The sequence below is a fragment of the Aulonocara sp. 'chitande type north' Nkhata Bay genome, linkage group LG2, assembly GCF_057382095.1.
Source record: "Aulonocara sp. 'chitande type north' Nkhata Bay isolate Kocher_YH1m ecotype deep benthic linkage group LG2, A_spYH_male_GT1.1, whole genome shotgun sequence".
NCBI lineage: Eukaryota > Metazoa > Chordata > Actinopteri > Cichliformes > Cichlidae > Aulonocara > Aulonocara sp. 'chitande type north' Nkhata Bay.
In genome coordinates, this window is record NC_141345.1 from 113,480 (window position 1) to 185,568 (window position 72,089).

At 40.1% G+C, this 72,089-nt stretch overlaps 2 protein-coding genes across 5 annotated transcripts; both read left to right on the plus strand.

Annotated features, from left to right (window-relative positions):
- Window positions 1–6,292: 6,292 nt before the first annotated feature.
- On the plus strand, window positions 6,293–8,799 carry nkx3-2 (NK3 homeobox 2). The gene is made up of 2 exons (XM_086262046.1): window positions 6,293–6,889; window positions 7,585–8,799. Exons 1-2 carry the CDS (start codon window positions 6,517–6,519, stop codon window positions 8,007–8,009), a joined length of 798 nt encoding a protein of 265 aa, XP_086118172.1. The 5' UTR covers window positions 6,293–6,516; the 3' UTR covers window positions 8,010–8,799.
- An 8,190-nt stretch (window positions 8,800–16,989) lies between these two features.
- Window positions 16,990–50,402, plus strand: rab28 (RAB28, member RAS oncogene family). 4 transcript variants are annotated; one of them, XM_086300479.1, is made up of 8 exons: window positions 16,990–17,444; window positions 23,905–24,001; window positions 27,472–27,560; window positions 29,994–30,123; window positions 45,522–45,625; window positions 45,724–45,801; window positions 47,747–47,848; window positions 49,016–50,402. In XM_086300479.1, exons 1-7 carry the CDS (start codon window positions 17,370–17,372, stop codon window positions 47,840–47,842), a joined length of 669 nt encoding a protein of 222 aa, XP_086156605.1. In that variant the 5' UTR covers window positions 16,990–17,369; the 3' UTR covers window positions 47,843–47,848; window positions 49,016–50,402. The 4 variants fall into 4 exon arrangements, with proteins under 4 accessions (XP_086156605.1, XP_086156620.1, XP_086156612.1 ...); XM_086300494.1 differs by having other exon boundaries at window positions 45,742–45,801; XM_086300486.1 differs by lacking the exon at window positions 47,747–47,848.
- Window positions 50,403–72,089: the final 21,687 nt, after the last annotated feature.

The window sequence follows — 72,089 nt, forward strand, 5'->3', positions numbered from 1 at the left end:
GAACATTTCACAAGCCTTCATAAGTCCATCTCCTGGACTTTAAATAAATTGTGAAAAAGATTGAAGTGCTAAATTTCTTACATTCAAGTTCTTGTATAAAAGAAAAGCTGATTCTAGAGGGGGGGCGTCAGTGCACATTTTTTTTGTTTCTATGGCATGCTTTCTACAATATCTTGTCCACAAAGTTTTGAGTTCCTCCATTTCGCTGTTATTCATCCTCGTGGCTGATTGTCTTTATGTTGTGAACTGCTTTTCAGACATTTGAACAGTTTAATATAATATCATATATCATATATGCGTTAATAACTATCACGCTTTTGTTCTCTAAGTTGTAAACAGCACCCAGAGAGGAGGTAAATGCAAAGTATAAGTGAACCGGTAGGTGCAGCTGCAGTCTGAAAAAGAAAAAGTCCCATAATATCTCAAGAATTTCTAAATGGTCCTTGACGTTTTCATAACTACATCAACTTGTATGTTCAAAAGTGGTATTTTGCATGTGACAGGAAACCACTGAAAGGGGTCCACAGCTTTGAAGGACATCTTTATTTAGGCGTGAGCAGAGGAGAAAAGAGACGGTCACTGAGCCCTGAGGAGGCAGCGAAAAGGCCCTTCAAACCTGAGAAGCCTTTCATGATGTGCTTGAGCTGCATGCATTATCTGTTGCATGCCAGGGGTGGATGGGAGCTCGTTTGTCAGCACAGCAGAGCCGAAAATAAACTATAAATCACGTCTGCACTATCTACACACATTAATTGGAGTGTAACAGCGGGCTATCCCCCCACTTCTGCCCTGGTGTCTGCAGTATTGTAGCCTAGAAGTTTTGAACAGCTTCCAAGAGGTGGAGGAACTTTTTTTTCTTGTCTCTTGGTTCCATTTACTGTATTCTGTGTTCTGTCCCCAGGGCTCTTCCATTTAGTGCTCCATCGCATGCAAGGATAATTTTTCTTTGGGAAAGTGGGTTCAGTTGTAACTTAGGGGACTAAAAGCATACTTAAAGCTGGCAGTAACCCCCCTCTCTCTGTCCCTTTCCTACCACTTTCCAATGTTGAGGTTGATTAAGGATGCTATCACGGTGGACCTGATATTTGGTGGGAAATCTAGAAGGTGTTTGGGAGCATTTACTGCAAATGACTCTTGGCAGTGCCCTCTCATGTATTGCTCCATCTGAACACAATTTGGCAGCTCTAAGGAGGGGGCGTGGGGGCATGGCGTGCTGCGAGCCTCCTCCTTCATACCAGGGCACGAGGAAAAAAAGAAAAAAATCAAGACCTGTCATAAACACATCCTGCGGAGGAGGGGAAACAGAGATGTTACCACAGCAACTGGTATGTTACTGCATGGTGCAGGATTTCTGTTTAAAACATGAGATTAAATTCAAAGAACGGGCAGGATGGTGGTGGTGAATTAACTGCCTAATATGCTGTGAAAGTTTATTTCTGTACTGGAAAGAAAGCAGGAATTTCACTGGAGGGGAGCTGCATTAATTAACTGTGTCAATGTAGAAAAAAACAGACTGAATATACCTTTTCCAGGCATGGTCATCTCATGTTTTTAACGTTAGCATTTTCTAAGGTAGGCAGTTTCTTATTTTCACCAGCAGAGGGGGCCATCCTGTGCCAAAAGCAGCCCTTTAAGGTTAATGTTGACCGTGAACAGATAAAGCGTGGGGTGTTGGCAAAGAGTGAAACGTCTTTTAAATGCAAAATTGAATTTTTTTTTTTTAATTGGTTTGATCTTTTTTCACATGTTATCCAAAAACATAATTTTAAAAAATCTATTAATTATTTAAGTATTAAAGCAAAACACCAAGAAAATTGACAAGTTTCAGCTTCTCAAATGCGATGATTGGTTGTCTTTCTGATTTAAACTAAATAGTTTTGAGTTTTGAATTGCTGGCTGGACGAAAAGAAGCAGCATACTGTTCTTATCTTTGTCTCAGAGTACATGTACCTCGTTTTTTGGCTTATTCCCCCTGTTTTTAAGTGCAAATGGCCAAAAGTTGTTGTTTTTTTCACTTATGAAATTCACAATCCTCCTATATGCTTTGGTAAATAAAATACATTTTGCCTAACGTTGTTCACAGTTTTACACATAATACCCCAGTTCATGCTAAAAAAAAAAGTACAGTAAAAATCATTTTCTGTATCTATAGATGGGAGTTTTTCAGTTCTTTTTCAGTTTTAAGGTGCAAATACAAACAATGTTAGGTGACATTTTTTATTTTACTCTAAAATTTCAGGGTTAAACATAAGAATTTAATCCAATCTGACATGTTTCACTCAGTTTCTGTCATTTGTATTGGAAGCATAATGGTGGAGCAGTTAGCATTGTCACCTGACAGTAAGAAGGTTCTGGGTTTGAACTTCCCTGGGGTCTTTGTTCTCCTTGAGCGTTTTGGTTTCTCTGGTTTCCTGCCACAACCCGAATGCGTGCTTGTCAGGTTAATCTGTGATTATGAGTTTGCCTTAGGTGCAGGTGTTGAAACATGCATGAACAAAAAAAGATTAAAGTGGTTAGCCTGAGTAGAAAAGTGCTCATACAAATGCCAGTCCATATTCAAGTGCATGAATAATTAATAATCAAAAGTACATAAATTAATTGAATGTGTACCTCTAAAATCAAGTTTATACCTTATTTTATTATAGAAACCACAGAAAAGACTGGTCTCCACAAGCTGTGAAGAGTACAAAGGTATTACCTTAGACGGGTACCACCATATTGTCCTATTAAGATATCTAAGGATACAACAAGACAATAACGTCTTTTATTTTAGGAGGACGAAGATGTTTAGAGTGTTGTCATTTAGGGAAAAATCTATTATCTATCAAGTCTATTAAAATATTATATTTATATTAGAAACTATTAAAATGCTATAACTGTGTCATATGGTTATATCTCCAGCAAAATAATTAGGTAAGTAATTCATTTTCCAAGTATTGTATTTAAATACAGTTATTGGGGCAACTACGTTATCTGGGTATTTTATGATACATATTATTTTATTAACAAAACAAGAGATTAGAAAAACAAAACGAAACGAAAAACGACTTAATCATAAAATAAGAGGGTTACATAAGAACGTTACAGAATAAACTACGGAGAAAGATTTGTACTGAAATATTGTTGTAATCGATTAGAAAATATGACGCTAATGGGATTATTCTGTATATCATTCATTAAAAAAGTGCTCTAATCGGCATTTACAGGTAATAACGTAACATTTCATCATCACGGCCTGAAATGGCTGTTTTTAGGAGTCCATCACACTTGAAAGAAAAAGGTATAAAGAAAAGAGAAACGATAATAAGAAAATAATTTTCTGATCGTTCCTTTCGATGATTTATGGCACATTTTCAAGACTAAATGTAGCAAAGGGTGTTGAATGCTGGGGAAAGGGCCTAATTTACCTAAAAGTGTTATGAGGTATTGATTCCAGTTGTTCAAATGATCGTCCCTTTTTTGTGAGTCAAATCAGCTGTTTACATTTCCTGCAACTTACAGTTACGTGCCGCTTATTGCTGTTTCCCACAGCGTGGTTACCAAAAACACAGAGTAACCCGCGGAGCTCTGCTCGACATCACAGTGATAGGCTGCACACTGGCTGACTCTGCTGGAGAATTGGCAGACTTTTCTATTTATTTTCCATTTTTCCCAGGATGAAGCGCAGTGTACGGGTCAACGAGGCTTGTTTAGGACTAAAGAAAACCGTGTGGTATGAGAAAGAGGGAGAGAGAGAAAGTTTCTACAATACAAGAGATTTTTGAAGTGTGTGATATACCACTCTGTGTGTTGTTGGCCTTGGGTGGAATGAGCAGTTTCTAAAAGAACAAGGGCAGAGTGTGTGAAAATATCCAGATGTGTCGGCGGTTTTGTGCTTTTCCTTTTTTCAGTTGTGTTTTCATTGCTTGCGGTGATGCAGACTTTCATCCGCAAGGTCACATCCAGGCCTGAGACAATGCCACTTAATTTCATTTAATTCATTTTCACGGGGCAGGGACATGCGGTTGCACCGAGTGATTTTTAAAAGAAACTTCAGACGTGCGGCTTCCCATGTCGTTGAATTTTTTGGGGAGAGTAACTTCTTGTGGAGATGTGTTCACTGAAAAAAAGCAAAGTGTGTTTTTAACTTTTCCAATGGCTGGGATGACCCCAAAGACACCAGATGTCAAAATGTTAAGAGGTATTTTCACTGACCACTAGATGGTATAATATATGCACGCAACAGGGTTTGGACCAGATGACAGCAGCACTGATTAACTCCACTCAGCTGGGGCGAATTTTCACACTTTTTCTACCTGTTATTCACAGGATGCTGGGTTCGTTTAGCAGAGTTGTGGGTGTATTACACAGCCGCACCAGCTGCTTTCAGGATGCACAAAAAAGGCGCTCGCAAGAAAGGGCATATTCAGATTTATCATCCAGCTCAGCATTTAAAGCTAATATTTATTCAGGTCCTCTGATTTTTCAGAACAGAAAATATGTCCAAAAAGCATCTGGATCGAGAACACTGACTGAAACTTGAGCTTTTCTTGATCTTGATTTCACAGTTCAAGATTATTTGAACGAAACTTTTCATCTGGTATTTTTTCAAATAATCGATTCTGCGTTTAACTGTAGATTAAAGCCGGCAGCGAAAGTCAAGCGCAGAAAATGAAATGAGGCTCAAAAGCGCAAAGGAAACAAAATATAAATATGTAGTAAAATTAGGAAAAAAGTTTAACAGGTATTCGTGCTATAATAATAATAATAATAATAATAATAATAATAATAATAATACGTTTTGTCCCTGTTTATCTTAATTGACACGATTTCTTACCAGCATTGATAAGAATAAACTGAATTAAACGCGTCAAACAGTTCCATAGACAAATATGTCTTAAAAGCAAAGGTTTTAATACCTTTTCATTAGGATCGTGTGAGGTGTCTAGGTCATCTAAAAAGTTCTTTTTAATCCTAATAACTATGTTATGTCCATGTTATCCTCTGACCTGTGCGTTAAGACGACGACGAGGTCATTATGTTTACTATTTAATCCAAGTTAGTGATAAATAAAAACAGCAGAAAAGCGCTGAGATCCGTTTTTTTAGGCGAGCGACGTGTAAAACGCCACAAAGGTCAAGATCCGGACCTGCAGCTCAGATGGTTGTCCACTTAAACTTTGGGACAGGGTGGACTATCACACTTTATACCCAGCACCATAGTAGTGCCTAAAAGTGGTCATACATTCAGTATATCTGATATTTAGAGCGTTTCAACAAAACTTGGCTTAAAAAAAAGGCAAACGTTCATTTTACGCAAAAAATAATTATCCGCAAAAAAGGCGATTTTTAAAAGAGTCACGTGTTATTTTAAATGGAAGTAAAATCAGTTTTGATTCTTATTCATCAGGGAAAAAGGAATTCATTGTTTAAAGGGCGTTGAACTGAAATCTGTAAAAACAGCCTCTACTGAATCTAATAAGACTTCAGAAATGTGGTGCCTTTTATTTTTTACTCGTAGTCTATTTATATAGTTGAAGAAGTTTGCGGATATGCTGAGGTTTTAACGATTCAACATCCTGGGTGTAAAGAAGGCGATACATTGTGTTAACTTAATTAAAGGTAGACGGCGCGAATAGCCTGTCACTCGCTGGTCAACCCTGAAGGCAACAACCATCACATAACGCGCGGGACGCACAGGATTCCCAGACAGATCTGAGGGTTGATGAAGGGTTAAGGTTTTTTTAATGATTAAATTTCCTACAAATTCAGTCCTGATGGTGCATTTAAGTGATTTGAGGAAAACCGGAGACAATGCTTTCTACTATACAGTTCTGAATGATGTTGCTGGTGAATTCTACTATCTTGTGATCTCGGACATTTGCGCATGCCATCCTCGTTTTTCTTACTGCAGGATTAAAAAAAAAAAAAACTTTAGCAACGCAAGGAAATCTGGTCTTTTGCTAAATTAACCATACGTTTTTTTACATAATAAAACATTACCAAAAAGCAATCCTATACACAGGAGTCATACATGCACAAAGACTGTCCTTTTGTTTTGGATGAAGTTTCGGTTAAAATAAATGCGTTGGTTGACATTTGCTTCTCAAGCTCTGACCAAAGAAAGTTTTTTCTTCCCCCAGCTGGTTAAAAGCAGCATGACGTCGTTTACAGTGGCCAATCATAAAACGACTTTCCTCTTCTCTAGGCCAATCGGACGCGAAAAGGCTGCCTGTCAGTCACAGGTGAGGGCGTATGGTGAAAAAATTGGGTGAAAAGAGCTGGAGATTGTAGTGAGCCCGGGTTGATGGTAGAGCTATGCAGCGGAGCAGCATCGCTTCTGCGGATGTAGCAGAAACTTTTTACGGCTTCTCCCGAGGGATGCGACTAGAAACCAACACTGGAGGGGCAAAGTTAAGAGCCAGCAGCGATCGACGGAGGGAGTAAAATAAAATGTGGATGAACTGACATTTACTCCACTATCTGGGCCGGGTAATTACTGAACCTGAAGTCAGAGCAATCTTCGCTTCTTTGAAAAATGGCCGTTCGTGGCAACTCACTGATGCCTTTCTCAATCCAAGCCATCCTGAACAAAAAAGACGACAGTCGACACTTGCCAGATTTGGACATGTGCTTCTCAAAGACTGCCTGCTGGAAAATATTCGGAGAGATGGACGGCGGATCCAGGAGAAACGAGAGTGAAGCTTGTGAGCCGACCGACCAGAAGAGCTACGACTCGGATTCGGGACTCAGTGAGGACAACGACAGCAAGACTCCAGCCCCATGTAAATCGGAGAAAGACGGAGACCCTGCGTCGGATGTGCCGGAGGAAAGCATGCAAGAGGAGACGGACCACGAGTCTGCAGCTGCGGAAAACTCCAAGAGTGACACGGAGCCCGGTAATGGCACGGGTAAGTAGGCCAGAAAGATCCGAATAACTATAACTCAGGGGGGAAAGCGTGACTGGTTTAAGTACAACAATAAGACTCCGCAAAACTCTTCGCTTTAATACAGAGTTCAGTCTGAAAGAGCCAAGTGCTCTTTTAATTTAGATGTTTACACTGCTGTTACAGCTGTGTGGAATCACAAGAAGAGCTGCCAGGTGTTATTGCAGGGCATAGGCCCTATTTTCAAAACTTCTTCACATCCTGATAGCTTTTATGCACAAAGTCCTCTCGTTACGCATGAGTATATATGCATTCCTGGCTTAATTTTAGACTTTGTCACGATAACGTTGATGATTTGGCACGTTTATGTTTTGACTGACGGTATAATCGACCAGCAACACACGGCTGGTTTAATGTCAGGAGTAATGATCTTAAATGAAATAATTTTAAATGAGGCCTAAATGAAAATCGAACTTTTTGTTTAATCTAAAATAAAAAAGAAAGGTAAACGCAGTTTGTTTTTAATAAAAAGTGAAAATAAACATACCTTCGTATAAGTTTGCACATTTCTCTAAGTTTAATTTTTCGCCTTTTCGTTTCACTGATTCAAAACTCAAAGCAACCATGAAATAATCGACAAGTATGAACGTAATGCCCCGAAATGTGAGACAAATAAGAGATTCAAATGCATCGTCCATCTGTGTGCCCTCCTCTTCCAGATTCCAGCAACCTGGACGAGAAGAGTCTGGATCAACCTAAACAGCGGAAAAAGCGCTCCAGAGCTGCCTTCTCTCACGCACAGGTCTTCGAGCTGGAGCGCCGTTTCAACCACCAGCGGTACCTTTCCGGGCCGGAGCGGGCGGACCTGGCGGCCTCCCTGAAGCTCACAGAGACTCAGGTGAAGATCTGGTTCCAGAACCGCCGGTACAAGACGAAACGCCGCCAGATGGCCGCCGATCTGATGGCTTCGACCCCAGCAGCCAAGAAGGTGGCAGTGAAAGTTTTGGTGCGGGACGACCAGAGACAGTACAGCCCGGGAGAGATCTTACGGCCCCCGCTGCTCTCCCTACAACCGTCCTACTATTACCCCTACGCCTACTGCCTCCCTGCATGGACGCTCTCTGCGTGTGCGGGGAACCAGTGAAAACTCGGTGACTGTATTTATTCATTTTTATTATTTTTGCTCCCAGGAAGCCCAAATAGCTTTACTTCTGACAAGAGGAAGAGGTCCGAGGGGACTGCTCAACGTCTCTGATTGAATTTCCTCACCATGTTGTCCAGGCAAGACAGCAAAAACTTTTCATGGCTTTTCACATCCTGAAATACTTTAAAGCGACTCCTTCATGTATGTAGTAAGGTTTCCCCCCTCCAGGGACCCGTTAAAGAAACAGTTTCTCATGGTTTAGACCCTAAAATCATAAGCGGAGAGACAGGACCTCCTAAAAATGTCACTATGTTATCCTCTGAGGAGTGACACAGCAATAATATTAAAGTATTTGTGTCTTTGCTTGGACTCCCTCAAGGACTTCCGAAGCCCCCGGAACCTGTTTTGGAAACCGGAGGCCTGAGCAGACTGAAAATGTCACCTTAATGTCGATTTATATTTTACATGCGCCTTCCTACCTCTGCAGTGATTGGAAATAGGCATATTCCATTAACTTCTCAAACAGCTGTCTCTGTTGCAGGTTGTGTATTTTTTTCTCTTGCTGTGTTTGTAAAGGTAAGATAATTCAGCACTTTTGAGCATATACGTTACTTTATTTCAATGCATTATAGTGTGGTTCGCTGTTAGACTGAAAAGAGGCGGTTTGTTGAGTTACTGGCCTATAGCAGGAAGCAGGCTAAAACAAGCCGACCTCCTATTAAAATGTACATGTTTTATTTGTGTTAAGTGACTGTTTAGATCGAAAAACATTAAAACATATCAGGCATTACTTTCATTTGGGATGCAATTTTATTTTTTAAGGGTTACGTTTAGTATTGGAACATTAAATATAAATATCCACAAAGCAATCAAACTTTTTTACCAATAATTAAAACAATTTAACCCCTTTTTGTCCGACAAATACAAATAGGCTCTCTTTCTCTCTTTTTAACTTAATGGCCAAAAAGAAAATAAATGCACCCCCCCCACTGAATTATTGTTGATATTAATTATAAGCTTTTCTAGAAATTTCAGAATAGTTACAGGTCCAGGTACAATGCTGTACCGCGCCCCTCCTTTTTGTGTTTTATTTTGTTTTGGTTTTTTATCATCAAAAGTCCTCTCGAAGCTTAACAATAATCATAAATTGTCGTTAAATCGGATTAACGTGGATCTTAACTTATACCAATAATTACATTAATTAATTGAAAAGGTGACTTTTCTGTGCTTTGAGATCTGAACGATTGAAACTCGGATAATATCCTACTAAATCAACAGTGGACACACACACGCACACAAACACACACACACAGACGCAGTAAACCAAAAATTAAATATAGTTGTTTAAAAAAAAATCTAGTCTATTTAATTTCAATTAAATTATTATTTATACACCTACCACTGTAAACATTATTGTGCTTAAATTTTGTGTCTCGTTTCACTTTCCTTCTGTTTACTATGGTGTTACTGTCAGACACTGAGACCCCGTCAGCTGGGCCACTATGGCTTTCTTCCTAAACACACCTGTCAGACAGTGATGAATGGCTGTGTAATTCCCGGACAGGGCAAACTGACAGCTACCTTTAGGGCCGTATGTCAGCACGAGGAGAGGAGTATTCTGGGGTTAAGGAGGCCGATGTCACTGCTGTCAGAGAATAAAAAGGGGGTTCTCATTTGCTACTTTTAGCAGATGGAAGACAATATCTTAAAAGAAAAAAATGAAACAAAACACGAAGCTTCGCTAACTTCCGGCTGAATGGTGCAACTGAAATATGAGGGGGTCGTACAAGCTGTTATTTTGTATCCAATAACGGCCTAAGTGTTAAGTCAGGGTCAACAGGGAGCTGTCGTACATTAAACATCCATCTCTTACCTTTCAAAATACTTCCATTACTTACGGACCCTAACGCAGCCATCAGGGGGTGTATCATGAGGTGTTGGCTGTTGGACAGGAAGATCAGCGTGAATGATTAAAGATACACTGAACATCCAAGTTATCGCGTGGGACACATGGACGCGAAAAGGAATCAAGACCGTCAACCCTGCAGACTCCGTTTATTGGGACACAAGTTACAATTGCAATGCGTTTTACGCACGGACAAATGGGTATATGTAGTGTCTCAGTTGATCATTGCACCATTCTTTTTCACCCTATATAGTAAGACATGCCCACTCACGAAAGGCGCCTGTATGTCCTCAAATCTAATCTACTTGATGCAGGTATACTTGTCACCTAGGCCATCGCCAGGAGCAGTGATGATGCTCATTGGCTCCTTTGGAGCTTGAAGGACAGAGAGGGATATTGGGGAGTGGACCGTCCCACATTGCTTCCTTTCCTACCTGCATGTGGAGATATCTGATATAGAGGGACATATCGCGGCTCTATTTCCTTTTAACCTCAGCGACTTGAAATGCAAACACCCCCATCGGTGTACATTACACCCATTCCAACTACTCCCCGTTATTTCCCCATAGCTGATGCTTCGTACGTTGCAATATTATTGTTTTGTTTTTGTAGTATTGCAGTTAAGATTTGACTTTTACAGCAAATATTCTCTACAGTTTCCCCTAAACAAACAAATGTATTAATATGTTAAAATCAGAATTTAAATTTTATTTAGATTTTACGCACAAGCAGCAGCTTCTCTTCTTTAAAAGGTTATCGTGAAAAAGTAATATCTTTGACTACATCAAAGGAGATGTAGTTTCGAATGCTTAATCGAATATTCTTCTGGAAAAGCAGGACTTCGGATTATGACCAAGATAAGTCCAAACCAGCCACTTTATTTAATCTATTTTTGGTCGTTCTGTGAAAAATAATTTCCTTTTTTTTCTCCAAACCTGGCTTTAATTGATCTGGAAGTCACGGAAAATTCCATCGTCTTTCTAGATTTTTGTACAGAGCAAAAATAAATTAGATTTTCACAGGAACGCCGCACCTATGAGTTACAGTACCGATGACAGAAAACTGACATGTTTCCATCTTATAAAGGATCAGTAAAAGATCATCAAAGGGTGGATTTAAGTTTGTGATTATGAACACTTATCCCATATTACCCAATCTAACTTTAGTCTGCTTTTGAGTTTTTTTCCGCGTGAAGTACAGAAGGAAGAAAAAGTAAACGGGATAATAAAATCCCCCTGTGTATTCTCAAAGTCACTTAGCGAATCGTTGAATGTTTAAATCTCACCATAACACGCGATTTCAACAATCACCTTTGTCAAATCTTATTTCCCCCGTGAAACAAGTCAAACTGTGAACAATCAGTCACGGCTTCATTTACTTCAAGATATTTTTACCATCGTATACGAGAACATTATATAACGGTTATCAGCAGGGATATTTAATCTGCCTATGTGTGTGTGTCTGTGTGATTTAAAATAATAATATACTCTCATATTGGATTTGGATTAAAAAAAAAAAAATTAATTAGAGGACCCCCCCCCCCTTTTTTATTACAACTATTTTTTTTGTTTTTTATTCTTTTTCATACAAAGAAAAACTGGAAAAATGTCTCAAACCACACAATTCCAGGCACTCAACGTAGCGCTTTGAACAACCACCTTTCCCGGGTGCCCGAACTTGGATATTTTAAGCTGTTTTTCCGGTCACAATTCTTTCCATTTGTCTTTTTTCACCGATGGTTCGAGGGACACCAAGTAGCGTTCTCATTATTATTATTATTATGATTATTATTATAATTTGCATGTTGAATAGTGCTTTAACAGTTATTATTTTTGCATGAACTTTAATCCCCATGTTTTAAGGACTAACGCTGCAACATTATATTCAACATGGCAGTTTTGTGACACCAGATTTTTCACGACATTGATGATTTTACCACATAATGATCACAAGCCAGCAATCACCGGAAATTTCCAAAGACATACTGATCTTTGTATTTCCGTGTTTTTAAGCATTTGAAGAGTCGAGCTTTAATCCTGACATACAAAAGATCCGAGACCTTCTTGGAGCACATTCACTCTGCAACTTTAAATTCTTTGCAGATCAAACACACAGCGGACTGAACTTGCAATGCAAAATAAACAGTGAAATTCAAAGTAGCTCTCTGGATGTTTTTTTTTCAAACTGCTGTTTCTTCGCCGTCCTCAAATTGTCCTTCTCTTCTTACAAAACCCTTTTTAAAAAAACAAAACAAAAAACCAAAACAATTAGACAATATTTTTCTCTGTAGCTTTCTGTCTCACCAAGGAATCTGTCAATCACACCCTTATAAGGACTTTGGGATATACCGAGCTGCCATTCACTGCCACTTGCTTCAAAGTGGCTCAGGTGCAGATTCCTCGTTATCCCCTATTCCCAGTGCCATCCTTCCCCTGCACTGAAAAGGCAATGTGACATTTTCAAGAAAACATACAAAAACAGTTGATAGAAGATGTAAGTTGTGACAAAGACCAATCACATGAAATGTTTTCTTTTTCTTCCATACAGTAAATGGAACTTGCTCGTTTATATTAAGTTACACTGTGCGCATCTAGCTCCAGCAGTCGTGGGGGAAAAAACAAAAAACTATGCAGTGAGATATCTGGGACATAGCTGTAATTCCATAGTTTGTAGATTATAGGTTTCAATGGTAAAGTTGTAGGCTATAAAATATTTTGTGTGTCTCCCCATGGTTGACAGATTCAGCTTTAATATCCAGACAATAGTTTAAGACATTCTTGTAATTTCTGTTTATTTTGTTGAGTAAGTAATGGTGCATATTTGTAAACTGAATAAAAAAAAAGTTAGGAATGAAGCCTAAAGCGTTCATGTAAAACATGAATGAATCATATTTCTTTTAATGCCTAACAGAATTACTATTTTCTTGTTTTTTTTTTCAGTGTCAACAATTGGAGTAAAGATATAATTTATATTTAACTGGTAAAAAATTCAAATAGTGTAATGTTAAAAAAAAAGACATATTTGTCTATCTATGAAGAGCAGACTGCTGAAATGTAGTTATTAATACAGATATTTAACACGTGGTGCACAAAAGTGTTTATCATCAAAAACAAAATAATACATATTGAAAAGAAAAGCGAGTAAGGTGGTTCTATAACTTTAAATAGTTCTTTCGAGCCTTTGTACCGTTACAGCTGTTATAATTAGTCATCACAATCTGCACTCCAAGAATCCCCTTTACTGTCTGAATGTGAGATGTGATCAGGCATTAAATGGCAACTTCATGAAAAGTCTGTTCTAAATCTTTTGTGGTAGAGATGATATAGATATTGGTTTATAGCCAACACTTTATTTACCCCATTAAAACTAATATTATTGTGCTCAATAGACCAATCTCTGCTATTTTGTTTGTTTGAAGTGTAGGTCTTTATCAGTACTCAGTCAATGGGGATTTCCAGACAATGCATAAAGTACACACAGATATGAATGAAGAGACGCTTCAGCTTAGTGGTGGAAGTACTGAGACTGACTGAAAGAAGCAATCCAGAACAAAGCTTTTCAGAAGAACTCATTATAAATACAAGGTCTTCATTCAAAACTTGACTTAAGCCTATAATAAGCTGTAAAAGTCAGCATACTCAAAGAATGGCTGCTTTCATGTTACTGTACTGCTAATGTATGATCATTTCAATGAGTGGTTGAGCTGGAGCTTTTTAGGCACCTAGGCCCTTTGACGGTGTGTCGTATTGCATTGTAACATATTTCAAAAGATAATTATATGTTTGTGCACAACATTATTATTAATGATCGAGTTAAAGCAGTGGAACAAATAACCCAATATTTGGAAAGGCAATGTGACATACAAAGAAGCTGACAATGGAAGTACTGAAAGTACATGAAAACAGTACCTTAGCAGAGTATATGGAGCTCTAAATGTCTGGACTCTAATCTTTCATCCGTATAATACAGGCATCTCAGACACAAAACACAGGAGCTCCACACACCTGGTTTTCAAACCTTCTGTTTGTGAGAGGCAATAAATCAGAAGAATTTAACTATAAAGGACAGGGGAGAGCTGAAATGCGTTGTTTATTTTGAACTGTGGTTCAAGCAAAGCTATTCTCACAGAAAAAAAAGAAAAAAATTAGTTGGAAATTCATATTGTAGGTCCCATTTAAATACTGCAGTACCACTTTCTATTTTTAAAAGGAAATAATGTACTTTGTACTCTGCTATATTATTTCAAAAGCATGAATTTCTTCTTCTTATTTACCATTTGACTGAAGTAAAATGACAATAATATGTATATTCTAACATTTGGCAGCTATCTTGAAACACACAGACAACACCTTGAGGCAACTATTGTTGTGAATTGGCACTACATAAATAACATTGAATTGAATCACCAGTAAAATCTGATAAAAATGAATACAGCAACAAAATATAGTTTTAAAAATCATGTTTCCTTTGGAAAATATACTTCTACTACCATATTCACTCTTGCATAATTCTCTCCTTATAATAAACAGATTTTACTTTAGGTGTCTTGGGAAGATAATACATTTGCACTTTTACTTAACCTCCTAAGACCCAAACTCTTCCATGACATGCATTTTTCATTTCTCTTTGATATTTGGGCTGATTGGGACCTGAAGAATGTAAAAACAAAGAATTACCAGATTTTTTTTTTTTTACCTAATTTTTGTTTATAAGAAAAATGAGAGCCACATATGAGCATATACATTTAAAATTTCAATAGAACAGTTGCAATATAAGGTCCTCATAAGTGGATATCAGGCCCTTGCAGAGCAAAATTGAGTATTTTGGTCTACATAACCCAAAATGTGATGTCCACATATGTGGACGCAGGTCCTAGGAGGTTAAGTTGGGTTGCTTCTTTTAGTCACTGATATAATTTTTGCATTCCCAAATCCCCCTCACCTCCTGACTAGTCTTTGTCTCCCCTTGTGCCACTTTGTTTAATCTTTACATACTACTCATAGAAAGTATTTTTTTAAGGCTTTACAGCACTCATTTTTGGAGAAAAACACCAGGTTTCACACAATATCATATACTGTTTTACCTAAAATACATTTATAATTTACTATATTTTAATCATCCATCCATCCGTCTTCTTTTTACTGCTCATATGGGTTCAGATTGTGAGGGCAACAGTCTACGCTGAGAAGCCCAAACCTGGCCAGCTTTTCTAGCTTATCCATTATAAAAACCAAGTTGTTCCCAGACAAGCCAAGACATAATTCCTCCAGTGAGTCCTGGGTCTCCTCCTGGTAGGACGTGCCTGAAATGCCTTACCTAGGAAGGGACCGAGAGGCATCTTAATTAGTCAGATGCCTGGACCACCTCAACTGGCTTTTTGCAATATGGAGAAGCAATGGCTCTACTCAGTCCTTCTCAAATGAACGAGCTCCTCGCTGTCACAGGTACTACCCTTCAAAGGAAACTCATTTCTCAACTGATTTATATCAGGAAGCTCTTTCTTTTGATCACCACCCAGAGCTCATGACCACAGGTGAGGGTAGTAACGTAGACTGACCTGAAGCTCTTTCTTCCCCACAACAGATTAGTAAACTGTCCATAACACTGCACTGACTCAGTTCATCTGTCCATTCTCCTCTCACTCATGAACAAGATCCTGAGATACTTAAACTCCGCAACTGGGAGCCAGTGGGAGAAGAAACTTGTCTCAGAGCGGGCACTCTACAGATTTTCTGGCTAAGAAACATGGTCTCAGACTTGTAGGTGCTTACTGTCATTCCCACCACTTCATTCTTGGTCGTAAACCACTCTAGTACAAGCTGAAGTGGTTGATGAAGCCAACAGAATTATAAATATTAAAAAAACATAAAAGTTTATGAACAGAATGGGTAAAGGGCAGCCCTCGTGGAGTTCAACACCCACCAGAAATGTGTCTAACTCACTCCTGGAATACAGACCAAACTCATGCTGCAGCTATACAGGTACTGAATGGCACATAACAACAGTCAAGATACTCCATACTCTGAAAACCGCATTGTTCCTGCTGCATCCAAAGTGTGACAAACAGACAATCAGACCTCTCTAATACCCTTCCCGGGAAGGCTCCTGATCTCCCTTTAGTTGAAAGCATGCCCTCTCCTTGAACAGGCAAACCACACAACATTGGAGTGACATGGTGGCCTGGAATCAGACTACCAGGACCATTGCACCTAACTGTTGTTCAGTCCACAAGTTACTGAACCCCTATAGCCCCTCCTGTGGGTGGTGGTTCCACAGAAGAGCAGACCCATATAGCTTCTTTGAGCTAAGCCCAGTCAGATTCCATGGGCTAAGGCCTGGCCACCAAGTGCTCACCCTCGAGCTCCTACTTCAGGACTGGCTCCAGGGTGGGATCCCAGTAACTCTGTCCAGGGCAGAGTAAACTGGACCTTTGATTTGTTTTCCCCGCAATCATCATAGGGTTTTTTTGTTATAACATAACATTATAACATTCTGGAACTGTTGGGAATTCATTATCCCATGTATAATCATTACAGCCATTAAACACTGACCTCACTTCTGTTTCATGTCTCTTTCTCTTAGACACACACAAAAAACTATACTTATAGTAACTAGTCTGTGCACTCAAAGCAATTTTACAAAACCTTGCATGCGTGGCATTTGCACGTGTTCCCCACACTTTCTGAAATGGTATCATATGGAGACACACACAGTTCTTGTGACAATGGCAAAGTCTCGCTTGAACTCCATCACCACTGTCTCATCACAGAAAGAAAATAAAAACAACAATAACAAAAAGAAAAAACAAGTCACAGACAAGACAGTTTCAATGTGACCTAAAACAAACATTTTCTTTGATTTGAGTCACAGTGGTTGATCTAAAATCCGCATCAACAGATAAAAAATGTGAAGCACCGACACAACAGTATAAAATTAAAAATTATTTGGTTTTTTTTGTTTATACTGTATCACTTCAGTAAAAGTGCACTTCAGATGCACTTTGTTACATTTGTCATGTTTTACACCTGCACTTTAACCCCGTGTTACCACGGCAACGGCAACGCGTCACACACAGGACTCCACCACACACACACACACACGCCGGTGAATCGGTTTCCGGTTCGGGTCTTTCTCCTGCAGAGAAGGGCTTCATGGCGGTAAAGAGGATATTTAAAGACTGAAATGCCAAATCCCGAGGACTGTCCGGTACTCTCGCTTTAACTGGAAAAATCGGTGCAAGTGGAGTCAGCGGCGCGTGGAGTGGATCGTATTGAGAGCTGCTGCAGCCAGTCAAGTCTTCTTAGTGGAGTCAAAATGGCGTCTGCGTGCCCACTCAGCTCTCGTCTAATCCGTTTGTGATTATTAGCGTGACAGCTCCATACATCCACCCTTGATTCGTTTCTACCGTTTCGGTTTCAAGCACTAAGTGCTTTTAAAAATTATTTTGTAGCGCCATGTCGGACTCCGAGGAGGAGAGCCAGGACAAGCAGCTAAAAATCGTAGTTGTGGGAGACGGAGCGAGTGGGAAGGTGAGACCACCACACAGACACAAACACAAAAACGGACACCTACTCAACGTTAATTAAGAGGTAATGCTCGAGAAAATGTAACTTGTCCACACTGCACACCATTTTTGCCTACTCAGTCACTTTCTGCTGACACTGTGCTGTCCACGCAGTAACCATGGCGACCGACGCTACTGTAGCCACGGCTGCTAATTAGCTAACAACAACGACAGAGGTAAATCACAACAACATCAACGTAACCCGGGGCGATTATGATTAAAGCTGACGTTTACACGGTCAAATAAACGCCTCAGTCCACGTGTCACTTTAGGTTCTCAATAAATTTTAGCCCACTTCTAGCTGTTATTCAGCACCTGTAGGGCTAACAGGCTAGCCAAGGACACACAAAACGAAAGCTGACGCTAAAGACAGATGATGTTCAAAGGGTATAATTTATCTTTCGGATTTTTATTTGTCATTTTTACATTTTCATATTTAACCAATTTCATACCATACGGCTAATCTGTAAAGTACAAGTAAATTACAGTGACTAATAAAAATCAAATTTCCCCCTCAGCCATTGAGTTGCTACGTTTAGGCTTGTGGATCAGGAAAATGGCAACTGGACTAGTACGGTGACTTTCTACTGAACTGCCCCAACCTCTGAGCAGTTCATACACCACATTTATTCATGTCCAAGCGCTTTCTAACATTCACACACTCCAGTGGTTCCGTGGGGTGGGTAACTTGGGCTTTAGTGTCTCACCCATGAATACTTTGGCATGCAGACTAGAGGAGTCATGGATCAATCCACCGAATTTCTGCTTGGTGGACGACCCAGTCTTCCACCCACACAGCCACAGGATGTATTTTGTTTTATTCAATATATTGGTATATTAAGGCTGTAGTTTCAGCTGTATGGTTGGAAGCTTTTTTTACCTTTTTTGACTATTTTTGAGCAGCACTTTAAATTCAATTAAAGCGTGTGAATAAATTGTCAGCCCTTGTGCTCCACAAACCACACAGCTACAGGAGAATGATAGTTTGTTTAGTATTTAATCCCACCCGTGACTTTGTGTTTACAGGGGGTAACTAATCCTCGACGTCACTTCACTCCTACATTGTAAACCAGTAACACAGCTAGAACAGATATGTAACCATAACAGATATGTTAAAGCTCCCTAATTTCATTTCAACTAACACAATGTCATGGAGCATGCTGGAATATCCCGTGCAGTCGCTCCTAAGATGCTACACTATGCACAGCATTGGCAGTGTGTTTAGGATTATTGTCATGCTTGAAAATAAAGCCGCTGCCACTGAGATGCTTTCCAGATGGTATTGCATAGTGGATAAAATCTGATACTTGTACTTTTCTGCAATCGTAATTTTATCAATTTTGACAAGATCCCCAACACTTGTTGGCAGCAGTGCAGCCCCAAACCATAAAAGAGCTTCCACTGTGTTTTTCAGATGACTGCAGTCAGTGTTGTGCCTCTCTGCTGACCTCAGTACGTGCCTACAAACATTTAAAATTTGGAGTCATCACTTCATAATACTTAATGCATGATTTTCAATGCGGTTCTTGTATATTTAGGATAGCAGCATTTCTCCCTGTTTCCCTTCCTTAAGAATGGCTTTTTACAGATTCAACTAAAGAAATGGAAACATTGTGAAAAATAGTTTTTACTAGCAGCATTGTGAGATGCTGCTAGTAAAAAATGCCCAAGGGTATATAATATAACACTGGTTCTTCCCTGAGTTAGATCCCTTTTTATTTTTAAATTATAAAGTCAGTGGCTTAACAATGAAAAATCTAAGGTAGGAGGATTGGACTGAAAATAGATGGAAAAAGCAGCTAGTGTCCAAAGAAAAACTTGGAAATCCTTTCAGCAAGCCAGGAGAACTACTGCTCAAAACCCCTTTAATAAATACAATAAAGTCATGCTGTTTGGAAGAAAAATATAAAGAAATAAAGGATGGCTCGAGACTTCTGCACAGTACTCTCGTTTGCAGGGAGAGGATAATAGAATGAAGATGTTACAAGTGAGCAACAAGCTTTGCACTGTACTCCTTTTGTTGTCAGAGTTTTCCTATACTTATGGTAAATCTTTGCATAACATTAATGAAAGTGCAGCGTTGTTAGCGGCTGTTGAACAACCTATTTCAGTACAAATAATCTACTGAAAATCAGTGATGTGACGATTTAATGACTGTCATTATGCCTGTCTAAAAGCTTGGCACATGAGTGAGCCCTACAACACTGGGGAACTGTGCGTTTACATTTTATATTTACTATGAGGAAATAAGGATAAAACCTAATTACCACAGAACGGACATAGGGGTACAATAAACAGCAGCATGAACTAAATCCTGTAAAAGTTTGAGAAATCTAAACCGGGTTTTTCTGGATGTAAGAAGATAATCTTTATCTTAATGCAAATACACAAATTTCCTCCAAAAGTTATTCACTGGTGTTCCAACTTAAAAAAAAAGGAGTTTATCAATGTTTCTTTTTGCCCAATAAGAAAATCCAGGGGTCTGTTTTTACAGAGTTCATGGACTGTAGTTTTGATTCTATCTCAAAGATAGCTGATGGACTTAAACCAGAAGCAATCTGTTGTTCTAAACCTATTAAGTCTACCCAGCCCTTAATCCATGTTGCATGTGCTGCTGAACATAGTTTTAGGACATGTGCCTGTGGTTTGGTCCTGTAATGTAGCGCTGAGATTGAATTTATGCCATGAAAAAATATTTGTTTATGCATTTATCCACAGTCTAATTGCCACCCACAGCTTGTATTTCAGTTCAGGAGGATTATGTCTATGTCAGACCCTGATGAAGGCTTCTAGATGATAATGTGTTGGTCTGTTATGTTGTTTCTTTTTTGTGCGTGTGTGCTTGAAAAAAAAAGTTAAAATATCACGTTGGTTATTTTTTATCGTTATACTTGAGCCACATAATACAGTACCTGGATTTAAAGGATTTTGTTTTAAATTCTGTTTTCATCCAGAGCTGTTTATCAGTATGATGTGTAGACTCTGGGACTTCACGTGTCCTGTTAAAGTATTTTTATTTGTAAAAATCTTTCCTGCCAGAATTTTATCAGTCTGCTTATTCTATAACTTTTCATAGTCATACTAAAATAAAATTTACTTCAACAGAAACTGGAGGACAATCCTTAACTTATTGCATAAAAATGATTGGAAACTATAGTTTATTACATTAAAATGTTTTAAAACTTGCGAGAGATAACATAAACATTACAGGTATGATAAACACAAATATAGGCGTTAAATGAAAAAGCTTGTTCCAAATTAAAATATTTCAACAAAACATATCATTTATGCTTAAAAAATCTTTTTCTGACCACCTTGTTTCAGTGAAATGCATATTTTCATTTTTCTGAATAATAATCAAAGCATGATGATGAATTCTCCAAGTCCCTTTATATTAAACTGCTGTTGTTCTCGCGTCTAAAACTCGGCACTGTGTAGGAACATAGAGGGTATAACAGTTGATAAAGACTGCAATTTGCTTTGCCTGGCTTTTGCAGCTGCTGGTTGTTTTCCATCAGTATGCCTTTTCTCTTCTGGCCAAGGACTCTCATTTGGCTCCAGAGAGAGGCCCTATTTAAGAAAATTATGCCTGGAAGCCCTTTTGAGAAATGTTGCTGTTTTCTCAGTTGATAGAATAAAATAACAGTGGGAAGAAAAACACATATGAAGACTTGTAATATAGTTGTTGCATTGCTAAACCTACACAAGCTAGTTAGTTCCTGTCCCCTTTCAAAGGCACTGGACTGAATCATATTCATTAAAGTCACTTAAAAAGACTTGGAATAAAAAGGCCTAACTTACATCAACAACAGTGGATTTTTTCCTAGTTACACCAAACAATCATTTGCAGCAGTGCATGGAGGTTGTCATGACAATTCGGCTATGTTTCGTCGTCTTCTTCTTCACCGCATCTCGAATCCCAGAGTGAACATGAATGTAATGCAGGGATGTCAAGTGCCTGTCGGCTACACATCCCCTTTCAAAACTGATTTCTTGGTCCTCTGGGAGAAAGAAAATGAATGTAGCAGTAATGGTGAGACCCAATGAGAAAAATGAATGTTCTCATTCTGGAAAGTCGACATTTTTTTTCTTTTGGGGTGTGTGTGCAGAGAACACACAACTCAACTCAGTTCCCAGTAGATACGCTACATTAATAACCCTCCTCACGCTGCTGCCAGGTGTCAGCTCGTCACTGTCTGAATGACTTACCTGCTTGTCTGTTTTGGGCAGAAAACAGGAGCCCTGCCCCCCGTTTTTGAGTAGGCATCGCTGACTGACATCTTGAATGCCGTTTCCCCCCTTATTAATGTCAATTTGCTCAGCAAATTGCAATCGGATCCGTTTTTCTTGGACAGCATTTTCAGCGATATTTTTGCTTGTGGTTGGTTGTCCATTCAGAAGTACAGCGAGATGTGGGGAGGCTTGTCCACCTGAGCGAGATGTTTTTAAAATATGGAGTCTCACATTTAGCCAGGCTCTTAAGGTGCTGGGTCTGACTTACACACAGGTCCATTTTTCAACCTGAGTTATAAGCCACTCGGTTTTTCCTAAATATTTGCTGTTCTCTGACCCATAGGCTAAAAAGGAGCTTTAGGCACAGGCCCTGTACATTAATGGATATTATACAACACCAACATTTATATTGGTTTTAACTGTTTAGGGAAAATAAGGAGGCAGTTTGATACCATGCTCCCTCTTTTGAATTGCATCACATTGCTTGCCATATTTTTTTCCCCCTCCCTCCCTGTTTCTTGTTTCAGTAGAACTTCCCCCCATTTCCCGGCATTGGTATCACTGTTGACCCTGTACTGTTCTCTGTTTGAGTGTCAGGATTACGCCAGCTTTTACATTCGCTGGTTAGCTCCAATTGTACGGTGGAAAAAAAAGGACTACGCAGAGGGAAGTGAGCCAAGCTACTGAAATGCCAAGACAAATGGCCAACGAGGCCAACACGAGCATGTGGAATAAATTTTTGCTGTCCGAGCTTGTTATGCCTGTGTTGTCAGTGATTGTTTGGGCTACTTAAATGACCGATTTTCTCCTTGTTGCGTCAGTCAACTCTAGTAATTTTTCAGTCACTCTTGAGTCTGTGACACACTTCACAGGCTGAGATTAAAAAAGTCTGCAGGTCTTGAACCTTTAGAGAATTAGGGGGATAAAACCTTATTCTGCACCCGAAGGAAGTGTGAATCAAAAGCGCCTTTGGCAAAGGTTAGAATTACTCAATCAACAGGGTTAATTAAAAGATTAGGTTTACTTATAGTGGCATTCACAAGAAAACAAAAACTATTTACTTTAAGAAATTCTTTGTAAACCTTGATAAGGGGTGTCTGAAATGGCACCTACCCTGGAGAAATAGGGGCAAAAGCCTGTGTTATTTGAAGCATTATCTGACTGTACCTAAAGCTGCTGAGCATGAATGGAGGTAGATAAGGGCACGGGCTCAAGTGAAAGCTTAATGGATTGAAAGAGAATTTAGTTTTAAGTCCTCTAACCCTCAGTGATTGTCAAGCACCACATTAAAATGCATTTTCTGCCACATGAACACTCAGGGAATCCCACTGCTTCACTTCTCCGTTGTGTTTATGCAAGCACACTGCTCTAAAGATAGCTAATAGATGTTCAGCACCTCATTTTTCCCCCTATCCTCATCCATCAAAATGAATTAAACTTGGCATGTCAGGCCTGCTCTATGAATTCCCATGAATTCCCCCCCCCCCAAAACACAACAGTGACAGTGATGGAGGTTTTATAATTTGTGGCAATTATTAGGTCTGCAGTCCGGAGACATGACACATACTCTGACACCTGTTTTGGTAATTCGCATTGATTTTCACTGTCACATCCAGCAGAGGAGGCAGGCATTTACATCAGACCCGTCTAGTCAATCACAGAGTATTTGTGGGAGCTTAAAATGGATGTGAATGATCACAAGTTTCAAGGTTTCGCTTCCAAAGAAATGCTCATTGTGGCTCCATGCTATTGTGGTAAAAAAAAAAAAATCACACAGAAGTGTTGTTATATGATAAATTATACCCTTGTATTTTTAGACATTTTAGAAAATAAAATATTGTGAAAAGCTTATTTTGGCTTTCGGTTGGTGTGAATGAAATCAAAGTTTTTCTTCTGCTGCTCTCCAATGACATGTTGCTTTTTTCAAGAAGTTCTTTAATGTAATATACCGTATATTTTCTCTGGAAGGAATTTTGCAGCGTCTTGCATTTTTCTTGGTCTATGTTGCGATTTGAATGTGTATGTGTAAATATATGAGACACATAATATGCACCCAATGACGGTTTGTCCCTGAATCCTTAAAGCATTTTCTTTTTAACTGTTTTGGAAGACGTATATTAAAGTCTCGCTGATAGCTGGAAAGTTGTTTGGCACTCATTCTCCACCTCTCTCCTTTTGTCTTTTTGTTTCAGACATCACTCGCCACCAGATTTGCACAAGAGGCCTTTGGGAAGCAGTACAAACAAACCATTGGTCTGGATTTCTTTCTGAAGAGAATTAGCCTTCCAGGTGAGACACCTTTGTAATCGTTCGGAGACGTGTGTGTTGCACGAGTGTGATGATGATGATAATGATGATGACTGATGATAATGCACAGCGAATGCTTAAAACACAACAGACTGTGTTAACTGTGAGAGGCTGTTTGAATTCTGTATATCTGCTAGAGGTGGGAATCACCATACATCCCACGATATGATATTATTGCAATTTTTTTTAAATATTTTGCGATATTCAGATTCTACATACATAAAGGTAAACTTTATCAATATTCATTTTATCTAATATCAAAGTCTCGCACTCAGTCTTTCTCTCATTTCAGTTTTATTGTTGACAAACTGAACGGTTTGTATTACAGTCTAGTCCAACTGAACTGGATGCAACCATCTGGTACAATTACAGCTATTCTGAACTATGCAATATGAAAACTATGCAGCCCATTCAGCAACTGAAGAATTTGAAAGTAAATTAAAACAAAACATAATTTTACATAAAATAAAAAAGTTTTAAACTTAATTAAAATAAAACATGTCTTAAATTAAAATAAGTAAACACTCATGTTTATTGCTGCCAAAAACAAGTTAAACACATTTGGACAGTGAAGGGATGTCAGGATTGTTGCTCAGAAAAAGGATCAACATGCTCTGAAGTCAGAGCACAAAAACCTTTTTTGTAACAAAATATCGATTTCTGCTGTCCCTGTATCGATACATCATTAGCAAACAAAATATCACGATACTACACAGTATCGATTTGTTCCCCCACCCCTAATATCTGCCTTAAGATTTTAGATCTTGTGTTTACTTAAAATTATGAGGGGTGAGTAGAGTATTAATAGAAAAGTTAATGAAGGTTCGACAAATAGGCTTGTTGTTCGCCGTCGCTTTTATTTCTGTTTTCCTGTTCTGCCATTTCCAGACAACTTCAGGTAAACTCAGAAGCTGAATGTGTCTTTTCTGGGAGCTCCTCATTGTAGAGTGTCTGTCATTTCTCAGGCTTATTCACTTTGAAAGGTCTTCTCTCCAGAGCAAACAGCACACACTCCCTCTCTTCTTTTTGAGTTGGATTGGGGGGTTTCACAAGGCCAATGGACAGGTTATGTCCAAACGGGCAAGCCTTGCTCATAATTCTGTGGGCACGGTACAGAGTAAATACATTAACATTTTATATCCATAACGCTGATCCCCCAAGATCAACTGATCTTTGTCCTGCACTACATAAAACATTGATGTTCCTATTTGTTTAGGTTGAGCGCGCAGAAATAAAGCCACACTTTGTTTCCCCTTTAGATCTGTAAAATAAATGTTTATTGACGAATGCTATATTTAGACGAAAGCACTCCGTTTTTACTTCCTACCATGTGAAATGGGGATTTTCAGCATTTTAAATGGCATTTCTTGAGCCCTGCCAAAGCCTAAGCTCCAGAAATTTGCAAAGTGGCTCCATTCTTTCATTACTAATAAAACAACATTAAGCGAGGGCAAATTAAGTGCTAAAAGTAAAAGTTATGCTGATTTGTGACTTGGCTGAAGGATTCTATTTTGACTTTGTGTCAGTTTCAGCTTATGAGACTTAGGAGAACTAAACCCCCAAAAATGCTGTGGTGGAGTCGGGATGAAAAGAACCAACCATAAGCATAGGCTGGGCTCGGCTCCTTAATATGAGCTCGAACAAACGCTATTGATCGTGTGACTTCTCTTTCCAGTAAGTTTTGTTCCTGAAATAATCACAGATCTTTTTAGCGTTAAATTCGAAGCTTTGTTTGAATATAGTGTACATATGTCTGTATCACTGGGGCAGCAACAACACTGGGTTCAACAGCGGACTTGTTAAATGGCCCATTTTCTGGGGAATTGGGTGTTGATGAGCTGATGAAGAGGAGGGTGGCTGTACAAGCTGGGTGGTCCCAAACTTTGTTAGGACCCCCACCTTGCCTTGTATTGGAGAGGTTGTGTGGTTCTCTGGGTCTCTATGGGGCTGTAAGGGTCTTTTGCAGCAGGGGGGAGAGTAGCCTATAGCCAGCGTTGGCCCCTCTCACCATGAAGGCCCAGCTTGTCAAACTTAATGTACATTTTCCAATGTGGGGAGAGGTGAGGCGAGGCCGACTGGCACACAACAGCCTCCTCTGTGTGTGCTTTTTATAACAATACCTCTTCCAGATGTCCCTGCCAAACCAGTGAGGTACAGGCGGTGAAGGGGATTGAGTAGAGGTGAAATTTACTTGATAAATCCTGTCAGAGTTCAGCCTTCAGAAGCTTTTATCCTGCGCCACCTTCAAGACACTGGTTTTTCTTACCTTGTTATCAGTTTTTAAGGCTTGTCTGCAGTTTTCACTTTTTCCAAAGTGCGAGGTGAAAAATGTCAGCCCTGCAAAGTCAGCATGAATCTTTGAAACACAAATAAAGCTAGCGTCTGAGCACAGTGGATGGGTGGGGATGGGTCTTTAAGACACCAGGGAGCCATTATTCATCACACTTCTCAATGTAGCTTTACATTGACACTGTATAGTCTAGATCAAGTGACTGTAACCCTCAGCGTTTCCTTCCCGCACCTTAAAAAGGGGACCTGTGAAGGGTTTGAGTCGTCCAGCCGTGTCCAGCCGTGTCCACTGTGTATGCTCAGCTCCCCATTGCTCCTGGGCCTTCATCACACCAACATAAACTCCTCACTGTCTGGTCCTCCCTCCTCCTCTTTTTTTGACTTTTTTTTTTCAACCACCCCTTTCATTTTCCAGAGGAAGAAAATATTTATTTGGATTTGGTTTTTGTGCCCGTCTTTCTCTCTCCCCCTCTCATCCACTCCTCCTTTCTCTTTCCACAGGCATAAGGACAACAGTCTTCTTTTCCTCTTATTTTCTGTTTAATTATTGCTATTTTTCTTAACAGCACATAATTCTCTTCACTTTCCTTACTTGGCAGGTTATGGCACAATGCAAACAGCTCTTCCTAGACTAATAAGAAGTCTTTTTTTTTTTACTGCCAGTGTATTAAGAATGTTTAAATTAGAGGGTAAGCGTACCTATTTCATCTCCCCTCAATCTCTGGGCTGGATATTCTTGGATGTGAGGTGTAGGTGATCTGCCAGTTCAAGAGCGCTAAGCATGAAAGATTAATTCCTGATTTATTGTTTCCATTATGTAAATCAACAATGTTGACTTTTATTATGGAAATCGCTCACCCAAAAATACAGGCTCCAATTACAGCTTACTTATCATTTCCACAGGATCTTGAGCTTTGTTAAAACAAACAAGTTAAAAGGAAATACAACATCTGGAGTAGAAACCCGCAAATTGGCCTTATCATTTTTTTTATTTGTGTTTTTTAACTGGTTAGCAGATAAATGCATTTTAGGAAATGAAAGTGCGAATGTAAACTCTAAAAGCCTCTTTGCCTCCCTTACAGAGTAGACCTTTGTATTTTTTGTCATTTAAATGTCAGTTTTTTCTAATATTGGAGTTTTTATGTTTTTTCTCTTTACCACAGGCAATTTGAACGTCACCCTGCAGGTGTGGGACATAGGAGGCCAAACATTAGGAGGGAAAATGCTGGATAAATACGTATATGGAGCTCATGTAAGGGCGCACAGAGAACCAGCTTTTTATTCTATATAACAAACATGTAGACATCTCTATTTATGCTGCCACTTCCTCTCTGGGAACTTAAGCCCTCTAACATGAAGAGAAAAAAACTCAGGAAGGAAAGAAATTTGTAAATCTGCAAACCAAATGTTAATACATGATTTGTCACATTGGAGAATAAAGTCATGGGAAGCACAGGAAGAATTAGTTTCCAGTTTGGTAATATCCGTGTATTGGTGACTCTGTGCATGCTTATTATTACAGTCTCAGCAGTCATTCAAAGCCTGCCACTCCCTCCCTGTGGAGGGAAATCATAATAAACTGTCATTTGGATTCATAGTGAAGTGCAGCAGGTCAGTGGAGCTTTAAAAAAATCCCTATATCTCTAGTTTTCACAGAGCTGCCAGACTTGGGTGGTTAAACTGAAAAATGTTGATAATACTGTAGGTCAACACTGTGAGCAATAAGTATAGTTGTAACCACAAAGGATTTGCAATTATATGACAAATGCAAGTAATTTGACTTATTTTGTAGGCTAAGTAACTTCCAGTGTTTTGATAATATTTGCCTCATATGCACAAAAGCTGACATGACTAAATGATCTGTTGACTCTCACCTTTTATTTAATGCTTGTTCACTGGAAAATTTTACATGCTGTTGATTAACATGACAGCCGAGCTTTGTACAAACACAACAGTTTGTGTCGGTGCTTACTTAAGTGCCCGCAGGTAGCTGTGTTGTTTTACAGCAGATGACACACTCGTTCACCTTTAGATCATATCTTGTTTGAAAAGCCTAATCCTAAAACCAGTACTGAAGCTCTAAAAACATGCAGCAGTACGAGAATACATTTTTGTAATGTTTATCCTTAGAACCTGGATAAACGGTTGAGCATTCTTGTTCATTTCAGAAATCTATTTGGCTTAATTAAAGTCAATTTTTTCTCTTGATGTTTGCTCTAATATTATCTCTGTGTTCTTCCTTCGTGAGAAAAATCTGGTGCATCACACCGCCCCATTACGGCACTCTGCTTTGGGAGTTTGTCATTAGGGAAGTGTAGAAGTTTCACACCTTTTGTTCGGCACTGTGCATCCTGTAATCAATCATGGCTGTTCAGAGAGGCTCGCTGTAATTGTCAAGAGGGGTAAGCTGTCGTCGCCGACCATGCGTGTTGTGACAGTGCGTGTCCGTTGGACAAAAAGCAACAGACACCCCTCCAGTCATGTTGCATCATGCAGTAAACGTAGAGACATTTACTCTGGCTCATGTTCATTTCTAGACCCTTTTGAAAAGGCGAAGCCTTGTGTAGTTAGAGATAGTTGACTCATGCGATTATTATTTGTCTTGCACTGTGCAAGCACCTCTTGTATCTGTTTGCTTTTTGATTAATTTATGTGTTCATGTAAACAGCTCCTTCTGGCCTGAGTGTTTAACCAAACACGGCTCTTGTATCGTTGCATGACTGTTTCTGTCGTGCAGCGAGCGTTTAGGATTATGGAGGGAGGAGAAAAAATGTCTCGAAGCAGACAACCTTCATTCATTAGCTCAGACAGCAGATAACCAAACCTGACCTCCATTCTGCAGTGAATCTGCAGTATGCTTACACAACTGGGAGTAATTTATGTGCAAATCACTATTTTCATAATAAAAAAAGATCCTCAGCTTCGTTTTAGTTTCATGATAGTACTAAAGTTATGTTTGAGTGAATGAGTGTGACCCCTACTCTAAGAAGTGGAGCAGTGCCACCTACTGTTGCCTTCCTGGCTCAATTATATTCATGAATGTGACTATGTGGGTCAAAAATGAGTAACTGCCTCCCACTTGATTCCCTCAGAAGCAGCTGATTATTATTTTTTTCTCGGTCCAGCTACTTATCATATATTAACATTAAAATGCCACGCAGAATTAAGATTATTTTCAAAATCACAGCCCCTTTAAGTACATATTGATCAGTCAACATTTTTTGTTAAATGTCCCCGACCCTTAAAAGTTTACCTAAAATACACTTTTTACAAAGTTCTCCTCAAAAAATAGATAAAGCGTTGCAGCATCTTTGTATTGAAACTATGATATATCCTACAATATTATTGCTCAGTGTTGACTATAAAAAATGTGGTGAAAAAAATTTATTTGGCTTTTTAAAAAAAATATAATTAGTATTTGCATCTTTAAACGGCACGATTTCAGCCAGCCCCTGTATACTTCAAGAGCTTCTGAAAATATGTACAGTATTGGAGAGTAGGTAGGTAAAATTTTACAGATTTGACACAATCCCACACAGGTCGCCCCACTAGGAGCAATCAATTACTTTTACAGAATGATCCTTGTTGGTAGAAAATAATCAGTATACATCTGTTATAAATGTGAACTTCTGAAATCGGTGTTTGTTAGCATTAACACTGTTTGCCTCCTCTTTGTCCAATACAGGGGGTTCTACTGGTATACGATATCACCAACTACCAGAGCTTTGAGAATCTAGAGGATTGGTTTAGCATGGTCAAGAAGGCCAACGAGGAATCTGATATTCAGCCAGTTATCTCCTTGGTAGGCAACAAAAGTAAGTATTGCACGAACAAAAAATAAAATGCACACAAAAAAGACCATAGACACAGACTATAAGAATGATTACACTGCTTTGAAAGAACTTTATTTGCAGGATTTTTATTTCAGAAGCTGCATATGAAATTAGGTTATTACAGGTTTTTGTTTGAGTATTTTACCCTGATGCATTTTTCATCTGAGTGCCTGTGTTTGTGTGGAGGAGTGCATATGTGATGGTAGCAGACGTGTTTGTTAGAGCACCAGATAACTGATTGGTGTGATAAGAGAGCGAAGTTTGAGAGCGATGGGAATGCTGATGTTTGTGAACTCCTGGGCGTGACTGATGATGATTTAATATGGGCCAGCAGACCGAGGCTACCGCTTATCTGCCCCCCTCACCCATCCCACAGTCTGATTCTGCTCTCCTGTCCCAAATCAGTTAAGGTGAGGGACTGGACATTAACCAGACGGCTCTTTTCCTATTAGCCTGCAGCCGTCCCAGCATCTCCAAAATAAAGACCAATAATGATGACTCTTTTAAACATCCCCGTGACAGATGTGGAGTCATGGCTGCCGTTGTGTTATTTTAAAGCGAGGCGTCACTGTGTGTGTGTGTTATGGTGACTGTCCACCTTCCCAGGCAATGATGAACGGTCAACAGAGCGGTGCCTACACACAGGAAACTCGCTAATGTTACTCAACGCAGATCATAGGTCACGGTTTAATTCGCCTGTCTAGAGCAGATTCTCTTGTCTTCACATCCGTTGCGTTTTCTAATGCCCCGGCTTTAACAGTGGGCGCCTCTGTATTTAGGCTGGAGTTTGGGATGTGCTGGTGAGTGTGTGTACTGTAATACTTAAGTAGTGTACATCCCGCTGTCAAGCTCCTCATCCACGCCCCCCCACACCCACCACCCCCACAGTTACTTTACCTCTAATGGCTCTAATGCTGAGAATGGTCCATGTGTGTTTTTTCTGTTCCTACACACTGAAAAAAAGAAAAACACAATCCCACACAGATTGCCCCACTAGGAGCAATCAATTACTTTGCGAGAGTAAGAATCCCCGAACCCTCCCATGGTGTCCGTTTTCTTTATTTTATATTTTCCAGGGTGCTCGGCAAAGTTAGTCTAGATATTCTTTTAATCTATTTTGCAAAACATCTACTGTTTTGTAGTACTGTGGCTCTTCCCTCCTCCAATTGTAATACTTTAACAGTGTTGTGAGCATATGAAAACACAGCATTCTTTGGTGAGCAGAGTTTAGATGGCTTTTGAATAGTTCCCATGATGTTGGGCTGAATGAGGCAGCATGTTTGTGACAACCAAAATAGAAGTACAGACATAACAAGGAGCTTATAAAAACACTACAGATTTATGTCTCTGTGATGTCTTAGGGGGAGATTGTGGTGTTTCACCACTCAGATATTTTTAGTGGTTCCACTTAGATTAACTTAAGGTGAACAGTGGCTGTGGTAATACTTACTTTAGTGGCCGTTTACTGCTGGAAGAATATTCAGATAAAAAAATATCTATAACAGTATTATAACAAGTTGATTTGAATACTAATAAAAGTCAACATGCATGCTTCAGTCAGATAATACTGTATTTGGCTTAGTGACAGCTACTATACACTGAGCTTTAAAATCCAGTACTACTACTGTTCCTGCCTTCTACTCTAATTTGAACACTGTCTTCTTTTCCCCGTGTACGGTAATTGAGCCGTCGAAGCAGACAGGTTCATTAGTGATGCCGTCCCCTCCTCTCCTTACCCTGGCCTGGCTGCCCTCCTGTGCCATGTCGCTGCTGGGAAACAGCCTTTCCTTTCTTCGGCTTTGAATGACCAGCTAGGGTTAAGTGTACTTGTTAAGCATCAGTATGCTGCACCCCATAACCCTCAACCTGCTGCCCAGAGTCTTATGTCAAATAATGGCACCACTTGTAACAATTCAGAGAGGGAGCCCATGAAATGTTTTATTGAGGGCTCACATATGTGCACAGAATTATTTATGCAGTTGCATGCACACACATGCACTTAGGTGAAAGAACACACTAGTCGAATTTCTGGGAAAACATTGGTAATGGAAGAATCCTAAGCTTCTGGTCTGTCTAAACACACTATAATGTTTATTACAGTGCATCCTCACGTAATACCGTATGGTACACAGGAACCTCTCAAGAGATATGTTGGCTTGTTATGCGGTCATCCCTTCCAACACTTGAATGCTTCATTTTTAGTGAAGTAACAAGTGCTGTGTGTTTTGAAAGTGCTCCAGATGATAAATTCTCCCTCTTTCTGCTTCAGCTGCGATGAGCCTGTTTGTGACTGTTTGCTTTTTAAATGAGAGATTGTCTGAAATCTGTGATTTAACAAAGCAAAAGCACAAAACCGTGGCAGTATTGATCCATATTTTTGCATCTTTTTTTTTTTTTTTTTGCCAGTCCCGTTTGGCTCTTTTGCCATCAGAATTGTTGTCTAAAGGCAAAGAAAGATGCCCAACGGATTTACTTTACCACATATTTTTGCATCTTAATAAGAGCTGTTAAAATTGGCATACAGTGCTGTTGTGTTGAAATAACTGATGTTACTGTTCAAAATTAGTACCCATATTTCTTTGTAGGCATTAACTCTGTGTCGTTTATCAAACCAATTTGTTTTTATTAAGTAGGGATCACAGGACCATGGCTCCCTCCCACCCATCACCGTTCCCATTGCCAGTGCTCTTTCCCTCAGGAACTCTACAGCATCCATCATTGACTTGTACAGCCCTTATTTGGGTGACTTAAATGGGTTCAGTTCTCTTAACCCTGCCTCATCACTCATGGGCTTTTGCTCTGTGGTTCTAACACTGTTCATTGCTGATCCACTCAGGCCTGCCCTGGGAAACATCTCTTCTGCAAGAAGATAAGGTGCCCGCATGAATGGAATCTAACCCTTCCTGCTTTCTTCTTGTGTTCTGTTTCTTTCTTTTCTAAGCCCTTATCTTGTTCCATCTCTCAAACATACTTGTGCCTTCATTTTCAGCCCTGTGCAAACACTGACTCTTTCAATTAAACACACTTATACCTACAAGTCCTCTTATCTCTCACATGTGTAGACCAACACCTCCGCTGTAGCTGCCTTTGGTTACTGTAATGTCTTTTCATTGGCTCTGCGTTTCTGTTGTGTTTAACAACACACATGTGTTTGCTTTCTGCACGCTACGACAGATCTCACTGCATACCGTTACCCGTTGCACTTCCCTCTCCCCGGTTTTCCATCCAACCATATGAAAGTTAAAGTGAAACATGGATCTTTCCTTACTCTGGATTCTCTTGAAGCATGTCCGTACCCAACAACATTGTTGGTCTTAAGCTCTTAGCCCTCTTGGGTAGGCCTCGGGTGGAGTTGTAGCCTCCCCCTCCACAGCTCTCTCTCTCACCTCTGTCACCTCCTTGCCCCTGTAAAGCTGCCACAGTTCCTGTCTGTTCAGTGTAGGGCTGCACGTTTCTTAATAGAGAGATGCTCAGAAGTCCAAGAGTGCAGAGGAGCTCAATGCGCTTCTGTTTTTGGTTTAGCTCAAAAATGTTTTTCCTGGCTCAACCCACTCATACTTAGGTCCTCTTACAACAAACTAAAAGGTCCTAATTGCCCCCAAGGGAAAGATTTAGCCACAATAGACATGTGGTCGGACAAAAGCCCAGTACTCTTACCCCGGCACCCTCACCCCTCCCCAGACAGGAGGGATGAACACGTCAGCAGTGTCTGTTTTGCACTGTGGGTAGCATGACCACAGGTTCGACGCTGTAAAACATTATATATACAGAATATAGACCCAGTTAGGCACGGTGTATGGTTGGATAGACATCTGGAATGTTTACAGTTTACAGCAAATCCAGTGTTTCCTGTTTCTCTTCACATTTTATTTAAGGTAAAGAGTCAAATTAGATGTGTGTATCAAATTGTCTCTATGACCACACTCACTGTAGCCTGCTGTCTGGCTGTGAGTCTGGAAAAGATGTGAAACCGAATCTGGTCACAAGATTTAGATATAGAGAGAGATGAATGAAGAATTACAGCTGAATTACACTGTGGTTCATAATCCAGTGTAAAGTTGCAATTGCAGACACAGTGATTAAAAGGTACTTAAGTTCTTTTTTTCGCAGTCTTACCGACACAGAACTAAATTAAGTAAATGGTAAAATTTAATTGTAACAGCTTTTGACCCAGCTTTGGTCCCTGCACTCGTCTTTTGACTCTCATGCCTGTTGAAACATGGAAAGTCCTCATTCATTTTAGCCATCCATAAAGCAAATATTGTTGCACATGCAGTAGATGATCAGTCTTCGAATACCTTCTTGTGTGGTAAGTCACGGGCCATTTGACTTGCACAGAACAGCTTAGCCACCTGACCGGAGTGCAGCCTGGAACCCTCATCACACTCAGGCTATACTTTATTTCTTCACTGCTCCACAACATTGATATGGAGGAATTCCTGGAAGAGGCCTTGCTGACACAGGATTAGGTAAATAACTGACTGATGTAGATCCAGGGGCATATTTTATAAATGTATGTGAAATATCAACACAGTTTTTCCCTCCGTTTTTGCTAAATTTACTTTTTAGTTGTGTGAAATATTACATCACAGTCTTTGCACTCTGCTTCTGCTTCATGTTTCAAGTTTGTTCAGGCAGTTGTGAGCAGAACTCTTCATAACCATGTTATGATTCATTGCTGTGGCATGATGTTGAATATGAAGGCCAATCTAATGCGTCACTGCTCACAGGAAGATTTTATAAATATGAATAGTGTTATAGTGAGCAACATATACAGTTAAGAAGGCTGCCCTGTGCTCTGTTTAATTGTTATAGCTCATAGTTACGCTGTCGGCTCACAGAGGCATGTATTACTGCCCTCTCGTAAAAGTCCACTTAGTTTAACAGCGACAGGAGAGCTTGGAGGACATGGCCAGTGAAACCCTGGGCAGCGACTTGTGCGGTCGGCTCAGAACTGGGCCTTTTGTCCGCTTTTCATGAGTCCTGGGAGCCCGTTAACCTAGCCGGCAAGGCTCTCGGCCTCACGTTTTACTGTTGCAGTGACAGGCCGGCACTCCAGCCCTCAGCCTGCGTGCAGAGCTACCGCTGGACACTCTGTTTTTCATTCTCTGACCGAGGGGGAAGACCATATTGTTTTACTAGCTGCTTTGGAGTACCTGATTATGTTTTCAAGTGTGAATGCATGTGTGCATATGAGTGTGTCTGCACATCGTTTCATGAAGGACGATCAAATGACAAGATGAGCTGTGATCAATGAGCTGTCGACAGAACACTTCTGACCTAGTGGAAAGCGAGTCCCCTGATGGTCCTGGCCCATTTCAGGCCACCGGGGCTGGGGCGCCCCTGCACAAAGAGCGCTCTGTCTCTGTCAGGATTCCCCCGAGGAATCCTGCACAGGCCCCGCTCACCTCGACAGCACCCGGCTACGAACAGCACTTCATCTGTCTGTACTCAGAAAAGTCATGATAATATTATTAACTTACCTCAGTGCTTTAATATGCTGATAATTATTTCCAATTATCCAACCATACATTTAGATTCAGCTGTACAGTGTCCAAAGCCAGCAATAAATCGCAGAAATATTGATGCGGGAAATGTGTTTTCTGTGCTGTAATAGGTATTAAGCTGATAAATTTAAATATTGAAGTACTTTGGCACTAAAATGAGATGTTTCAGGCTTTAAAAACATAAACAGCAACAATTATAAACAATATCTACACTGTTCAGGTTTTAATGAAATGTATAGCAGTGCTGTTACTTGCCTCCTGAATGACTGCATAGTGTTTAAAAAATAAAGAAAACAGTCATGGATTATACTGTATTTCTGAAAAAGAAACTGGGGACAAGCCAGCAGTTTTTTGGAAGTAAAAAAGTAGTTATTGTTGCATTTACGTCATATGTGTGTGTGTGTGTATAGAGAAAGATCTATCTATCTATCTATCTATCTATCTATCTATCTATGTGTATGTGTGTGTGTGTATATATATATATATATATATATATATATATATATATATATGTGTGTGTGTGTGTGTATGTGTGTGTGTGTGTGATGCAGGTACAGAACTATCACACCCTTCATATTTCAAACCCTCAGTTTTTATGAGCTCTCTTTGAGTCATGTAAACCAGTTGGACCCAATCATTTAAATGCTTCACATAAATTCAACTAGTTATGCTGTTTTATTAGCCACTCGTGGTATGTATGAAAGTTAAATCGGTGTCTAATTCAATCAAACATCACGCAGAATGATTTATTATACTTTTACTGACCTTTTTAAACTGGTAAACGTTTTTCTCAATCTTGTGCAAGAAAATTTATGGGTAAATAAAATACCTCGTGCGATTAATCTTTACCTGTTCGCCTATCAGACTCCTGCAGTTTAATATTAGTAGTGATATTTAACTGTCCTTTAAGTTTCTGTTATTTTTTGTGGCTTTTTTAAGTGGAAGTAGTGGAATATGCAATATATGCTTTAGAGTGTTTTTGACTGCAAGTGTGATAGTGGAAGTTTTGACCAATGGTGGCACTAGTGAGCATTGTTTGAATTTGCAGCCATAAGCACAGGGGCGATGTAGAGGTGGGGTCCTCCAAAAAAGAATATCTGATGGCCTAAAAACAAAGCAGTCAAGAAGCAGAATGCAAAAAGGTTTCACAAAAGTTGTTAGGAGTAAAAAGCCATGTGTAATGCTCAGATGTGGGTACCCCAGGTTTCTCCCACAGCCCAAAGACATACTTGTTTGGGTAATTCGCGATTCCAAATTGGCCGTAGGTGTAAATGCGAGCGTAAATGGCGATCTTTCCAGAGTGTTCCCCAACTCTCACCCCATGACAGGTGGGATGGGCTCGACTCCCACTGGGACCCTGAATTGGATAAGCAGAAGTAAACTGATGGTAGATGGACAAATAAGTTAGCAGATCAGTACACATGATCAGCCAACACAGGCGTACAGTACAAAGCTTAATTTTACTTGAGAGAGTTTAATTTAATAACAAACCTTTGCTGTACTTAACAAAGAATAACATATATGAAAATGTTGTTGAGGGGTTTGAGTAAAATGATGTTGCGCATATGCAGAGGATGCCAGAAACCTATAAGAACAGCACTGCTCTTCTGTCATTTTAAGGGTAAAGTAACAGTTGAGGCTAGCAAAACCCTATTAAATGTCAGTACTGCAGAGTAGTCTTGGGATGTTTTTAAAGTTAGTGGTGCATGGAGAACAATTTGCCCAGACAGTTGTAAGTCATTTCATTAGGATCTGGACTCGGTTTGATATTTCTTGCCCTCACTATACAGTCTGAATCGATTCATGGTCAGCGAGGGTAAGCTGAGGCAAATCCTTTTAACAGGGTCTTAAAGCCATAGCGTGAGGTAATGTTGGAAGTAATAGGTTCTCCCCTGGGGTTGATTAGGCTCAGTCCTGTAACTTTCACTTAATGGGATATGACCCCTCAGAGCCCCAAGTCTCTGAAAACACACGCATGCCTGGCCATTATTACCACACACAGATACATAGACACGCACTCACAGTTCACACATTCGGCCCTCATGCTCCCCAACACACGACTGGTGTTTGGTTTAAAACGAGGCCGTCGCCAATTAACTGTGTTATGCCAAGCTTATTCTCTGGCTGTTTCTCGCTGGATAAACTGTTCCAATTGGTCCCCAGCAGCCGGCTGAGGCAAACAGTAAGTAGGTGTCTCTGTTATCACAGCGTGGTTTTAAAAAGGCCTGAGAGGATTAGACAGTGTAGTGTAGGATTTCAGGCTGGTTAGCCAACACAGACCTTTTAGGTGATTGTTTTGCCTTGGCAGCATGTGTCGGTGAACTCCAACAATCAAGGAATCCCTCCTTGAATTATCACATTGTTCACATTTGGGTACAGTGACAATAACCATACAGTGTCTCTTGAAGGTACTTGCCCAGTAACCTTTGTGGTCTGGTGTGTATTCTCATTGGCAAAGTGATGGTTTAAAAGAGGAAAAAACTTTGCTTGGGGTGGTTGAAGTTACCAAAGTTGTTTTGAAGGAGATCTGGTACTTAACAGTATCATGTTAAACCAGCTAAAGTCACATATTATAATGTGTGACAATTATCAGGCAAAACTTACTATTATGGGACAAAAAAGCAATCAAACTGACCTAATGTCTTGCAATATGTGACTACACTGTGCTAATAACTTAAGCTGTTGCAAATGAAGCCAGACCGTATATGAAAGATGGAGGTAGCTTGTGGGTCTGTTTAATTGAAAACCTTAAATCTGCATTCTTTGCAAAGGCGAACAGGGGATGACGACGAGATGCACTAATTGTAATTTTCTTGGCTCATTATAATTTCTGGTTCTGATTTTCTTTCAAAGGATGGTAACTGACAGCATATACAGACAAAAATTAACTAATAAAAAATTATAATAAAAGCAATTATTCATTTTTCCCTAAACTTTAGCAAGTTACAGGATCTTTTTTCACTTAAACAAGTGAATACAAACCACGTTTACTGGCACTTAACCTGCAACCACCAGCAGACATAATTTACCTTACCAAAGATGCAATAGAGTTGTACAACAAAACAAATGTCAGCTGCTTACATCATTTTTCAGTATGTTTATATAATCACCAGATAACAGGACATTGACCCTTTTTTTCTTTTTCACTCATCTTGATAATTTTTCTCCTTACTGCTTCGGTCTTTTCTCTGCCCATACTGTGGCTGGTGGATTGTGGGTGGCTGTAAGCTCTGGCTAGTTTTAGTTTTACCATTTTCCCTTTGTCACTTTCTTCAAACTGGGGAGGTGATGTAAGTGTCTCAGACCGACTTATAATCGTCTGAGGTAATATGTGAGACTGGACGGCCAGTGTGTGCTGAACACACTGAAAATCAGCCAGTACAAGCCCCTGGCTGGTTGATCATTGTCTTTCTATTTTTAAAAAGACTTGCAGTTGTATAGAATTCAGTGGCAGAAAGTCTTTAGATCATCTTGCTGTATTACTACAAAATATACTTTTCTTATAAATTAGCTCCACTGTTATAAGTAAGAAGGGGGTTATGCCTTTAGGTAGATGAGCATATTATTTCTTCCTTCAAAAGTTGCACAAATTATGTTTACATGATTATTGGTATCATGCTTTTGAGTCTTTTACTGAATTTGATCTTGTTCGGTTGTTATTGGAGCAGTGTGTACAAAATGCTCTGCTACAGCAGGTTGCTGTGTTTTCTTCAACATGACTTCACAACATTTTCACAATACACCTATTTGTGCTTTATTACTGACTCAAAGGGTACTTATAATTCAATGCAGAAAGAACCACCAGACACTGCTACAGCAAGCCATTATTCAATAGCCAACTGCCACGATGATCTGCTGGATAAGCTTCGAGATCTCAGCCTGGCTCCAGTCCCAGCCATGGGGATGTTGTAAGCAGTGTATGTGAAAGTGCAAGTGTGCCAGTAGAGCTGCGGTCTGTGCTAAAAACAAACTCTAGTTTTAAGTCACTCAAAGCAGTAAAGACGATATTGATTCATCACTAATGGCTTTTCAGTTTCTTCGTTTCATTGGCAGTTAATGTGTGATTGTCCTTTCAGGGAAGGTGACAGAGCAAATGGTACTCCTTTAAAAGCATTCTCTGGGCAGATCCATCCAAACAAAATCCAACCTCCTTACTAATTTCAAGTTTTTAAGTGACATAAAAAACCCCGCCAAGCCTGTCTGGTTTCAGGATGATCAGGTCTGCCAGTGAGTGGATTCTTTCCATGAAGGAGGAAAGCTGACATCCACATAGACACTAAATTGTGGAGGGGAACATCCATATTTTCTTCTCATTTGGTTGTGTTCCCATTTAATAGGTCACTGCAATAACAAACCAATTATTTACGGTAAAAGCCTAATTTATCCCCCAGATATTAATCTCTAACTGTTGTCTTGTAATTCACCCCAATGACAGGCAGACCTTTTAAATAAACACTGATGGTGACCACAGCGAGGGAGAGCCATCGCTCTTGACGAGTAATGATCCACTCGCTATCTCTATGCTCTCGGAGGCCTAAACAGTTTATTTCGTGTTTGCAGTCACTTCCTCAGGGTTGTTAAGCTGATGTACAGTTTGACAGAAACAGAGGTAAACCAGATCATTGGAGAAAGATTCTTTTGACCTGATAAGTAGAAATGGGTACATTAGGGAGAAAAATGGAGCAAAACACTAAAACTGTGGGATTAGTCTTGTATTCAGTCTACACAGACAGATGCTGAAAAATTATTTTGTGTGGGAAAGTGGGTCCTTTACCCTACAGTATTATTTTGTGACTTAAAGGAGCCATGAACCACTACTACCATATACAGAATTTAGGGTTACCTTGTTTGCTTATCTATCATAATGTATATTATGTTAATATTACCACTTGCTAACCAGTTAAAAATCAATAAGGAAAAAACAACTATATGTGCTGTTAAAGATTTATCTGGGAATACAATATACGATCCTAAAAAAATAAACAAAATTTTTTGGGATTTCTATGAAACTTTATATACACCACAAATAAACCCATCTAAAAACGAAATTGATCAATTTCTCGACAACATAACTCTTCCAAAATTATTAGACACCCAAGCAATGGCACTGGATTCACCACTGACGCCAGGTGAACTCCAGGAAGCTTTGATAAGTATGCCCAATAATCAAAGGAGCTTGCAAAGAAAAGCGTCTGGACTTCTTTAAGTTGCTTGAAGACGTTTCACCTCTCATCCGAGAAGCTTCTTCAGTTCTAAGGTCAAACGGTGGAGAGTCCCAGATATAAACCTAGTGGGAGTTTCCCCCCACAGAGGGACAAAAGGACCCCTGATGATCCTCTAATCGCCTGAACCAAGGTGTGAAACTGGGCGTGGGTCCCAATCAGCCAGAGTTTCGGGTGAGCTCATTGTGAAACCTGGCCCCACCTTATCATGCGAATTCCTGAGGTCAGATGGCCCAGGATGTGAGTGGGCGTTAAGGTGTCTGGGAAGGGATCTCAAAACTGGATTATAGATGGCAGAGAGTTGGTGTCGTAAACCCCGCCTCTGTTCAAAGATGGTTGCTCACAGTGGACATAGATGGCTTCTTTCACTCCTCTTTCAAACCATCTGTCCTCTCTGTCCAAAATGTGAACATTGGCATCCTCGAAAGAGTGTCCTTTATCCTTAAGATGCAGATGGACTGCTGAGTCTTGTCCTGTGGAGGTGGCTCTTCTGTGTTGTGCCAGTACCTCCTCTTTGACTCCCATCACCCTTTGGAACACAAACTTGGAGTAATCAGGACCCTACACCACCGGGCAGAACATGTTCCCTCTAAGCCTGAAGGAAAAAAGAAGGAACACACACATGTAAAGGAAGCACTCAAAACGTGCGGCTATCCTAAATGGGCGTTCTTAAAGTCAGCAAAGAGGCACAGAAAAGAAGACCAGACACCAGCGAGGGAGGATAAGAAGGGCAGACGCAACAACATTGTCATCCCCTATGTAGCCGGTGTATCAGAAAAACTCAGGAGAGTTTTCTCCAAGCACGACATCCCGGTGTATTTCAGACCCAGCAACACACTCAGACAGAAACTGGTTCACCCGAAAGACAAAACGCCAAAACACAAACTTAACAATGTGGTGTATGCTGTACAGTGCAGCGAGGAATGCCCAGACCTCTACATTGGAGAGACCAAACAGCCACTTCACAAGTGCATGGCACAACACAGAAGAGCCACCTCCACAGGACAAGACTCAGCAGTCCATCTGCATCTAAAGGTCAAAGGTCACTCTTTCGAGGATGCCAATGTTCACATTTTGGACAGAGAGGACAGATGGTTTGAAAGAGGAGTGAAAGAAGCATCTATGTCCACTGTGAGCGACCATCTTTGAACAGAGGCGGGGTTTACGACACCAACTGTCTGCCATCTATAATCCAGTTTTGAGATCCTTCCCAGACGCCTTAACGCCCACTCACATCCTGGGCCATCTGACCTCAGGAATTCGCATGATAAGGTGGGGCCAGGTTTCACAATGAACACACCCGAAACCCTGGCTGATTGGGACCCACACCCAGTTTCACACCTTGGCTCAGGCGATTAGAGGATCATCAGGGGTCCTTTTGTCCCTCTGTGGGGGGAAACTCCCACTAGGTTTATATCTGGGACTCTCCACCATTTGACCTTAGAACTGAAGAAGCTTCTCGGATGAGAGGTGAAACGTCTTCAAGTAACTTAAAGAAGTCCAGTTTTCTTTGCAAGCTCCTTTGACTACGATGACCTGGATGACTGAGAACCTTCACAGACATATGCCCAATAATAATGCTCCTGGTCCAGACGGTTTTCCAACAGATTTTTACAAAGAATTCTGGACAATTCTGGCACCAGTTTTTCACAGGATGTTGCAGGAAATCAAAGAAAATGGTAGACTACCACCAAATATGAACTCTGCAAATATCAGTCTCTTACAAAAACCAGGCAAAGACCCTGTATTTCCTTCAAGCTATCGTCCAATATCCCTTATTAATGTAGATCTTAAAATAATCTGTAAAGCTCTCTCTAAGAGATTAGAGAAAATAACCCCCCTCTTAATTCATCCTGACCAAACTGGTTTCATAAAAGGTCAGCACTCCTCAACAAACACTCGTAGATTACTTAATTTAATAGACTACTCATACAATAAAAACATCGAAACCATAATATTATCTCTAGATGCAGAAAAAGCATTTGACAGAGTTAACTGGAAATTTCTATTTGCAACTTTACATAAATTTGGTTTTGGACCCTCTTTCATAAACTGGTTAAAAATATTATATAACTCCCCAACAGCTTGTGTCAGAACAAATGGGACACAAAAAAAAAAAGAAAAAAAAAAAAGGCTAAATTAGCTCCTCAACATGTCCTGAAGTTCTCCAGAGGCCTGGTAACGAACTAATCATGTGATTCAGGTGTGTTGACCCAGGGTGAGATCTAAAACCTGCAGGACACCGGACCTCGAGGAGTTGCCCACCCCTGGTAGAGAGTAATAAAAGGGTACAGGTGCTAACATGGCCAACATTTAAAAAAACCAAGCGAATTATAAATCAAAAAGTACAACAATGGTGGAGCCAAACTGTTTAGCAGCTCCAATCATATTCTAAAACCAAAAGGCGTACCATTTTGCTTTCAGAGCTACAGTGACTGATCTCACTGGTGTTAGTCAAACAAAATGGAATAATTGCAGCATGTGTTTTTATCTAAATTTGATATCTAAATTTAAACATTTATTAATCTAAATATCTAAAAGTTATTGAAAAAACGTCTTAAAGAGTTATTTTCAGATAAAAATATAAAAACATCTGCAATTCTACAATAGTTAGACAAAATGCAGTGCTCATGCTGTTTATTTATTTATTTTATTTAGGACAGTGCATGTTAATGAACATAAATGTAAAAAAAATTACATGAATGTAAACATACCAGATTATAGCCAAGGGCTAATTTCCATCTGTTGTCCTTAAGCATAAAAAATAGACATAATAATTCATAAAAATTCATCATTCATTCATAATAAAAACTCCATCACCAAACATACACACCATTCATGCTAATGTGCCCAAGCAGCCCAGGCAGACATTAGATTGTAAGTAGTAAATCTGCTGCCTGTACACTTTAACTGGCACTTCACAATAGATTTCTGGCACTTAAGATACAATCATTTGGCTTCAAAAGACATGAAGTGCCTTTATTTGTGTTTCCACATTAATGACAATTCTAATACTTTACAGATTAGTCTTTTGGTGCTTTGTCAGAAATTTTAATTTGCATGTAAGCAAACCTGAAGTTTCCAGACATGCGTCTGTGCAGCTACTCACTTCCAGTTTTCACATTGGCTTGACGCGCACACCCACAGGCCAAATTAAGAAGCCTCCCAAATTTGCACACCTTTTTCTTTACTTAACAGTAACGTGTCTTCCACAGCTTCTGAGCCACTGTGTTAATGTTGGTTAATCTGACTGTGACACATGATTGATAGCCTCTCCCAAGTGTGCAGGATCCAAAGGATTAGTAGTGTTTACTTCTAGTAGCATGCTGGGTACCTTGGCTGTAAATGACTGGAATTAATAACCTGCTGACGCCTATGAGACAGCTCTGTTTATGTACAGGGAGAGACATGACAGTCTGCCCTGGACATTGAGTAGCTGTAAAAGAGTCTGCCCTTGCCCAGAAAGGTTTGTGTTTATATGTCACTTATGACGATGCTAATATTCCTGTTAGCCTAAAATGATTCTTTCTAAATGTATTTTTTTGGCCTTTAGCATTTTTAGGTCATATGCCATGAGGCTCAGATATTAATAATACAGGATTAGTGCAGTGTTTACATTTCCCTCTCTCTCTCTGCTTCTGGCTTTATCCACACCTCCCTTCTTCCCTGTCACACACAGACACACACATGCACACTAAGGGGCATGAGAACAGGGTAAATCCTGACAAATTCAATGAAGCCTCACACAAAGACTAAAACTCGAGGGGGGGTGAGAGAAATGCAAAACCGTACAGTAGCCTGACCTCTTCCAGCTAACATAGACATGCATGCACCAGATACCGGGCGTGGCCACCTTCCTGCACAAAGCCAGAAATAAAGAACCAAGATAATGTTTTCAGCAACAAGACCCCTGGGTGACCTTCCTTATCGACCCCAGCATGACCCCATAGTGAGGAAGGAGAGAAGCAAAGCGCCCAGTATCACTATACAGGAGTCGAATGGACAGGGACATCACTACAATAGTGAAAAAAAGGAAGGTGCTGTCATTGTGTGCTCACAGTAAATCACTGTGTAGGTGACAGTCCCAGATCTCGGGCCCTTGCACCCACCTTAACATCCCGGTGCGCTCATAAGTCAAACGTCTTTCTCTGTCTACACTCTCACTGTGATTGTAGCCTCAAGTCTTTGGTCATTCATGTATTGTTTCTTAAGTATTTCTCCACAGCTGGGCTGGTTTGTCTGTTTCGGGTCAAATACAGGTTTGTGGCTTCAGGGTGCAACTGTACTCGGCTTAACGCTGAGGAATGTGCCGCATCCAGCTTCAATACCAGCTGGGAATGGAAGGAGATCATTTCCACTCTCAATGACTCCATCCATAAATTGAAAGCTAACGACGATCAGTCTATGCAGCTGGGTTTTGAAAGCAACATAACAATTGAATTACGCTTTGTTTTTACATGCCTCTATGCGTGCCATCCTCATACACTAGGCAGACCTCTTCTATCTTAACGCAAGTGTAAACAGTTATCTTTTTTGTTTATGCTCTGATATTTAACAGTTAAACCTGTGAGAGTGCTGTGTAACCATCGCATAAATCCATCTGTCTGTCTCTTGTAATTTTTCTCACGTCTTCGCTGTGTTTTGTCCACAGTCGACCTGGAGCACATGAGGACAGTGAAGTCTGATAAACACCAGCGCTTCTGCCAAGAGAACGGCCTCATCAGTCAGTTCGTATCGGCCAAGACAGGGGACTCGGTTAGTACCAGCCAATTTTCAGTAGGTCAGAAAATAAATTGGAAGTGGCTTTCATTGGATTCACCTTGTGTTATTTTTCTCTGAATTTCTTATTCCAGGTGTACCTTTGTTTTCAGAGATTGGCTGCTGAGATTCTGGGTGTAAAACTAAACAAAGCAGAGCTAGAGCAGTCACAGGTGAGCCGTGACAGCATCAAGGTTTAGCATCAAGGTTGTGTATGCAACGTTCTTCTAATCGTATATGGATAATTTGCTCTTAGTCTCATCAGTACTTCACCAGTCACCTATGTGCAATGTTATGCCTGAACTTAAGCGAGGTCACGGGGAGTGCGTTAGGTCAATGGAGGTCACCACACACTGTATAGGACTTTTTGCTGTGTAAACATGATTTTGCTACGTCTGCCTCCTGTGATGGTATACCTGCCACTGACACTGCCCATCTGTAAATAGACCCACATTGACCACATTAATGCGTGAAGTCAGAGGTTAAAGGTAGGCAGTTGTTGGGGTGAGAAGGTTAGGAGTGGCTGGCTGATTTATTAGTTTTATCTCCCACTGTTTTTGTTTTTTTTGACAAAACGGAGCCTCGGCTTGCCAGCCAGTCCATGATGCCCAATAGTGGCAGCTGTAGGATTTACAAGGTCACCTCCCCCAGAGGCATTAATCCTGAGTGTGATATGACCGGCTGGAGCCACACTGGCTGGCTAGTGGTTGATGAGCCTGAGGGGCTACAGAGAGGTCAGGACCCCAGAGAAGGGAGAGCTTGTAGGTGAAAGAGTGGCCAAATTCTCAAGCTCTGCTCCAATCAGCCAACACCGCTTCTGACTAAGTGAAAATGACCACAGACTAATGTAGCTGTCCATCTGCTTTTGCATTTAACCCCCTCCCTTCATAGTTCTGTCAGTAAAGCAAAGTGCTTTAATCCAGGCTAATCAAGCTGGGTGGGTGGCTAGATCCACTGTCCACTCATAAAGAAGGGATGAGTAGTTGTCAGAAACACAAAACACAGCACAGCTCTACAGGGAAGAAAACATATATTGTATAAGCAAAAGAAACTACTTAACATTTATTAAACTTCCTATAAAACCACTGAGTTAAAGGTACATTCCAGAAATTTACATATCTAGTGGATACTGTATGTGTTGTGATCTGAGGTTCTGATTGATTATGAATAATCTAAGAATTAAGAATCTAATCAAATAATTATTTTCTCAGTCTGTTGGTTTGCTCAGAATTTCTCATAGCTGGTATTTTCAGATGTTTTGTCAGCGCAGTAGTCCAAAGTGTTTGTCGATTTCTGCAGGTTGGTGTGGAGGAATGTGTTTTACTTGGTCAAAGCAAAAACAAAACGCAAGAAACAGTTCATAAATTTTCATAAAGACCAGTGTTGTAAATGGAAATTGGTGCAGAGAGAAGGCTTTCAGCAGGTCATGCCTCTGGGTGTAGCCATGGGCGAGCAAAGTGTCGTTATCAGCTGTCAGGTTTAGAGAGCTGAACATGAGGGTCACAACCCCCGACAGTATTATATCTGCCTGGCAGGCTTCTCCGTCATGGTCCTCTGTCTGTAAGATCAGATAGCGAAGTTACGGATCACTCACCGACTCCAACACCAGGTTTCAGCAGCTCGTTAATCAGGCAGCCAACCAGGGCCTGGTATTCAGCCATGTGGGCTCCTCGAAGGTGGTTAATCACCATAGGGTCCAGCTGCCCTTTTCTATTGAATAAATGAATTATTTTTAGGGTTTGGACAAACCAGCAATTTAAAATGTCTCATCAGACATAAACTAGGATGAAGTGTACTGACATGGCATCGATCTCAATAATGAAAGACTAGATTTTCAGTGTTCTAAGGTTTTTTCCTTTGTGTGTTTTAGCGTGTGTTTAATTAGAAAACTGGCTTAGCTCTGTGTGCTGTCTACACTCCTTTTCTTCCTCATCTCTAGCACTCCCTGATTTATTCTTTCTCATTCACTCATTACTTTGCTCAATGTCGCTTTTAACTCTCATCATACGTGTGCTCTCTCATGATTTTATAACTGTCTGTTTTTCTGTTTTGTTTTGTTTTTCTATTCTTTTTCCTGTCTTCCACTCATCTACTGCTCGATACACTGAACCTGCTCAGAGGATTGTGAAGGCTGAGCTGGTGGACTACCCACAGGATGAAGGTCCAATTAGTCAAGAGAACGCCCAGCAAAGCAAAATATGTTTGATTCAGTAGCCGGAAGTATGTCTCTACAGTTACACAGATATATCCCCGTAGATTTGTAGTTGTAGCAACTATTAGTAATAGAGGTTATGTTTTGGTTCAGAGTTTAAATTTACAAAGTAGTGAATCAAATAAAAATACATGTCCTCTGTAGTAGTGTTATTTTTTTAGTCCACTTTGGGATTCTAAGCTATGTGTGTTTTTGTCCGTGTGTGATGTAATGAGAAAAACCTCAAAACCATGAAACAGATATGACTCCATTCTGACCTTCATCTGCTTCCTGTCAGATTCAGGGCGTGGGTGCACAAACATTTTGACCAATGTCTTCAGTCATAGCATGGACTTTGAGCCCATGTCAAGAAATGTTAAAGAAACAATTTGGGAGATATCTCAGTCAGCCATCTAGATGAGAAGGTCCTTACAACTTGTATGTCTGTGCATGACCCTGCCGCCAGTAATGGGACCGCTCCAGGGGTGTCAAACTCAGATACACATTGGGCCAAAATTCAAAACTGGAACCAAGTCGCGGGCTAACGTTAATATTTATTGAAATATATTTATTCCTCCAGATTTAAGAATGAATCTCTTCTTATGGACTCAAACACGTTTTGCTGAAAAACTGAATATGGAACAAGCAAAGCTTAATACTAAACAATATAAATTTCAATTTCAATTCAATTCAATTTTATTTATATAGCGCCAAATCACAACAAAAGTCTCCTCAAGGCGCTTCATTTTAGCTGTGTAATACCAGTAGGCCAGCTCTGATAGTAATTTGGTATGGCTTCGCGGGCCAAGTGTAATTAGGCTGCGGGCCAAATTTGGCCCACGGGCCAGAGTTTGACACCTATGGCTTAGACGGACATACAGAGTTTTTAAAATTAGATGTTTCTCCTGATAATGGTTTTTGGGCTAAATTAAGCTAGTCTGCTGCTGGCTGTGGCTTTGAATTTATAGTCAAGACATAAGAGTCGTATCAGTCTTTTCATTCAAAGCTGCATGAAAGCAAACACTTCTGTTTCTCAAGATCTCATTCACAGTGTCGTTTATCGCACTTTTCAGCAGTTTAACTCTTTAATAGGCGAGGCTTAATTTAATCTGTGGCCTAACTGGAGGTTTCTGGTATTTCAAAGGAATTCTTGTTGCAGCTTTCAAACTAAAAAGACACCTTTCCATCTTTTTCAGCGCGTGGTGAAGGCGGACATTGTGAACTACAGTCAGGACACTGTAGCCAGGACAGTCAACCCCCCTCGCAGCTCCATGTGTGTGGTGCAGTGATCCCCTCCGAAACACACAAACACACACAAACACACACAAAGCTTGTTTACAGTGTTACTCTTTCCAGATTTTTTTGATGACTGGATGAAAAGTGTTTCTCTTTGTGGGTGAGGAGAACAGACCGTGCGGTTTCGAGGCCTTGGTCTGTAGTTCAGATATTTAGCACGAATAATTTCATTGGTGGTTCACCAAAAAGGATACGGGACCTCACTTTTCTTTTTTTCCAAGTTTACACGCAGCTATTCTTTCATTTCATCTTAGATTTATATTTAAAAATGACTCTTACATCGATTACTAGCTCTATGTTAGTACAAAGCTGGTTTTTCAGTCTGCTAGTTGAGAATATTTTTATACATGAGCATATTTTCTTCTACCATTGCTGTTAGAGACGTTTGTTTAAACAGTAACCCCTGTTTAATCTGTGGCTGTAACTACGACTGCAGGGTGGATGTTCACGGGACATAAACGGGAAGATGAAAGCAAATGTGATTTTCTGATTTTCTTTTTATGCCTGTGGTGCTCATCAGTTGAAGAGAGGGGAAGTAGGTGTAGAAAATGTTTTAGCGAGTGGAGTGAAATGAATCTCTGCTTTGTTTTTGCCAAGTAAGGGCCTCCACTAGCAGTAATGTGATGTGAACTACCGTATGTTGTGTTATTTTTGCATAGACATATTTAAATTTTAGTCGTAAATTAGGATTTACATTTTCCACAAAACAAACATACAAATGATTTCCATCTGTTTAAACAGCGTCTCTTCTTCAGGTGTTCCTTGTAGATTATATTATCCATTTCGAAAATGTAGTTTTATATTTATGATTAGAGTTCATGTAATTTTGTTAGATGCTCCTTTGGTAAAGTGTTAATGACATTAGATGAATATGACTGAAGAGGTTCTGAGTATCAAGTTGAGCATCAGCTAAGCTAAAAATATACGTTTTGATTAGATTTCTCTTCGACTGTCTAGAACAGCGGTTTGAATTGGAGAATGAGTTTGATGCACAGCAACCTGTTCTTTAGTTTGTGTGTCTGAGATACTACCAGATTTGTTTAGGTGGTCACAACTAAACAGCCATCATATGTGTAAAATGTGTATTTGTATATGAAAAGCTATCCCTGCTCCATTTCAAAGCAGCTTTCAATGATTAGAAATCATCACAAGGCATCACTGTAAATTCTGATCATGCTAAGAAGATGTACTCTTTAGAAATGAAAAAAATGTACAGTGAAAAGTGAATGTTTAGATATACAGTGACACATATTTGTGTTTTTAAATAAATGCTACATGGAAAAAGAAGTGATTTGTGAAGTTAATTAATTAATCTTGTGTGTACAGCAAGACTTTGCAGGTCTTGCCTGGAAAATGGGAAACAGACATTTATTTAAGTTTTATTTAAATGTCTTTATGGTAGTCATCAGGGATAGTTATTCCTGAAGGAGACTCTTCTTTAGATTTTGCTGCCTTCTGTTCTGTCAAGAGGATCCCTCACTGCTTCAATAATGCTGAGGTCTGCGCTCTGGGGGAGTCATGACTGATGGTGTTGCATTGGGCGTTTTTCTGTCCACGTCCGCTTTCCGTGCGCTAGAAATGTGTTTGGGTCATTGTCAGAAAAGCTGAGAAAGGAAGCCATTGCCAGATGGTATTACATGATGGATACCATCTGATGGTACTTTTCTTGGTTCATAATTCCATCAATTTTGACAAGATCTCCAACATCACCGGCTGATATGCAGCCCCCAAACCATGACAGAGCCTCTACAGAGCCTCCACCTGTCACTGCTGATTTCCAGCCCAGTTCTTGTGTAATTTGGCAAACCTCAGTGTTTTCTCCCCATTTGCCTCCCTTAAGAATAGCTTCTTGACAGGCACCTCTGCATTACAACAAGTTCTGATGACACTTCACGAACAGTAGATGGATCAACTGAAGGTCAGATGCACATCTTAAATTATTTCTCAAGTATTTGCTAGTCAAAGGAGCTTGCAAAGAAAAGCGTCCGTTTAAGTTGCTTGAAGACGTTTCACCTCTCATCCGAGAAGCTTCTTCAGCTCTAAGTCCAAATGGTGGGGAGTCCCAGATTTAAACCTAGTGGGAGTTTCCCCCCACAGAGGGACAAAGGACCCTAGATTTTGCTAGATTTTTTTCTCCTTTTTTTCTAAGAACATGAATTTCAGATCAAGTTTTTTGACTTATAGCTTTTTGGGAGGGTGGCAGAATACAATTTAATGCCTGTCAAGCTGTTATATTTTTCATAGATTCTGCTAATTTCCAACAGATTGCTAGTAAACAAATTGTCCAAGGATACAATTTAAAATTGCTTCTTTAGTAAGTCGTCTGTTATGTGTAGACACACCACTGATTCATGTCTTTAGTTACAGTTTTATGCTTTTAAAAAGCATTGCTCTGAGTGGTCAGGTACAAAGACTGAACTGATATTAAGTTAAAAAAGCAGCCAATGTCTTGAATAAAGAGTGGGATTTGGACTGAGCGTGGAGTTAAAAATTGGAGCAGGACACTTGATGGTTCGTAGTGGGGCCGATGGCGCGATATGGCAGCCTCGCTTCTGTCAGTCTGCCCCAGGGCAGCTGTGGCTACACCTGTAGCTGCCTTCACCAGTGTGAGAATGTGAGAGTGAATGAATAGTGGCATTGTAAGCGCTATATAAATCCAATCCATTATTAGTGGGAAAGTGTAATTTTTAATTTTTTTTTTTACATCCCAATAATGTTTGCATATGTACATATATTTAAAAAGTGCTATATAAATAAATTTTACTTACTTACTTACTTACTTATTAGTTTCAGGTTGGCCATTCTTGTATTTTGCTCGTTTGTGTTGTTGTGTTTGCACATCTCTGTTGCTTGTGGGGCTCGCACACAAGAATTTCACTCGCATGTGCTGTGCCAGTGTGCCTGCACATGTGATGTGACAATAAAAGTGATTTGATTTGGTTTGATTTGATTTGAATAATTCCTGTGAACTTAAAACTAATGTGAGAGTTATACTTCTGTGGAAAATCGACACTTTATATAATTCTTAATCCTTAATCTCATCCCTATTATCAATTTAGACACATAGCTTCGTGAGCACATAAGCCCCACCCACCTGTGATTCAAACCTTGGGTTAAAGAAAGGCTGATTCTAAAGGCAAAGGCTGTTTCCAACAGAGTATAGATTACGAGAATGAACTGAAACCCAGTATAAGATAAATTAGGATAATTTCAACACCATGATGCTAAAACAACTCTAGTGGAGTCCAAGAATGAAAATGTGGAGCTAGAAATAAGCCCAATGTTTACTGTGTCTTCCACTAAAAATGTGATATAATCATAATAGTTGTTTTCATCATTTGTACTTTGGCCTATATTACCGTGAAATTACTGCATGATGTGTGGTATTAAAACGTAATTAGCTTTACCCTGCAGAAACCCTGATTTAGCAAATGATGTGAGTTTGAGGGGAATATTGTTACCACAGAATGAGCTGCCTGAATGTGCGCAGACATTCTCATTACTCAGGCTTTGTTAGCTTGCTACCACATTTGGACCTTGGTGTCGCTGCAATTTTTCACCTCATTCTGCTAACAGAAACCAACAGGAACACGCCCTGGAGGTGCTCATATGAGCAAGGCTACTGCTGATGAAGATGTTCAGAGTAAGAGCCCATGTGTTGAAATTTAAGTATAAGGATGGAAACTTGACCACCCCAGAGATCCCCATCCATACAGACGAACCTAAGTCTCTGGTAGCTAATGAGCCACCTGGTCTTTGTTGACTAAATCCACCCTGAACAGATGATCCAAATGGCTTTTTAATGGTTGTAAACTTTATTAATTAATGACTTGAATTCTCTGGCCTTTTGTTAGCCTTTTTATTTGCTGAGTCATTGTCAATGAATCCACTGGCGTGGTTGGAAGGATTAAGCGCTTTCAAAACCACTGAGACAAACAAAACAAATGCTGTATCTATACAGGGATGCCCTCCGTTTTGTCCTGTTCCAGGTGTTGTTAAGTGCGACTGTGCGGTGCAGAGCTACTATAAACAACACTAAAGGAGAGCGAGGCAGCCCAGCTGGGGTCATTCCAGCGCACTTGCATTGTTTCGCTTGAGTAGACGTCTTAGGAATTGTCTCTGCTGAATTTTTGTCAAGAGCTGTCACCGTCGCTGACAGGCGAGACTTGCCCTTGGCTTTGCTGCTGTTTAGACAGGTGTTTTTGCAAAGAAAACAACTGCAGCTCTGTTTCAATCATAGACGCTCACAACAGCAAATGTTCCCCTAAAGACGAAAGGAAAGGAAGGAGTGCATAATGCCTGAGAAGGGTGAGGCTTTTTGACAGACAGGCAGAAGTCAAGGCCGATTTGCGTCAAAGTGAATTTGTCTACCTGCTTTCACTGTTTCTTCTTGTGAATCACTTTGTGTGTTGGTTGGTTTCGGTGTTTGCTCACTTTCCGTTTGGGTACACATACCAGAAGATCCAGAAGTAAACAGACAAACTGGACGATGTATTTGTTGGTATTTAGTTAACCACTCTGACACTTTAAATTTGCTCAGTACTTTGTCGTCTCAGACGAAGTTTCGGTCCTCCAAGAAACCAAAACACATCTTCTCCATAGGCACAAGTCCTGCTTTTTTCCCCCTTTTTTTGTATTTCTCGTTCCTCTTCCTCCCCGTCTGTGTTTCTCATTGCTGAAACTCTGTGTTGACAGTCTCAAAAAACCACATATGACAAGCTGGTAAGAGGGCCATAGTTGTGGGCTACGCTCTTTTTTTGTGCGGGCAGAATGGGGCCAACACCCTCATGATTACCCACTCACCCTCTTCCGTTTTCCACCTGTGCACAGTGCCAGACCCACAGCATTGAGGGAGTAGGCAGGACTGAGTCAACCCTCTCTGATGAGCTCCAGTCCCCCTCGGTCCCCACACTGGCTCCTATTCTTTGCCGCTGTGCACCCGGCCAGCCAGCAGCAACTGGAGTGACAGGCAAGGCATGGCAGAGCTTGCTCTGGGCCCGAGCTGGCATCCATTTGATCAGAGCGCTGATGTGAGCCAGCAGTGCTTAGTTCCCATGGTGCTTTAGAGGATTGCTCTCTCCTCTGTTTTCTCTGTGTGTTGTTAGATTGTGATCTGAGAACTCTGCTTGTCTCATTTGCAGCTTGTGTAGTCAGGCGGGACTGTCCTGGTAGGTGCCGTGTGTCTGCTCCAGCCAAGAGGCACATGATTTATTTTAGGGCCAAGGATGTGGGCATTCAGAGGGGTCATATTTATAGTCTGTTGGTCTGGTGAGAAGACCTGCCAGTAAAAGCAGATTCTGAAAAAGAGGCACGGGGGACAGAAAACTGAAAGTCTTTCTCTCTTTACAGAGGCCATGGATGAATGCTATTTTCAGTGGGCTGTAGTGAATAGCACGTAAAACTAAATAGCTATAGTATTGGCTTTTAGATGCAAAGAGGAGGAGTGCAGCCAGTACAATAACAAAACAAGCATATTTGTAGTGCATGTTATAGTCTTCAAATCTAAAAACATTAAAGGGTCTTTTGATTAGGAAATCATAACCTTTTAAATTACAAATGCCAGTTGAGTGTTGGTCAAACAAGAAATTGTACTTTAATTAAATCCCCTCAGAATAAAACAGTTTAAATAGTGCAGTTCATTTTTTAAGCATCTAATTCCACATTTTCTTTTAGGTAGCTTTGAAAAATTTGCTATTTACATACAACAGAATGAATCCCAACAGAGGCTAAGTGTTACGGCAACAAATGTCATCTAGAGAAACGTGTTAAACCGCTTCTTTATTTATTGTTAAATAACTGAGATCAGTCTATGTGTTCCCCAGGAAAACTTTTATTATTATATGTGCAACAAAGGTTATTTGTAAGTAAGAAAGTAAGGTGGATAATAGCTCAAAATTACAGCTGTTAGACTATCTTGAAGTGGATCCAGAGATCAACGAGGTGAACAGAGACTCCTCTGAGCTTGTATGTTTCTGTTTTTGTGACACGGTGTTATCTGTGGCTACGAGGGTTAAAGCCATGATAGTTGTATCGAAATATTGTTGAATGTAGGGCTTTTTTAATCAGATTTGAGGTTTGGCAGTTAAATGTTGTGAAAATTTCAAAGATTACAACTATTGGGTTGGTGTGTTGTCATTTTGGTCAAAGCAAAGGATATTTGCCATAATACTCAAATAATTACAACAAATGAATTCTATTAATTCTATAAATCTATTTTCTTTACTGCTCACTAACTATGATCATCAGCAACAGGCTGGCAGTCTATCACGGGGCCTGTAGGGAGAGACAGATAAGCATTCACACTCACATCCACACCAACAGCTTAGAATCACCAGTTAACCCCAATATATCCACCATCTCTCCTCTGTACAAATCCAAAGTGTCTCAGCCTTGCCTCTTTAAATTTTTTTTGAAATGTCAGATTTAGCAGCACGGTGGTTCGCACTGTTGCCGCACAGCAAGAAGGTCCTGAGTTCAATTCCACCATCAGGTCTTTCTGTGTGGAGTTTGCATGTTCTCCCCGTGTTTGTGTGGGTTCCCTCCGGGTACTCCGGCTTCCTCCCACCGTCCAAAGACATGCACTTAGTCAGGATAAGTTAATTGGATAATCCAAATTGCCCATAGGTGTGAATGTGGGAGTGAATGAGAGTGCGAATGGTTGTCTGTCCCTGTGTGTTGGCCCTGCGACAGACTGGCGACCTGTCCAGGGTGTACCCCGCCTCTCGCCCTATGACAGCTGGGATAGGCTCCAGCGCCCCCCGCGACCCTGAAAAGGAGAAGCGGACACGAATGGATGGATGTCAGATTTATTTTAGGCAGTGACAAAAAAATTCTCAAATTGTAAATTGGTCTTTAATTAAGGCGTGTTTGCGACCTCGAATTGTCAACTGTGTTTGTTCTGTGTCTTTTGAGTATAATCATGTGCTGGATTACTTACTCAAACACTGTGAGAGCGGCAGACATGCTACATGTGTGCACATCATAATATATGTCAGAGGCCGTCTCTTTCAAAAAAGAGCAGATGATGAATGAACACGGTCTTTTCAGTGCTGATAATTGAAACCTCTCCTGACTTCCAGGCTTGTATAGATCAAATGTTTGATAAAGGATCTGCTCAGTCAGAAGAAAACACAATGATATCATCGTGCAAAAATGACAGCAATGATCCAGCACCTGAGCACTTACCCTCTCCTCAGTGCCTGAATCCAACCTGTGCCATCCTTCAACAAAGAGACAGTGACTGGGTGGGGCTAGAGTTGGGTGTCAGTACTTACTGAATCTGTTGGAAGATATATATACATAAGAGTTAATCATCGCAGTGAAAATATAAGGAGGGTGGTGGATTACAAAGTCATTACTCAGTTCTGCTTCTCTATGTCTCGTTTGCTTTGTAATGTCTTCCTCATTGTTCCCCAAAATACTTTGGCTATAAAACCTGATATGAGAGCCATTCAGTTTTTATAAGTGCTATTCATTACAGGCTACTGAAAATAGCATTTATCCAAAGATAACTCTTTGAAGCTTTTCAAAAGACTACTTAGGAGATGTTGCAGTGCTTTGAGATGCTGAAAAGTGTGAAGATATGTATACTTTTTTCCACTGTGGAATTTTTTGAGGTGGGAAAGTTTGGCCCTTGGATTAAATAAATGCTTTTGTGGACCAAAAACGGTTACAGCCAAAATGAATTGAGCAATATTGTTAGTTACAGAGGGCATATCCCTTCTGGATTTGTGCAAGTATGATAATTCCACATTGATGCCTGCCACTAATTATGTCCCATTTAACATGCGACGGACTGGAACTTTCACTCCATGTTTGACTGGAAAATTCATTCAGCTCGAAGCCTCAAAAAATGAGCCTCTTGTTCAGGCCTCAGTGGAGAAACAATAGTGTGTGAGGATGACATGTAAGATAGAACAAGTCTGTGTTTATTGACATCCATGAGTGACTGCTTCAGGTGTTCGTTGCTCTAGAGGGATGACTGCTCAAACCCAGAAACCCTGCTCAAGTGGAATGAACATATGTGGTCCACCCTTTTCCAGAGAACAAAGGGTGCAGGAATATGCCTTCTTTCCATTAGGTTTTTCTGGAAATGGCGTGCCCTGCGATTTTTACAGAGGGCAGATATCATCAGTGAACCTTCACAGTGTCGACTTTTCAGGAATCAAGAAATGCTTGAGGCTTGAGGCCAAATGCATTCCTCATGTTATCTAAAGGGATTTGAAAGGGTTTCATATGGTCAGACATTATTGTGAGCCCAGAGAAGATGAATAAATAGAAGGCTACATCTATCTGAACTGAACATGTAATGTATGAGGGTGATGAGATGCTGTTCAGCATTATTTATATTTGAGAACAGAGAATATCTGATGGATGACACGTTGGACCTCGACCAATAACAGCTCACCAAATTTCATGACTTGACCCTGACACCTGACAACATATGCAGCTGTGGTTAATGTAGACAACTGAATCTAGACACATTTGTCATAACTTGGTGAGAGTGGTTCAGACTTTTATTTCCCTGTTTGGTAAAAATAGGTTTTGGTTAGTGAAAAAGAAGACAGAAAAAACATCCAGGTTCAGGAACTCAAAGTAGATTTGAGCAAGTAATAAAAGGTTTTTATTTCAGTGCACATTATAAATGCACATAATAATAATAATGTATAATAATAATGTAATGATGACTTTACTCAACACAGGGGTGCAACTGATATGCATTTTCGTTCTGGCCTCTAGGGGCAACAAGGAGCACATGCACCATCACAGTTTTTCTTCACCCTAAGACATAGTGTAGACAAAAGAACAGTAAAAGTACACAATGAGTGCAAAAATATTGGGTAAGTGTATAATAAGTAACCGAAAATACCAAATACCAAAATTGACACACAGATTGACAACATAAAATTAAATAGGCATGTTGTGTGATCTGAGAGCCCATTTGCGTTTCACTGAAGCTCCATCAGAAATGGTCTCAGTGGATGGATGGTTGTCAAAAAGAACTGAGGGTGCCAGATGCTCACGGGTTTGTTTAAATACTTGGGTTCAGTGTATTTAAATGGGTTCATTCTACTTTTATATTTATAGACGCTGTCAAAGTCACTGTGAGTGGCTGAAAAATTCATTCAAGTCCAAGATGCTGTTAGATTCTGTGACCTTCGGTGACACACTTAAAAACTTTAGTCGTTGGATTAAATAGCAACCAATTCTAACCCTTCCTCTTAATGCCGTTTGTCTGCTGGATCAGGTTTTTGTCTGGCTGACATCATGTCATCTCGGCATAAGAGGATCCTTAGACTGAAAGAGCCCTATTTTTTTTATAAGATAAGATCGGGAAAGTCTAGTTTGAGTGAGAGATTTAAGCATTTTAATCCCCATGAGACAGCAATAGAGGATTATATGGCTCGGGAATGTTATGGGAGAAACTATTTTATCTTTCATTGCATTGTTTATAAGGTAAACTGGGGTAAAGCTTGACTTTACAAAGCTATCCACTGGCGCTGTATTTCATTGGCCAACTTTTTCCCCCTAAACCGAGTGGTCCCACTGAAATGGAGGAGAGAGCTGCATTTTGTCAGTCGGAAAGCCACCGTGTTCTGCTGCAGAGCTGCATCTCTCTGCAGCTGGAAGGAATTCCAAGTCTTGCTGAAGGGCACCTCAGCAGGGTGGATTTTGGCTGTCAAGGGGAATTGAGCCTAGGCCGTCTGGCTGAAGTACTGTGACACCAATCACAACACCACCCCGCTGGTTCAGCCAAAAACAATATATGGTTAAATGAGGGACTTGCACGATACAGAGCAGCGCCGAAATGTTCAAATCAAAGAATATTTCTTGAAATGTTTGAAAGAAATGTCCTGCGACAGTGCCCGGGCCATTTCTTGGTGGTAACAGACAATGTTCTCTCACTGGATTGCCAGTAAGAAAGTTGTATGATGGAAAAAGTGGCTGGCTCATATTTAGAAGCACGAAAGCGCTGATATAATGTGAGGTGACGTTAGAATTCCTCTCTCTGTCCAACACAATGTGGGCAGTGTGGAAAACCTGGATGGTGTGACTTTTTTCAGAGAATCCATCACAGCATCGCAAACCCTGCAGGTCTCACTTCGGTACACAGCAGTGCTAATCAAAACCAGCCCGTTGTGGGGGCACAAAGGTCATCAGCCAAGGAGAGGAAATTATTGATGGAAATAAAGGTGCTGGACTGCCCCAGTGGCTCTCCCTTACACTTATTTGCTAGATGTTGAGTCGCTAGACAGGCTGCATTATGAACAAGGCCGAGTTGTTCAAATCTGATTTAAGGGCTGCTTTTGTCATGACGTGCGCCAAAGAAGGTCTCATGCTTTCATTGGCTGTTTCAGTCTATTTCCATTTCTTGACCTGCATTGAATGTCCACTAAAAGTTAATAAGTCTTTAATGTTTTCCTACTTTGAAAATTGCCTATGGACAGAGTGGAGCCTGTGATTTACTGACTTCAGCTGCTTGAGCTGCACATCAAGAAATTTTTTGTTCCCCCTCGTATTAAAACATATGAAATCACTTACAAGTTGCTACTAATTCACGGTGATCTGTCAAACTGTTTTAATGGAGACATGAAGTCATTACAGAATGTGATGACATTGCATGTGTGCGAGGTATGCCGTGCCGCTGTAATTTGGAAAGAGAAGTGCCACAGAGAAAAGTGTCACAAAAGAAGAAAGGGACCCGTGAGGGTCAAGTTCCCGTGTGCAGGCTGTTGTGTGAAGTGTCTGGTGATTGCCAGGCTGTTCTGAGGACGCTGCTGGACAGGGAGGTGAGAGGCAGGTTAATTACTATACTGAGAGGGAAGGGTGAGATGCTTTACATAGCCCTTTGTGTCCTGTAGTCTTGGGTTTCCAGCACAGAGAGGTGTGAGCAAAGAGTGCTGGAAGATGGCAAAGACTAACACTGCACGGGCCAGTTCCATCCTAAAGTCGCCACGTTGATCACCAGATGACAGGAGCTGTGAGTTCTGCGTGAAAACCATGCTGTCACAGGCTCAGTCCTACTGTTAGAACATGCAAGTGCAAACCAAGAGAAGACTAATGCATAGCCTGGTGATCAGAGTGAGTCTCCATTTCCATTTGAGGATGGTATATTGCCCTAATTGCAGTTAGGTCTCAGTCGGCGTCATTTTTAGTTATCACAGAAGCAGCCTAAAAGCATGTGGCATGCCAGGGACAGCTGCAGAATTGGGCGACAGTTCTATGTCATGTGTGCACACTAAAGTCAGATCTGTCAGAAACTTGAGGCAACTTGACGCTGGCTCCAAAAACTAGACAATCCCCAAAGATTCCCATGTTGAAGCATTAAAAAGCATTAAAAATGTCCCTGTGCACACATTGGCCTCTATGGATAGTTTCCCCCTTCTTAACAAGTATTCGGGGGGTAATTCTGTTTTATTACTCATCTGCCTGGATATTGGTGTTAAACAGGTGTCCAGTCACAGGTAGCTATAGCAGATTGGTGTCTACTAGACCTCAGCTCTGCTAATTAAAGTCAGTGAATTTGACCTCTCTGCACTCGTCTGTGCTGTTAGTGCCTTTTGAATCATTTTAATAACAGAAAAATAGCACAAAAATAATAGCTAGCACTGTTAAGAGGTACTTATAAAGTATGGATAAAGCATACGTTAAGGAAGTTTGCATATCTCAAATGCAAGACTGTGAATTTGCATGTACAGTGTGTTGAGATACAGTAGATGCAAACACACAGTCTTGCATTCATTCATATTTTCAGAAAGATCAAGGAAAAGCTAAACTACAAAAATACGTTTTGAGCAGTCATTTAAAACAAACCACAGATCAGCACCTCTGGCTTTTATATTGGAGCAGGATCTCGATCAGAGGCTGACTGCTGGACTAAGGTCTCAGCAGGTCTGCTACATAGAAGCCTGGCCATATAGGGCTTTATATGTAATTAATAAAACATTTTAATGAATTCTGGTGTGCACTGAGAAATGCAGGTGAAAAGTAAGTTACATTAATTGATACAGAGGACGACCAAAGTATGTACTTTGAGAGCATGCAAAGGGTTGTTTTTTGTGTTTTTTGTACTGCTAGTAATGACAGGAGAGGCTGTTGAGGTTCTTAACAGCTGCACATCATCAGCACAGCTGTAAGGACTATCATGAAGTACAGTTTAACAGCTTGCTGTGTAGTTCACAGGTTGTGTGGTTATTTAGTCATTAGTTCAATTCTAGCAAGTGATATTTTTTTACTCAAGACTTTCTTCAATTAAGCCAACTTTTGGCTCCAAAAAACACCCAACATGTTGGCATCCAAATAGTCTGTCAGTGATTTTTGTAAAATAATAAAAACAGCAGCAAGAATTTTATTTTAAGTTGCTGAAAACTGTAAAATTGTAATTTTGAGGTGAAACTCTGTGCTCATCAGTGTCATAGTGCAGGAGGCGTGGAATGAATACTGCTCTGACCGACCGTCACATCCTACATCATACACATTTACCTAACAAGTGAAAGATCCTTGGTTCAGTCTCGGGAGAAGACATAAATCCCTTTAGGTGCAAAGAAATAACAAAATCAAACATGTGGCAATCCTTTGTTAATAAAACAGTATTGCAGGATCTAAGCTGAGAGTGTATACACCTCCTGTAAACACTGATCCATTATAAAAACTGATTATAGGAGTTTTAATGTATCATTAAAAAAACCCAATAATGGTAAATATTCCATGAATGTGTTGAGGCCTTGTAATAACAACTGGCACAAGTCAGTCATAGTTATACAGTAAGTTACTAAAAATAAAATGTTGCCACATGTGATCAAAGTTGCAGGAATGTGTACTTTTTAAATGACTTCACATGCATTAAATGTACTTTAAATGAGGAGCACCTGCCTACCTTTTCCTCTGTCCCTTACAGTTTTTTTCACTCTTTGCTCCAGTAGTTCAAATTTTCTCTTTCATGACCAGCACTCACTCACTTGTGTGTGCACAAGGAAATATCATTAATGCAATCCAAATGGTTTCTTTTGGATATTTACCTCATTTTGTATTTTGGCCCCAGGTCACCTGAATCCCTTCATTATTTTTCCAGTGGAGGAAACACTTGATTTACAGTCCCAGAACGCCGCTCCAGCATGTCTCTGCAGGTAGATTAACAAAAGCATAAGTGCTGATATTTACATTTTACTGTTGCAGTTCCATTAAAGGTTTGTATGTCTTGAAACCGCAATGTTATGTCTCGGTTTGTTTTCTTGCCCAGGAACACAGTGCAGTGTTTTCTGGACTTCATTAAGTAAATGAACAGGTGTTTCCCCCCTTAAGTCTTCATACAGGTCTAATGAGCCAACTTAAGTGTGCTTAAATTATTAGGCAATTAGGGACGGGAAATGTAGAGAACACCGAACACAGGAAGACATTAGGTGTGTGTACACGCACTGCTAACTCGTACAATGGGGAGTTTTCTTGTGTGATTTAGGAGAAAATCAGCAAGCTTTTTCGGTTTGTATTTTCAGTGCTAAATATATCATTAGTGATTATGAAAAATGACAAAGTTGAAAATGATGTTTGTTCTGCTCAAAATTGATTCATGTTAATTAACCTCTTTCTAATTTAGTGCTAATGAATAAAAACATAAGTTAGCGGGTGCTCTAATTTCGAGTTTCTGTAATTTGTAGGGTAAAAGTTAAAGAAGAATAAACACATTTATGGGAAACTAAATGCAGTATTGGTTTTTTCCTTTAGTTCAACTGCAGCTATTTGTCAGCAGAGGCCAGACTGGTTCACTCACCCAGCATGTCTATTTGCAGCACAGAGAACTCAATAGGGAACAAGTGCAAGCAGCTTCTGATACACTGAATACTGTGCTGATGTACTGCTGCTGTGTAATCACCATTATTGTATAAGGAGCGTGGAAAGAAAATTGTCTGGACACTTAAAGTGTCTTTAAGTTTCACCTCTCATCCGAGAAGCTTCTTCAGTTCTAAGTGGAGAATCCCAGATTTTAAGTTCTATGAGAGTGTCCCCAAGAGGGTCATGGACCCTCTATTAATCCTCTACCTAATCACACAAGTCAAGGTGTGGGTCACAGTCACTGAGAACCTCCACAGACAATCACCATTATATATTTCTGAGGCTAAATAATGAGGATATCAGGGAATCTTTACATCTGGTGGTACAAAGAGGGACAACAACTAGTTCCAATGGCTCACATGAGATCGCAAAATTTTATCAAAAGTAAAAACCAAACAAAAACACTTGAAAAGTCAGTGAGTGAGGGTTTAATGTGGACACTGCTTCTGTAAACTAGTACTGGAAGTTAAGAGATGTACCTGCCTCATGCAGTGGCCACATTGAAACATTTACCAGTGAGGTAATGGAGAGAATAACATAAAGCCTGGTAGTGGAAGTAAATATGTTTAATTTTAATAGTTTATTTAATGTCTTTCACATTCTTTGTTTACAGTTTGCAAAATAAAGGAGTTACGTAGACAGGTAGGCAGTGGACTGAAACCACCTTGTTGATGCCAAAGGTCATACAAGAATGGCCAGACTATTTCCTGCTGATAGGAAGGCAAGACCTCAGATAACCACTCATTCCAACCAGTCATACAGAAGAGCGTCTCTGAGCACCTGACACAGTGAACTACAGCTGAAGACCACCCTGTGGTTTGTACAGTGGTTAAACTACAGCCTACCTGAGTATTGTTGCTGACCCCTTTGTGATGTAGTAACCACTGCACAGTTGAGGTGTCTGAAGAATACTAAATAATGTATAGAAGAACCATTGGGCAACTCATACACAGCTTAAACTAAAATAATTCTTGTAACATGACACATTTTCCATTAAGCTGATTTAAAGAAACTAACAAAATGTCTGTCGTGCAGGCAGAGGATCGCTGGATTTCAATAATTCACTACAGTCACAGTTGGTGCATGTAAAAGAGAAACTGTGTAGCGCTCTGGGAGGAAAAACCTGATCTGCCCCCGAACAAGAGAGAAGTGTGAATATGACAAAGCCTTCCCTATCTGACACCCAACCCAACAAACAGCCATCTGTCATCATTATAAGTGGCACCTGATGTGCTGCACTTAAGAGCCACCCTGGATCTTTTATGCTCCACTGCCAATTAAGCTGCGCCAATTAACTGCTGAATTATTGAGTCGGCTTCAGAAATTCAATCACTTTTTCATAAACGGACCAATTAAAGTGTTTCATCATCAAGGGCGGCTCCGATGCCGAATCCGCAGGGTACCATCCAAAGTGTCTTCACTGTGTTACTAATTCATATATTTCGATGAGCTAATCTTGTATTCGTGTCATCTCACTGCCAATGTCTTCCCCCTTTAGCGACGCCAGCTCTTTGGTTATTCATATTCTTGGCCTCGGACAATGGGAACCTCTTCAAACTCCATAACAGATAATCCTCGCAGCGCAAAAGTCACCTGTCTCAGGTGTATCGAGGGAGAATGTCAGCTGAAACATTATCGCCACGATGGAGCCTGTGAAAAATATTTTCGTCCTTTTTGTTCATTTGACAGGAGTTAACGCCACTTACTGCCTTTCTGACAGGTCCAGGAGTTATGTTCACCATTATGTTCAGGGGTGTGGAAATTAAATCATGCAACAGGGGATTTGATGACACGTAATATTCATTTTAAAAAGAGTCATTAATAGCTGCAGTATCCTGTGACTAATCCCAAAACAGTCACAAAGAAGCCGGGTGGAGGGGAGCTGGGAGAGAAGTTCTCTGTGTCCGTCTCATCGTTTGCCGCCTTCTTCGCCGGAACAAACTCAAAAGAGAGCACCATGAAAGAAAATCTGGAGAAACATGTTCTGCATGGTGTCTCCAACAGATTCAAATTTCTAATGTGTGGAAATGGTCATGGAAAACACCTTTTCAGTGCATTGCATGCTTGCTTTTCACCTGTTTCCCAGTGCCATGCTGGAGACGCCTGTACTGCAAGTTATACTACTGCTCCTTATGATCTTCTGTAGCTCTGTACGGCTCTGTGCTTGTGATAATAATCTCAACCCTTTAAAGCCAAATGTATCATGTTTGATACAGGAGTTTTTGAGACTTCTATCTAATCAGTGTGATCAGTGGTGAGAGGCGGGGACAGATCTCCAGTCAGATGCAGGGCACCGTTCAACTATATATTGTCTAAAAAAAAAAATATAGTATTTTCAAAAAACTTTATATGTGCATGGGCTACAGTTATGGCCCATATGTTGTGGCTGTGGCACAGCTGTCAACACTAAATTTTGGTTTATTTCCCTAGTTAAAGTCTGACAGTCCTTCACTATGTCATAGAAACATGTAAAAGATAATCTAATAAAAACTGAAAAGGCAAAGTTTATGAAAAGCAAAACTTTTGGATGCATCTGTAAACATCATTGCTCATGGCAGTTAGATCATTTTGTGGAAAATGGTCGATAAAGTCTTGGAATATTACTGAAAGACTGATGAAAGAAATACTCAATAATTTCCTTCTTTCTTTTCGCTGAATGCATTATAAGGAACAACAGCATAAAAACTCATTAATATTGATCATTTGTAACTCCGTAACATACAAATTATAAGTACATAGATAATAATACACAATATGCATCATACAAACATACTGTACTGGAGTCCTGTGCAGGGTGTAACCTGCTTCTCAGCCTATGACACCTGACGTGGGCTCCAGGCTCGCCATGAATCTAACTTGAATAAGCAGTTTAGAAAATGAGTGAATGCAGTTCATTAAAGCTTTTGCTTTGGTTAATTAAGAAAAGAGGATAAGCAAGATGTCACGATGATGGTACTGTATTTTATTTTGCCTCTGTTCTTCTACCTACCATAAGGGACAAACTGAATTCCTATTTGGCTGTGATAGGTTAGGTTTAGTTCAGATCTACAGGGTGGGCCACTTATAAGGATACACCGTAATAACATGGGAATGGTTGGTGATATCAAAGTCCTGTTTGTGGCACATTAGTATATGTGAGGGGGAAAACTCCTCAAGATGGGCGGTGACCATGGTGGCCATTTAGAAGTCGGCCATCTTGGATACAACTTTTGTTTTTTCAATAGGAAGACGGCCATGTGACACATCAGACTTATTGGTAATGTCACAAGAACAACAATGGTGTGCTTGGTTTCAACGTAACTTTATTTAATTAAGGTTCATGTGAACTTACTGTGATGAAGACAAGTTAATGTTCGATAAATGCATTAGATTTCCCTGCTCCGCTGGGATCACCACAGCAGGTAGCTCCACGTGGTTTTACACCACATGTTCTTGGTCACACAGCTCCCAAAAGATTCGTGTCTCCTCTCAAAATTCAACAGGGGATCTTTCATTTGTTTTCATAGCCATTAAGTAATAAAGTTAAACAATCACGATTTCAATATTTATCAAAATAGTAATGCTATATCAATACGACTTTTCCAATCAAAAAGCCCTGCAAGATGATATGCTAAGGTAAATGTAATGAAATGTACAGCATTCCTTTATTGGGAGTGGGGAGCTGTATCACTATATACTGTCATTTAATAGTGTCACAGTTAGCAGTAGTAGAATGGAGGCTGCCCCAGAACTGACTTCAGATTCTCAGCTTTCTTCTGAAATAGTCTTTGGGAAGTAATTTAAAGATGGAACAGCTACTTCTTCAGTTTAAATGCCTTACTACAGACACCGAACCCTGACAGGGTATAAGGGAAAAACAGACACCTTCCATAAGTACAATAAAAAGGCATTAAAGGGGAAATGAAATCATAGAAACAAAAATCTGATTTTACAGCAATAAGCCACTATAATTTGTTGCAGTCCTACTTCTATAAATGGCAGGTGGATTATAGTTTACAATTTGCTGACATGAAATCCTAATCTGATATTTTTTTGTGGTTTGCATAATACCTGAGAACTTTGTGACACCTGCTGCCTTTTTCTCATGCTATGTATTTACAGTTGTGACACCACCAACCAGCACAGAGTTTACAGCCTTTGCCAACAACCGATCCAACAGCAGCAACCCACCAGCTGTGAAAAGTGTTACCCTCACAGGCCTGGCTGTGCTGCTGCTGGTGACTGACAGCAGGTTTAATATTTGATGAGGGACTTGGGATGAACCAAAGGTTTGACTCTCAGAGTGTGTGACACAGGGAACACCCAAACCCTCTGCTATTGTTATCCCCTCCTGCTGCCCTGCTATTCATAGAGCAGAGGATAGGGTTCTGCACTCCCACTCTGAGAGTTTCACAGAAGAGAGAAACACAATGAAGTCAGAATAACAAAGGTCGCTGCGCCCTTCTCATCAATATCATGTGAGCTCCTTCGTAACGGGACGGCTGAGTGATGGGCAGTTTAAATGGAGGCGAGTACAGTTTCTCCACATATTACACCCCTCAGATGCAAATTATACTAATATAGTACAAGAGCAGTTTTGTGTTATAACCTCAAAAAATGTATCTTTAAAACCAATCTTAAAAATAAAGCATCACTACTCTCTATCAGTACAAACACAGAAGTGGCACGTTTAAAGCTTTGGCTGCTGTTTTTGATAGAAAGCATACAGTCACATTAGTTTATGTAGTTAGGAAGCAACATCCATAAACTGTATGGGCAAAATGTGGATATATAGGTAACTAATGTTACAGAATAATAAAACATCAACATCTCTAGTTAATAACCTCTAGATTTGTTTCACCAGCTTGTAGGTGTTATCTCAACCCCTCTGCTCATCCACCACCCACCTTGGGGACCCCTGACCTCTGACATGGTGCTAACAATATCACCACCACTCCCTGTTCCTGCATGCATAACTCACTGCTCAATGAAACACGTTCACGCTCTGCTTTAAAGGCTGTGGAAAGGCATTTTGTGGGAAGTTGCAAACTAAAATTGAATTAAATAATAAGTAAATTAGTTTACCTTGAAAATGGATGCACACAAAAACAGTAGATCGAAACATTTTTGTCATAATTAGCTAATAGAACAATTTTAAGCCTTAAATAGAAATTTAAAATGTTAAATCGACTTGATTCTATTTAATCAACGATCAAATTACATACCCGATCTTATTATTTGTAATTATTGTATCTGAAATACATCGAACTGGGAATAGAGAAAGGCTAAACTTGTTTTTTTATTACTTATTTGGTTATAAAAATGATAGAACTGAAACATTTGAAAGGCTATTTCAGTGTTTTGTTTGGTTTATATACACAATCTTAGGCTAACATGTAGGATTTTCTGCAGTACTAACATCATAGAAAGTGATGATAAAGTCTTTCTCCAAGTCAAAGCCAACCTAATACTCAGTGATGGCGATAGCTGAGCTCAAAGGCTGAGATGAAATATACTGTATCATATATCCTGCAGGTGTCTCTCAGTGGCTCAGCATGGATCCATGGGATTTACTACAGGACTTAGAGGTGCACTCTCTTCATACCACTTCTGGCTGAATGCCCGAAGGAATCAGTAGCTCCAGCTTTTTTTTGTAACGACTGTCAGGATGTCCACGAGGGAATTTTGGCAGGTTGGAAAGAAACTCTGAAACCGATCCTCCTCTCTTTGCCCTTTTCTGCTCAGACCTTAATCCATAAACCATCCCCGAACAGGCCCATCTGGCATCTGGGCGCCTCCTCATCGGCTCCCTCTCATGCTGCCTACAGACAGCAGCAGTTTCTTTTTTTTACCTCCTCTCTGTGCCTGTGATTTCACTTTTCATGTCCACCTTTTAGGGATTTCTGGGTCATTTCCTCATCTCTGTTACATTGTCATCCAAGCATACTGGTTAAATAATGAGTGTTGATCTACAGTGAATGGTGATTCCTATAACAGCTTAACTTGAGCTGCAATGATTGACAGTTCTGTCACCTGACAGAAAATTAATATTGCGGCTGTAACCATGTTTTTTTTCTCAGCTTAAATTCAGCTTGGAGTTGTGGAGTATATCCCACCTGTCACAGTGAATGGTGGCTTACTCCCTGGACAGGCTGCCAGTCCATTACAGGGCTAAGACTACTTAAAAAAGAATCATTTACCATTGTTCAAAACAGAAGTTAGGCGTGGGATCATATGTTGATTATTATAAGCTATTAATCAAGTCCAAGGCATCAAGGACACAAATGTCATGCATTTTTTAAAGGAAGATCACGAACAGTGTCAAAGGGGGCACACCAACATGTTTTATTTCAGCTTTATTATATACACATTATGTCTTGCTGACAGTTCTTTCATAAACCACATTTAAGCTTATGAATCATACATGTTTAAGTTATGTGTTAATGTAAGAAAAGAAGGAGAGAGCATATAAATCTTTGTTGCTGATATCATATCAAGGTTTGGTACCAGCACCCAAATGATACTATGCCTGTTTTCTTTCAAAAAAAAAAACAAGCAAACGTTTTTCAGTATGTTTCTGACAATTGGCAAACTTCTGATTTACATCAGAAACCACGAGCTCAAGACTAAGAAACTCATATTTTGCTTTTGGTTCGCAAAAGCTTGCACTGGATTTATGGTTCATATTACTGCCTTAAATCTACAGTGTTGCTCTTTACAACTGCTTGGACAATACACATGTCAGCTCTGTGGATTCTGAAGTACTCTCTCTTTATTACAGTTGTGAAACTAGATAAATATAGACAGAGAAATGCAAACAACTACATCAGTCTCCGGTGTTGGTTGTAACATTCTACATCAAAAGTGCCCTTTTCTTTCAGTTCTTACAATCAGCTGATTTCATTTTGTGTACATGAGGAAACAAATGATGTAGCTGTTTGTAACTTTTAAGGAATGCATGTATGGATGTTAGATTTATTTCTATTGCAAAAAACAACATTAGTGCAATGGTATAGTTGGTGTGTCCAGGACAGAAGTAACTACACTGCAGCCTACAGCTGACAGAACATCAGCTCTTTGGAAGCATCTGCAGAGACAGCATGCTAACAGAAGGCTAGCAAAGAACCCACCGGTGAACCTAAAGCTGGGTATGCCGATCCCAGCCAAACAACCAGAGCCTGATCTTTAGCAAAGCTAAGACCAGTCAGGCTTGTGTTCAGCTTGTTTTCATCTTTGCTTTGTGTTGTCATATTTATATCCTCCTTCAGGTATAGATTTGTGCCAGTGTATGTAGCCTACTAACTGATAATTATGCAATAATGCATTTCATGCCATGTTACGGAATAATGGAAAGGTCATGTGATGAGTAGTGTAACAGATTACTTTCTATAGGGAGTATTAAAGTAAAGTAATACATTACTTTTATAGAGGAATGGCCCCAACACTGGATATAACCTCTGGGGATTTAATCCCCAGTCCCTTAACTTAAGCTTTAATTAATTGATAATTATAACCTGAGTCAGTGAATGTGCCACAAAACAATATAATAATAGTAACAATAAAATAATTCTTATACAATTAAAACACTACAACCAAGACAAATCACAGGTTTTTCATAGTCATGTCATAATCAGGTCCCCATAATTTAACTGATGGAGCTCTGAGGTCATTACTGTTTTTGACAAAGATGGCCCAAGTGAACAAAAGAGTACAATTACTTTCTTTAAAGACAAAAAACTGCAGTCAACACTAATGAAGCTTACAGTAAACAATAAAAAAATCCCATAATCTGCCACATATAGCATGTCTTCAGGTGCCACTTGGCCACTTTCCCCCTCCTCATCTCCCAGGAAACACAGTAGGGTCCCGCTGCTTTCTCCTCAGCGACCCTCAAAGCCACAACACAAACAGCAGCAGCCGTATCGAGCCCCAGCTGCCGACATGTCTGCTCAGCAGCGTATTTATTTAAACCTGCCGCTGGCCCTGGCGGTCCTGCGCAGGCCTCGCCGGGGGCCTCCCCGGCTTGTTTGAGAATCCATTCACACCTGCGCATTAAATTACTGACACTAATGTTACTAGTAATGCTTGGACCCGCTCCCATTTTTAAACCTATAAACCAGCAGGAGCAGGGAAATATTGGACATGTTGGGGAGAGAAGAAGGTGACAGATTCAGACACCATACAGGGGGAGTTTTGTTAGATAAGCACCAGCCTGTCTGTCGTGTGTTTTTATTTTCAACCTTCACAAATGTTTATGTCTGACTGTGTTTTTGTCACTTCAGTGTGACTGAATAATAGATGATGCCATGTAGGGGTGCTGGCTGTTGGGTCGATATGTATATTTTTAGTGTAAACGGGTGAGAATAACGATGGTGTCCAGCTCCTTAAAACCCTATGCTGTGACAGTAAGGCTAAAGACACTGTCGCCTCAGGGTGGGGGTGGGTGACACATTGTTTGAGTGTTACCTGGTTGCTAAGGACTCAATGGCTTTTGAACTTGAGAGGTGTGGAGGCATGAACACCTGTGCAGCCCCCCTCTCAGGATACCTTTCACCTTGTCTCACTCTACAGCACTCACCGAGGGGCCGAGAAGAAAAGAAGAGCACGGCGGAGTAAGGAAAGTATCCGAAAGACGTCTCCCATGTTGTCAGTCCGGGGTCAGAGGTCATAGGTCAGAATGGAAGGGTATGTCAGGTGTTAAGTGGAGCAGACAAGCCAATGGAGGTCTTGTTAAATGCTTACCTGGCGACCTGATAACTTGTGGCCAGGTGGGAACACAAAGCGGTTAGCTTTAGTGCAAGATTACTCAAACAGGATGCAGCTCAGAGGAGACCTGGTTGATATGGGGAAAGATGTGCATGTGCTCATAAGAGTCTGGAGCTGGTGTGAAATGATTATATATTAAAATGTAGAAACCTGAGCAGTTATCAAGTCTGTTTTAAGCACTAGATATAAAATTGTCTTGCAAAGTTTACTTATGTACAATTACCCACAATTTCCATTATTTTACTAGACAATTATTATACTGCTAAATGTTGTAACATGAAATATTCAAACTTTCCTTCATTTATCTAATGATGATACTTCTAACATTTCAGATTTTACATTTGTGACCAAAAAAGCTAAAAGATAAGTCAAATATAGAGTAGATGAGCTTCTCGGGAT

Coding starts and splice junctions, on each gene's coding strand:
- rab28 (XM_086300479.1), top strand. CDS start 17,370: ATGTCGGACTCCGAGGAGGAGAGCCAGGACAAGCAGCTAAAAATCGTA. Junction 17,445..23,904: donor GAGACGGAGCGAGTGGGAAG/GTGAGACCACCA, acceptor TTTTTGTTTCAG/ACATCACTCGCCACCAGATT. Junction 45,802..47,746: donor CAGAGCTAGAGCAGTCACAG/GTGAGCCGTGAC, acceptor GAACCTGCTCAG/AGGATTGTGAAGGCTGAGCT.
- nkx3-2 (XM_086262046.1), top strand. CDS start 6,517: ATGGCCGTTCGTGGCAACTCACTGATGCCTTTCTCAATCCAAGCCATC. Junction 6,890..7,584: donor GGAGCCCGGTAATGGCACGG/GTAAGTAGGCCA, acceptor CTCCTCTTCCAG/ATTCCAGCAACCTGGACGAG.